The 72,089-nt window shown below is 39.3% G+C and overlaps 1 pseudogene; it reads left to right on the forward strand.

The window, feature by feature from the left end:
* Positions 1–6,551: 6,551 nt before the first annotated feature.
* LOC131279556 (cullin-1-like) lies at positions 6,552–26,181 on the forward strand (annotated as a pseudogene).
* Positions 26,182–72,089: the final 45,908 nt, after the last annotated feature.

The following is a 72,089-nucleotide window of genomic DNA, read 5'->3' on the forward strand; positions in this document are numbered from 1 at the left end:
GCCCTAGCAACATGACTTTAATCATCTATCATTATATTTTCATTAATTTATTGAACTATATCACTTATACATAAACATACATAAACAGTAAGTGTATAATAATAGTTGTGAGCTTACAAAACAAACATATATAACATCATACAGGACTCTCATACCTCACCCTACCACCAATAACTTGCATTGTTGTTAAACCTTTTTAACTAATGAATAAAGAGCATTGTCAAAATATTACTTCTAACCAAAGTATTTTCTGCAACCAACCCTATTATTATTACCTTTATATCATTTATATATGAATATACATAAACAATTAAGTGTATAATAAAAGTTGTGAACTTACAAAGCAAACGTGCATAACATCATACAGTGGTCTCATACATTAACCCTCCACCAACACTTTGCATTGTCTTGAGACGTTTGTTACAAATTATGAAAGAATATTGTGAAAATCTTACTACTAATCATAGCCCTTATCTTACATTTGGTGTGTCTTTCCCCCAACCCACCCTATTATTATTTTTTAAATATATATTTTTATGACAGAAGTTGTGAACTTATAAAATAATCACACACATGTGCAGAATTCCCAAAAACACCCCTCCATCAACACACCACAGTGTGGTGTGTCATTTGCAACAGTTAAGATAATATCATCTGACTGTTACCACGTCCATAGTGTACATTTGGCTCACATTTTCCATGCTGCCTCGTTGTCAACACAGTACATCTTTCGCATAGATGCAAGAATATTATGTTATTACTGCTAACCACAGTCCGTAAGTCACTGCAGCTGTATTTTCCCATGCTTCCCCACGTTCCCAGCACCCTGCAGTAGTGACGCACATTTGCTCCAGCTCACAAAGGACACTCTTGCATCTGTACCATCAACCACAATTCTCATCCGCCTCTTGGTTTACTGTGCTATTCAGTTCCTAAATTATTCTCTAGCATTCTGCCTCTCTATACATTTCCACACTTTTACAGTAAAGCTAATTAAAACTTCTACATACATTAAACATCAGTAGTCCATCTCAGTCCTTTTCTTATCTCCTTTAAGAATCTATCACCTACCACCAGGTCTTAAAGATATTTTCCTACAATTTCTTCTAGAAGTTTTATGGTTCTTGCTTTTATTTTCAGGTTTATGATCCATTTTGAGTAAATTTTTGGATAAGGTGTGAGATGGGGATCCTCTTTCCTTCTTTCAGCTATGGATATCCATTTCTTTCAGCAACATTTGTTGAATGGACTGTTCTGCCCGGGCTGTATGGGTTTGATAGGCTAGTCAAAAACCACTCGACCATACATGTGAGAGTCTGTTTCTGAACCATAAATTGGGTTCTATTGGTCTGTCTTTATGTGTCTGTCTTTATGTCAGTACCATGCTGTTTTTATCATGATAGCTAGGTAATATGATTTGAAGTCTGGAGATGAGGGTGTGCTTTTCCTTTTTATGATATTTCTGGCTATGCAGGACTCCTTACCCTTCCAAATAAATTTGCTGGTCAAGCTTTCAATTTTTTTTTAAATGCTGGTGGAATTTTTATTGGTATTGCTTTGAATCTGTATATCAATTTGATTAGAATTGACATCTTAATGATATTTAGTCTTGCAATCCATGAGCATGGAATGTTCTTCCAGTTATGTAGGCCTTTTTTATTTTAACATTGAGTTGCGGTTTTCTGAAAACAAGTGTTTTACTTCTTTGGTTAAATCTATGGCTGACTATTTGAGTTTTATCTGTCATATTTTATTTTCACCACTCTTTTGACACTTTTAGTTACTCTTATTGATGTAATCTTCATTTCTAGACTCTCTTCCAGGCCTCTCTCTCCTGTCTTTTCTTTTCAGGCTCTAGCACACCCTTCAGTACTTCCTGAAAATCTGTTCTCTTGCTTATAAATTCTCTCAGTTTCTGTTTATCTGAATATTCTAATCTTGCCCTCATTTTTTAAAGACTGTCATGCTGGATATAAGACTCTTGGCTGGAAATTTTTCTCTTGTAGTATCTTAAATTTATCAGGCCCCTGTCTTCTTGCCTCCATGGTTTCTGATGAGAAATCAGCATTTAGTCTTATTGGGTATTCCTTATATATATGCATTGCTTTTCTCTTGCTGTTCTCAGAATTCTGGCTTTATCTTTGGCATTTGACATTCTGATGAGTATGTGTCTCATTCATCATTATTTTAATGGAAATATTTTAATGCAATTCAAATTAGACTTAAGCATTCTTATAGATTATTTATAAATCCTTCATGAACAATAAATAAAATCCACATAACACACAATTATAAGGTATATAGTATACAAAAAGCCTTGGATGTCTGGAAGCAAGACTCTGAAGCCTTCTTAATCTCTCTTATTTTATTCACAGGGAACTATATCATTCTGATATTTACATCCTCAAACCCGCATGCGATTTTTCTGAACTCCAGAAGTTATTTGACACTGCCAAGTGTCACCTCCAAAGGGGAGGAGGTTTCTGACGTTTCAGTTTCAAAAGTGGAGCAGAACAGGGCTATTGCTGACCAGCGAGCTTCAGGAGGGAGTCTCGCTGCTTGCTCTAAATGGTGGAAAACTCAACGTGACTCTCGCCCGACCAGGACGTCCAGCGAGGGACCACAGCAGACCCCAAATGCACCCCTAAGGGAGGGACTACAGCAGACCCCAAATGCACCCCTAAGGGAGGGACCACAGCAGACCCCAAATGCACCCCTAAGGGAGGGGCCACAGCAGACCCTAAATGCACCCCTAAGGGAGGGACCACAGCAGACCCCAAATGCACCCCTAAGGGAGGGACCACAGCAGGCCCCAAATGCACCCCTAAGGGAGGGACCACAGCAGACCCTAAATGCACCCTAAGGGAGGGACCCCAGCAGACCCTAAATGCACCCCTAAGGGAGGGGCCACAGCAGACCCCAAATGCACCCCTAAGGGAGGGACCACAGCAGACCCCAAATGCACCCCTAAGGGAGGGACCACAGCAGACCCCAAATGCACCCCTAAGGGAGGGACCACAGCAGACCCCAAATGCACCCCTAAAGGAGGGACCATAGCAGACCCCAAATGCACCCCTAAGGGAGGGACCACAGCAGACCCTAAATGCACCCCTAAGGGAGGGACCACAGCAGACCCCAAATGCACCCCTAAGGGAGGGACCACAGCAGACCCCAAATGCACCCCTAAGGGAGGGACCACAGCAGACCCCAAATGCACCCCTAAGGGAGGGACCACAGCAGACCCCAAATGCACCCCTAAGGGAGGGACCACAGCAGACCCCAAATGCACCCCTAAGGGAGGGACCACAGCAGACCCCAAATGCACCCCTAAGGGAGGGACCACAGCAGACCCTAAATGCACCCCTAAGGGAGGGACCACAGCAGACCCCAAATGCACCCCTAAGGGAGGGACCACAGCAGACGCCACATGCACCCCTAAGGGAGGGACCACAGCAGACCCTAAATGCACCCCTAAGGGAGGGACCACAGCAGACCCCAAATGCACCCCTAAGGGAGGGACCACAGCAGACCCCAAATGCACCCCTAAGGGAGGGACCACAGCAGCCCCCAAATGCACCCCTAAGGGAGGGACCACGGCAGACCCTAAATGCACCCCTAAGGGAGGGACCACGGCAGACCCTAAATGCTCCCCTAAGGAAGGGACCACGGCAGACCCCAAATGCACCCCTAAGGGAGGGACCACGGCAGACCCTAAATGCACCCCTAAGGGAGGGACCACGGCAGACCCTAAATGCACCCTAAGGGAGGGACCCCAGCAGACCCTAAATGCACCCCTAAGGGAGGGACCACGGCAGACCCTAAATGCACCCTAAGGGAGGGACCCCAGCAGACCCTAAATGCACCCCTAAGGGAGGGACCACAGCAGACCCTAAATGCACCCCTAAGGGAGGGACCACGGCAGACCCTAAATTCACCCTAAGGGAGGGACCCCGGCAGACCCTAAATGCACCCCTAAGGGAGGGACCACAGCAGACGCTAAATGCACCCCTAAGGGAGGGACCACAGCAGACCCTAAATACATCCCTAAGGGAGGGGCCACAGCAGACCCTAAATGCACCCCTAAGCGAGGGACCACAGCAGATCCTAAATGCACCCCTAAGGGAGGGACCGCAGCAGACCGCAAATGCACCCCTAAGGGAGGGGCCATAGCAGACCCCAAATGCACCCCTAAGGGAGGGACCACAGCAGACCCCAAATGCACCCCTAAGGGAGGGACCACAGCAGACCCTAAATGCACCCCTAAGGGAGGACCACAGCAGACCCCAAATGCACCCCTAAGGGAGGGACCACAGCAGGCCCCAAATGCACCCCTAAGGCAGGGACCACAGCAGACCCTAAATGCACCCCTAAGGGAGGATCACAGCAGGCCCCAAATGCACCCCTAAGGGAGGGACCACAGCAGACGCTAAATGCACCCCTAAGGGAGGGACCACAGCAGACCCCAAATGCACCCCTAAGGGAGGGACCACAGCAGACCCTAAATGCACCCCTAAGGGAGGATCACAGCAGGCCCCAAATGCACCCCTAAGGCAGGGACCACAGCAGACCCTAAATGCACCCCTAAGGGAGGATCACAGCAGGCCCCAAATGCACCCCTAAGGGAGGGACCACAGCAGACGCTAAATGCACCCCTAAGGGAGGACCGCAGCAGACCGCAAATGCACCCCTAAGGGAGGGGCCATAGCAGACCCCAAATGCACCCCTAAGGGAGGGACCACAGCAGACCCTAAATGCACCCCTAAGGGAGGGACCACAGCAGACCCCAAATGCACCCCTAAGGGAGGGACCACAGCAGACCCCAAATGCACCCCTAAGGGAGGGACCACAGCAGACCCTAAATGCACCCTAAGGGAGGGACCACAGCAGACCCTAAATGCACCCCTAAGGGAGGACCACAGCAGACCCCAAATGCACCCCTAAGGGAGGGACCACAGCAGGTCCCAAATGCACCCCTAAGGCAGGGACCACAGCAGACCCTAAATGCACCCCTAAGGGAGGATCACAGCAGGCCCCAAATGCACCCCTAAGGGAGGGACCACAGCAGACGCTAAATGCACCCCTAAGGGAGGGACCACAGCAGACCCCAAATGCACCCCTAAGGGAGGGACCACAGCAGACCCTAAATGCACCCCTAAGGGAGGGACCACAGCAGACCCTAAATGCACCCCTAAGGGCGAGACCACAGCAGACCCTAAATGCACCCCTAAGGGAGGGACCACAGCAGACCCTAAATGCACCCCTAAGGGAGGGACCACAGCAGACACTAAATGCACCCCTAAGGGAGGGACCACAGCAGGCCCCAAATGCACCCCTAAGGAAGGGACCACAGCAGACCCCAAATGCACCCCTAAGGGAGGGACCACAGCAGACACTAAATGCACCCCTAAGGGAGGGACCACAGCAGGCCCCAAATGCACCCCTAAGGAAGGGACCACAGCAGACCCCAAATGCACCCCTAAGGGAGGGACCACAGCAGACACTAAATGCACCCCTAAGAAGGGACCACAGCAGACCCCAAATGCACCCCTAAGGAAGGAACCACAGCAGACCCTAAATGCACCCCTAAGGGAGGGACCACAGCAGACCCTAAGTGCACCCCTAAGGGAGGGACCACAGCAGGCCCTAAATGCACCCCTAAGGGAGGGACCACAGCAGACCCTAAATGCACCCTAAGGGAGGGACCACAGCAGACCCTAAATGCACCCTAAGGGAACATTGGCAGGTGCATAGAGACCTGAGCACAGCACCTGGAGTGCAGGAGCAAATGACCACTTTAGTCCTGATTATTCCGAAGCCATGCCTTCATCTGCTTCTCTTCCTTCCCTCCCCTCCCTCTCCCACATCTCTCCCCTCTCTCCCCTCCCCCTTCTCACCTTATCCCTTCCCTCCCTTCCTCCCTCTCTTCCTTCCTTCTTGGCCTTATCTAACTTTATTGGGTGATGGAAAAGTGAAAAACAATCTGGGCAGGTGGCAGTTAAAAGGACATAATGTTGCCAATTGAACGAGGTCGATTTTTCTAGAATATTAATGATAGACAGAACCACCCCATGATTCTAGAACCAGACAGAGAGAAACGCAACCAGAAAATAACCAAACCTTCGCTCTTCCTACTGGTGTGAGTCACACCTGCCTCCTCCATAAAAGCACCAGGTCACTAAAGCACGGAGTCACTGCCCTTCCCCAAAGCCTCCTCCACAGAGCTGGACTCCAGGACTTCACCCCTCCTTAGGATCACCCAGCACCAGCCAAATCCACTGTCAGCCCTGGCCTCCCAAGCACGTGCCTAGCTGCGCTGCTCTGGTGCACTAACTGCAGTAAGCTAAGTTAACTTCGCTTATCCATAGGTGAGCTCCTCTTAGGCTTTGGCTAGTGGGCTTCGGCTGATCTGCAGACCACTGTTTTTCAAGCACTTTCCCTGCTGGAGTTTATAGGTGTCTCTGTTAACCAATTTCATTCCCCACAGGTGACGGATTAAAAGTTGGGCAGTGGCATCCTGTGTCCTTACCTACCAACGGAAAGTACAGAGCACCATGGCGGGGAATGATACTGCTTCCACGTTCATGCCTCGGCAGATCTGCTCAGCTGACACCTATTATTTTGGAGGTAACTGAAAGGGGTGACTAAATTAGCAAGCAAATCCTTTTCATCATTACTGCCCCTGCACCTTGGGTCACTTTTCATTTTTAAGTGAAAGCTCATGCTGAATATGATTTCTTTCTTTTTAATGCAGGCCGTCCGAATTTGCGTGGTTAAAGATGACAAATCATGGCCAAAGACGCATGTCTTGCAGATGGCTTCATTTAGCAACCCTGTAATGGGCTCTCAGTCTCGGCTGTGCTTTGTAATCACCTGGGCGTCACTTAAAAATCGGATGCTTCCCCCGCAGTCTGATTTAATTGGTCCTAAATGTGTCCTGGGCCCCAGGGTTTTTCAATGCTCCCCAAGTAATTCAAAGTTGTGGAAGAGGCCCAGGATCTTCGCAACAGCTCTGACCCTATCTCTTTGCCATGTAGAGTTTTGCTAGTGCCAACCCTTCTTACAGCCATCGCTCCTGCTCTAGCATGCGCATTTGATTGCAGCACACGGGTGTCCTGCTGACTCTGCGCTCTGGTACTAGTGCCACTCTGCACGGCGTGCACCACCGTCACCTGAAAATCATCACAAATTCAGAGTCTCAGCCCTGCCGTAGACCTACTGAATCAGAGACTGACTCTACCAGTGTCCTCAGGGAATTCAAAGGTGCTTTAAGTTGATGCCTGTTCCTCTTCTTACTGTTTAATAGAAGAGCAGTGCTATGCACAACAAAGCGAGAGATTAAACATGTTTTCATTGCTAAATGATACTGGACTGTTAAATTTAACCAAGACACCATCACAGCAGCTAATCAACGGAGCAGTTTCCTGACTGGTGGCTCTTTGATCGAGCCCACCCAGGACCTTTTCAGCCAGGGAGAGGAGGCTTCTGCGAGGTAATAACTCCACCTCCGGGTGTTCAAATGAAAAGCCCTTTGACACGAAAAACCCAGAGACGTAAAACTGTCAACAGTAAGAATTATTTGCTAATCGTGGCTTGAAGTGCTTCTTGATACTATTCCTGTTTTGAGTTTATTGTTGTTTCTTTCTGAAATAACTTTTGAATTATGGTAGTGATGGCCAAATAGCCCAAAAAGAAAGCACACAATCCTCTGTGAGAACTGACAGTATGCACACAAATTGTGAATCAGACTGTCTTGATCTTTAAAGCCTCCCCGAAACAGCCATCGCTGTGGAGATGAAATAAAACCAGTGATCCTAAAAGATACGAATCTTTCCTTTCCTCATTTCCTGAATATGTGAAACTGACCTGGAGCATTTTCTAAAACTTTACCACATATGATGGGTATTATAGCTATTCAGAGGAATGAATTTCTTCCAAAAAATAAACAATTCATCCAAGCACTATCATTTAAAAGAGTAAAAGATTTTGAAGCACTAAAAGTGATAAAAAAAATCCCAGATATGTTATTTAATGCTACAAAATAAAATACAACAGACAAATGATTCATGTTTTATCATTCTGCAGGTTCAAATTTACAATGTCCAGCTTATAGAAGTGTGCTCTTTCCATAAATATATGATAATAAATATAAATATATTTTTGATGTTATGAAAAGTAATGTCTTCAATATGATTGTAACTTCTGTTTACTGGTGATTTTTAAATTTCCTTATTCGACTATTTTTTCTGAGTTTTCTATTTGAATAGTCATGATATTGAACCAACAGCTATAACTTGTAATTTTAGGAGCACAAAGTGGCTTTCAAATTGAACTGATGAACATGAACCAAAATTGGCGCATAATTTGCTCAACTAATATTTGAGACTGACTCCCAGCATGTGCTGGGGAAGAACATCAAACTACATAGAGCAGTACAAAGAATACTTCCATATAGTAAGTACAAAGGACCTTAAATTACGTGTAATACGAACGCCACATCTCTAATGCTGCATAATGCGTTGGAAGAGGCATAAAAGTGCCTCATTTCCTTCATAACATTTAGTTGGTTTCCAAGGTAACACTCATGTTAATATAATTTCCTGTGAGAAATAGTATCTCAAAAAGTAAACAAGTGAAATGAAAGAGTTTTAATAAATTCTGTTTGTAATGACAACATTTTCATTTGTTTTTTTTATCTCTTGCAATTGTATATTGGCATTTCCAACTAGAGTACTTCATTAATACATACACTTACAATATTTGTATATGCGTGGCTGTAAATAACAAACTGATCCCTATAGTGTAATTTCAGTCTCTGACAAAAACAAACTTAGCTAACTCTCCATCTCATGTCTTTATAATGGCATCTATTTTTCCCAAGAAAAAGATTTTTGAGAAGTTGCTGGTTTACAGAAAAATCATGTGTGAAATACAGAGTTCCCATATAATATCCTATTATTAATACCTTGCATTAGGGTACCTTTGTTACAATTCATGAAATCACATTTTTATAACTGCACTATTAACTAGAGTCCATTGTTTACAATAGGGTGTACTCTGTGTCCTATGTTCTAAAAATTTTTTATTCTAACATATATACAATATAGATTTTTTTTAAAGTTATACTTATGCCAGGCAAAAGGAAGAAACAAACAAAAACAAAACACAGCAGTTTTCCATGTTAAATAGCAAGGTGGGTATTATTTCTGGACAAGGAAACCCAAGAGGGAAGCGTCCAGGGCCAATAACCCTGGGCGTGGAGCTCTGATTCTCAATCGACTGATTATAATCACAGGTTTCAGTCACATGTAACAACTTCCTTGTCAGAGGCCACACTCTTCACAGTCCATTAGACTCAGCCAGTTCTGTTCTGGGTGAAACGGGGCACTTGCGCTTCCACTCCCAAAACTCCAGTGTCGGGGTTATTTTATACAATCCCAAGAGTAGCTTGAGACAGTATTTCTATTTTTCTTTTAAAGATTGTTTTATTTATTTACTTCCCTCCCTTGCGACTTGCTTGCTGTCTGCTCTCTGTGTCCATTCGCTGTGCGTCCTTCTGTGCCTGCTCGTCTCCCTTTGTTGCGTCGTCTTGCTGCGCCAGCGCTCCGTGGGTGTGGGCCGTCAGCTCTCTGTGGGCGCGGGCCAGCCTGCCTTCACAAGGAGGGCCTGGGACGTGAGCCCAGGGCCTCCCACATGGTAGACGGGAGCCCAATCGACTGAGCCACAGCCGCTTCCCAGTATTTCTATTTTTTAAATTATATTCTTAGTCTCCCAGAACCAGAATATGTATCATCTTGACAAAAATCCTTTTTCTCTATCCCATCTCTGTGGCAATATTTGATCTGATAAAGTAAGGCTCCTTAGGCCATCTAGGTGGAAGTATTAGGTATTTGACGCTTCAGGCGCTTTGAGTTCAAGGAAATAAGTACCCCACGTTCTGAGACATTCCGTCCTAGTTTTTCTAGGTTCAACTGTATGTTCCAAGTTAAATAATCCAGTTTATTTTTGGTAGTCTTGCTCTCAGGTTTAGGGTGAGTGTATCAGTCAAGCTCCCACCAGGAGACAAAACCCACACAGTAATTTGGAAAGAGAAAACTCAACATAAAGAAATACTAACAATAAGAATCAAATAACTATAAAGGTAAAAAGAGAACTCTAAAAATACCCAAATGCCCAAGGTACTTAAGAAATCAATAACTTGGAAGAGGGGCCACCTGCCCAAACTCCCTAAAAATGGGCTTCAGATCTTATTGGAGAAGTTCTGGCACTGGGTGGCTGAGAAGTTCTCTAGGTTTCATGACCCAGGGACAGTCTACACTTACCAGAAGAGCAAGGCAAACCCATCTGGGGTGGAGATGGTTGGTGGGCACACGGAGAACCTTTCCTCAGGAGCCCACTCACCAGCAGGATGGAGAAGCTTGAAGAGGGCTGCAGCCAAGTTCTCACCAGACCAGCCTGCCTGGTGGCTGCATGCCTTGAACACAGCTGGGGCCAAACTCCTCCGGAAGTGGGTAGCTAGGAGGTGGTTCCCTGCCCTTACGCAGTTTCCCCCAGCAATGTCCCTCTACCGACAAGCTCAACTTCAAGCTTGCTACAAATAAAGTCTTTTTAAGGACCCAGTCCATTCTCACAGAGCAGATCATGGAAGGGTGAATGCGGAGTTGCGAGACAATAAACTGATAACTGGTGCAGTGATGATACAATGTCGGCCAAAGCAAGATACTTCAGAATGTGAAATTGTCTGTTGGTAATGAATCTGACAGGATAACAGGCATGAATCAGGATTGTCTCAGCAAAATTGGGAGGCATAATCATCCTAATTATAGTGGGCTCTACGGGGTCAAGACTGTATTCTGGCTCATGCCAATCTCAGAGTGTGGCTTTGTTATCGTAAGAGCAGCCCAGCTACAAAACAGTAGCATTTACCACGTACTCTGACTATTCCTTTTTGACTTCTCACTCAGCTGTCTTGTGAAGCATTCATCAAACAACAGTTCCACTGAAACATGTTATTCACAGATTTTTGCTATTTTTGTCATTAGTAACAACCATTAAGTTTAGCTGAAACTCAAACCCTTTAGCATTCACTTTTTCTTTTAAAGATTTATTTTTTCCCCAACCTGCGCCCCTGCCCTGCTGTTTTTGCTATCTATGAAGATGAGAAGACAAAAAAGAGAAATAGATACAGAAGATCACACAGCAAATGGACACAGACAGCATCACTTTTATGGACTATTTGTGCTACTCCACAACAGCCTTGCATGCAGAGGTGGGGGTTCTACCTCACGTTCAGAATTTCCATGCCTTCCTTGTGTGAAACATTACTGGGCAGGAACCTATGATGACCCTGTAACAAATCTTACCCTGGTGATGGATTTCTGGCACATCGACTTGTAGCAGCACTTTCCTGACCTCCAAACGGGTTTGACCTCACTGACTCTCAGCAGTACATGCAGTACGGATTCACTTCTCCAAGCACAGTTTCCATTTCAGAGGCCGCTGATGAACAGTTCTCTACCATCTTACTGCAAGAACTCAGGGGCGTCTCTTCCATGTGGACAAATGAGAATTACTGTTTTAGTTTCCTAGCTGCCAAAACAAGTACCATGCAGTGGGTTGACTTAAACTGCAGGAATTTGTCGGCTTGTGGTTTTGAGGATAGAAGAAGCCCAAAGTCAGGCAAAACAGTGCTTTCTCCCCGGAGACGCTGGCCTCCTGGGCTGGCCGCCGGCGACCCTTGGCCCTTGGCTTTCTATCCCATGACAGGGCATGTTTGCCTTTTCCTTTGTCATTGAATTCCAGCTTCTCTTTCTGCGTCCAACTTCCTTCCCTTAAAAGGACCTCCTTCGCGTTGGCTCCAGGGGCACCCTCACCCAGACGGGGAGCCCTTCAACCAAGGTCGCCTCCTCATCTGCTCACAAACCGGCTCTCCCCCCAGGGCCAGAGCGGACCTCAGCACGCCTTTCACGAGGCAGGACTCGGTCCCCAGCTCTAACCAGCCAGGCCTTTCTTAGTTCTCAGAAACGTGTCTGTTTGAAGTGTTTGCTGGCTTTTCCTTGTGGCTGTTTGTATTTAACAGAAAAATGAGCAGAGAAGAAAGTGGTATGACGTATTTAAGGTACTGAAAGAAAAACTGCCAAGAATTCTGTATCCAGCAAAGCTGTCCTTCAAAAATAAGGGTGAGTTCAAAGTCTTCACAAACAAAAACTGATAGACTATGTTACCAAAAGACCAGAATTACGAGAGTGCTACAGCCTGAAAGGAAAAAAAAACCATAAACGAGGGAGAGAGACTTGGAGAAGAGTGTAGAAATGAAGATTATGAGGAAGGGTAAATTAAAGGTAAAAAGACAATAGTTTGATATGACAACAAAAGGCCAAAGGACAAAATGAATGAAATAAGCAATGCCTTTGTAGCAATAGCGTTGAATGTTAGTTGCTTGAACTCCCCAATCAAAAGGCATAGACTGATAGAATGGATAAAACAATATGAGCCTCCAATATACCATGAAGAAGACTCACCTCAGACGTAAGGACACAACCAGGTCAAAAGTAAAAGGTTGGCAAAAGATATTCCAAGCAAATAGTAACCAAAAAAGAGCGGGAGTAGTAATATTAATATCAGACAAAATAGATTTTAAGTGGAAAATTTTTATAAGGGATGATAAAGGTCATTATATATTAATAAAAGGAGCAATTTATCAAGAAGAAATAACTATGCTAACTATTTTCCCACCTAACTTGAGTACCCCAAGGTATGTGTGGGTTAGGGCATCCCTGGGGCGTGTTTCTATGGAATGTGTAAGTGTTCATCTCGTAGTGTGTTATCTCAGTGGGCGGAGACCTGCACAGTAAATGAGAAAATATCAAACTCCCATCCTGGGGAGTCCTGCCGTGTTCTCAATCAGAGAGATGAGAATCCCTTGAGAATACAGGCAGTGCCTAATACAAGAAAACAGACCAATATGTCAAGCCCTCAGTGTTATTGCAATAACTATGAGTCTTATTCTTCAGAAATGGAAACTTAGTGGTTATCATAGGTTCTGGGGGGTGGGGGGGAGAAGGGAAGAATAGACTAGGTGGGACATAGGGCATTTTTAGAGCATTAGAATTGTTTGCATGATCTTGCAATAATGTATACAGGACACTTCAACCTTCATCAAAACCTGTAGAAGTGTACGATCTAAAATGTAAACCATATCATAAACCATTGACCATGGTTCATAGCAATGCTTCAATATTCATACATCAAATGTAACAATGTACCACCCACATGTAAAATGTTATTAATAGGGAAGAGAGGAAAAGCGGGAGGGTGTTGGGTATATGAGAATCTCCTATATTTTCTGTGGCTTTCCCCCTCCCATTTCTGATTTTATTTCTGTTTTCTCTCTTTTTCTCTTTGTCAGTCTAGCTAAGTGTTTGTCAATTTTGTTGATCTTCTCAAAGAACCAACTTTTGGTTTTGTGGATTCTCTCTTGTTTTTTTTTTTTTTTTTTTTTTTGGTCAATTTCATTTATTTCTGCTCTGCTCTTTGCTATTTCTTTCTTTTAGCTTGGTTTCAGATTTCTTTGCTCTTCTTTTCTAGTTCCTACAGGTAAGCAGTCAGATCTTCAATTTTAGCTCTTTCTTCTTTTTAATGTAAGCATTGGGGGCTAGAAATTTCCTATCAGCACTGCCTTTGCAGTGTCAGATAGGTTTTGATATGTTGTCTTCTCATTTCATTTTTCTCCAGATATTTGTTGAATTCTCTTACAATTTATTCTTTGAACTATTGATTGTTTAAGAGTGTGTATTTAGTCTCCATATATTTATGAATTTCCCTTTTTCTGTCCATTATTGATTTCCAGCTTCATTTCATTATGATCAGAGATATTTTTAAGTTTTTAATATAAAATTTTTATATTTTTAATATTAAAATTATATTTACAATATTGAAATTATAAAAGATATAATTTTAAGCTTTTAAAAATTTATTGAGACCTGTCTTGTGACCCAATATATGGTCTATTTTGGAGAGGGATCCATGAGCTTGAAAGAATGTATATCCTAATGTTTTGGGATTCAATGCTCTATAGATGTATGTTAGGTCTAGTTCATTTATCATACTATTCAAGTCTCTGTTCCTTTTTTCATCCTCTGTCCATATATTCTATCCAATGCTGATAGTGGTATATTGAAGTCTCTAACTATTATTGTGGAGACGTAGATTTCTCCTGTCAGTTTTGCCAGAGTATGCCTCATGTATCTTGGGGCAATCAGGTTAGATGCAAAAATATTTAGCATAGTTATTTCTTCTTGATAAATTGCCCTTTTTATTAATATGTAATGACTTTTTCATCCCTAATAAAAAATTTACATTTAAAGTCTATTTTTTTTTTTCTGATCTATTCCAGCTCTCTTTTTTTTGTTTCCTATTTGCATGGAGTATCTTTTTCCAGCCTTTCACTTTTGACCTGCTTGTGTCCTTATGTCTGAGGTGAGTCTTGTTCATGGTATATGGGAGGCTCATATTATTTTATCCATTCTATCAGTCTATGCCTTTTGATTGGGGAGTTCAAGCGACTAACATTCAACACTGTCACTACAAAGGCATTGCTTATTTCATCCATTTTGTCCTTTGGCCTTTTGTTGTCTTATCAAACTGTTGTATTTTTACCTTTAATTTACCCTTCCTAAAAATCTTCATTGCTATACTCTTCTCCAAGTCTCTCACCTTTGTTTTTTTTCCTTTCAGTCTGCAGCATTCTCTTTATTTTTTTTAAAGATTTATTTTTTATTTGTTTCTCTCCCTTCCCTACTGTTGTCTGCTCTCTCTGTCCACTCACTGTGGGTTCTTCCATGTCCACTCACATTCTTGTCAGCAGCCTGGGAATCTGCATCTCTTTGTTGTGTCATCTTGAGGCATCGGCTCTCCATTTCTGCAGCGCCACTCCTGGGCAGGCTGCACTTTTTTCACATGTGTGGCTCTCCTTACGGGGTGTACTTCTTGCGCGTGGGGCTCCCCTATGTGGAGGACACCCCTGCCTGGCACGGCACTCCTTACACACATCAGCACTGCGCATGGACCAGCTCACCACATGAGTCAGGAGGCCCTGGGTTTGAACCCTGGACCTCCCATGTGGTAGGCAGACACTCTATCCTTTGGGCCAAATCTGCTTCCCTGCAGCACTCCCTTTGGTATTGTGGGGAAAGAGTTTTACTTTGTCCTTATTGTAAATATTGCAACTGTCCTATTGTTGTGGATGTTGCAGTTGTTCCTATTATTGTAGATGATGTTGCAGTTCTGGTAGCAAAGAGCTGCTGTCAAATACGAGGTGGAAACTAGGGTCAAGGCTCTCAGTTCCAGAAGCTGTGGGTCCCCTGGTTCCATCTTTATCTCCTCTCTAGTGTCTCTCTCTCTGTCCTTCTGTTTTGTAAAGTTCTGCATCACCTTTCTTTCGAGGCGATCGATTGCTGACTTAGCACAGCATAGTATCTCTTGTAATTATGGTCTTTTGGTAACATATTCTATCAGTTTTTGTTTCTCTGTGAAGACTTTGAACACCCTTATTTTTGAATCCAGCTTTGCTGGATACAGAATTTTTGGCAGTTTTTCTCTTTCAGAACTTTAAATACATCATACCACTTTTTTCTCTGATCCATGGTTTCAGATGAGAAGTTGGCACGTAATTTTATTGAGGTTCTCTTGTATGTATTGCTTTGCTTTTCTCTTGCTGCTTTCAGAATCTCCTCTGAAATATCTCTGATATTTGTCATTCTGAGGAGTAGCTGCCTCAGGATAGTTCTATTTGGAATTATTCTGTTTGAGGTATATTGTCCTTCTTGGGTATTGATATTTATGTCTTTCATAAGGGTTTGGAAGTTTTTGGTCATTATTTCCTCAAATTTTCCTTCTGCCCCTTTCCATTCTCTTCTCCATCAGGGACACTGACACTGCATATATTTATGCATTTTGCCTTGTCATTCAGTTCCCTGAGAACTGTTCCATTTTTTTCATTCTCTTCTCATTCTTTTTTCCTGTCTTCTCCTCTGCCTTTGAAATCACTAATTCAGTCTTTGAGAATTCAAATCTGCTCTTATGTGCCTCCAGTGTATTTCTATTCTCATCCATCATGTCTTTAATTTCTATAGGGTCTGCAACTTTTCTTTGCAGGCTTTGAAATTGTTCTTTATGCTCACCCAGTCCAGTCTCTTCTTAATTTCCTTTATTTCTTTAGTCATATTTTCTTGCAATTCTTTGAGATGATTTGTGACAGTTGTGTGATTATCTGTATCTCTACAGGATATTTGGTTTGCTTTTTGACAGCCATCTCTTTCTGTTTCCTAGTATGGTGTGTAATTTTTTGTTGATGTCCAGGCATCTGATTATGTTGGTGACTACTTTGATGGCCAATTTCTCTCTTTGGCCTATTGTTTTTTATATTTTCACAGCTCTTCTTTGATATTTGGTTCAACATATTCTAAGTCTTTAAAATTGCCCTGCTTAAGTTATCGACATCAGTCCCAGGACTCACTAATGTGGGGCAGATTTTCTCCCAGGAATTAGGATACAGAGAGACCCAAAAGCAGTTTTTGTCCATGGAACTTCCAGACTGGCGCAGATGGCGATAGTTGGTGCCCCTGTCCATGGAGGTGTATCAGTCTCCACTTTCCTGGGTTTTGGTCTGACAAGAGCCCAGATTGGAAGCAGATTCTGCTGGCGGAATTCACTGAGGAAAGGCCCCTGTCTCCATCTCCCTTTTCTCTCGTAACAGCAGACAGGGAGGAAGATGTCTGTTCGCTCAGTCAGCTGCAGTGAGCCAGCTTAATGCCAGGGGGGTGGGGACCCCTCGTGGCCACCACGGGGGCTTGGCAATTCATGTTTATTGTTCTGGCTTCTCCATCTCTCTGTGCCTCACCCTCTCTGTGCAGCACCATCCTGATCTGCTGACCCCAAAGTAGGTCCCTCAGACAAGTTTTAGCTCTTTTTCCATTGTTTTTGTGAAAGAGTTCAACCATTCCTGCATAGTCTAACACTATCTTCCCATGATTTTAAAGTTATATTCCATTCATAAAATTTGTAACAAATTGAACTGCCTATTACCTTGTAAAGCAACAAAATAGTAAGTGAATAAATAAAAGGCATCATAGTTCAGTTCGCTTTAATATATCATTAAATTTGAAATTTCTACATTTCAGAGAGGCAAGTTTTTGGTGTTTCAGTATGCTTAGCAATAATTTTGCACATGATGTTGGCCTTTCCTGGTCTTAGAAAATATTTTTTAGTAATACAAGGCATTATAAAACTATAACCTCAGGCAATAAAATAAAAAAAATTTTTAAATTCCTTTTCTATGGAAATTCTTAGGAAGAAAATTGTCCTGGATAATATTGGAGTTAAGAAGATGCTGAAGTTTTATTTCCCACTGATTGACAACATAAAGGCCAAGAGCAAAACTTCTAAAATTCAAATGTCATAAAATTACTGTTTAATTTGATAACTGAAACACGTTTATCAACCTCTAATCCCAAGATATAGGATTAACGCAGTATGAGAATTACTTATTTAATTAAGGATTAAATAATTGGAAAAATAAATTTTAAAAAATTACAAGTTAAAAAAATGCATCTAATGCTAATATAAATAAAGCATACTTTTGTGACTTAAAAAATGGGTAAAATAAAAAATTCAATTTTAAATTGCAAATTTTACTTCAGGATTTTTGGCATTAAATAATTATGGATGGTAATTAAAATGTACATGGAGGGGGAAGCGGATGTGGCTCAAGTGATTGGGCTCCTGTCTACTATACGGGAGGTCCAGGGTTCAATACCCAGTACCTCCTGGTAAAGGCAAGCTGGCTCAAGTGGAGAGCTGGCCAGTGTGGACTGCTGCCCCATGCGGAGTGCTGGCCCATGAGGAGAGCTGGTACAGCAAATGACACAACAAAAAGAGACACAGAAGAGAGATAATAAGAGATACAGCAGACCAGAGAGTTAAGGTGGCACAAGAGAATGAGCACCTCTCTCCACTCCAGAAGGTCCCAGGATTGGTTCCTGGAGACACCATATGAGAAGAGAAGTAGACATAGAAAAACACATAGCAAATGGACTCAAAGAGTAGACAATGGGGGTGGGAGTGGGGGAGATATAAATAAATAAGTCTTTTAAAAAAATACATATGGAGGAAAATAAAGTATTAAATGTAATTTATCATTGACTTTGTAATTTTGTTTGTTAATGTCACTCTTTTCCCAAATACTTTATTTTATACATGAAGGTATTTTTCAAATTTTAAGTACTCTTTCCTTTGTCTTTGTCTCTTTCCACCTTTTATAACCCTTTAAACCAACAAATTTTATATAGTATCTCTGTGAAAAATGGGAGAAAATTTCAGTTTTGATTGAAGTAATTCATAACTAGTATTTTCCATTTGAGATAAAATTAGTATCCTTGCCAACAATTATGATATTATCATTACCTTCCTGAAAAGCTCAGGGATATAAAGGAAAAATACTTTCTGTTATATGTTAAATTAATTTTGTGACTTAAATGTAGCCTTGGAAATTTACTTTCAATATTGAAAATAATCAGATGCCCATTTCCTTTTATTCATAGAGTAGGCTGTGATGTTAATTATTTTCTTTCTTTTTCTGATGTGTTATGTGAGAACATTATGGTAGTTTCTTTGATTTTGGGATGGGGGTTGTTAAGATATTAATGTTCAAAGATTATTATTATTTGTATATTTAATAAACAGTCTTTATACAAAAAAAATATTAAGTTAATATGTATTTTCCTCAGAAGGCTTAGACCTACCTCTATAATAGTCTGTTCGGAATTATGTCCAAACATTCACATATGCACACTGTTTCTAGATGGATAAGAGCACCAGGTACATTTTCAGTTGAATGGTATTTATTTCATAAATCCTAAATACATTTTGGCTTGTCATTTCATTAAAACAGGAAATGAAATGACAAGCCAAAATGTATTTTAATTTCTTTCTTTAGTGTATTTTATTTTTAGTGTATTTTAATCTTTCTCTTACACAGCATGATATATAAAGCAATATAATCGTTCAAGTATACTTTTAAAAATGAATTAAGCTTTCCTTAAATGCGCTGTGATCTAGTTTTAAGATATTTAAGTCTTAACTCTTCATCTTTCTAAATTCCTGGCTCCAAGTGTTAGTATAGATTCTGCTGTCATTTATCCTTATCATTCCCATTGAGTGGTGTAGCCTGCTAACACTTTCACTTTGTTTTCGCCAAGTCCAATTCTCAGGTTTTTCAAAGCAGCTGTCTGTCATACTGAGTGATAACTCCTAACGGCTGTGTCTGCTCATTCAAGCTGTTCTGGCAACAGCTCTGGCTCAGGATGTCACGTCCACTGTGGGGGTCTCAGGGCTGCTCGAGGCTCATCTCCATTGTGACAATGCCATGGATCGTATCTCAGCACATCAGGGGATTTGGAAATATGCTGCTATAGGATACCTGCAGTGCATATGAAGTGAAGTAGTGTTAATTGAAAGTGGACTTACATTCACTTAAAATGTATATTGTGCACTCTAGGGAAACTATATTTTTTAGAGAAGTGTAATTGATATTCTGAGAGGAGATAAAATGATATCATATAAAATTCTCACTTAAAACCAGAGAAGACAGAAAAAGAAGCCTCTGACAATGAATAGAAAGCAGTTATATTTGGTAACTATTATTCCAAATATTTCATAATGACGTTAAATGTGAACCTGTGAAAAAACACACGGTGAACAATTACAGAGGAAGAGAAAGACAGGACCAACTGTATCTTCTCTACAAGAAACCCACATTTAATGTAAGTGACATGACATGTCCAAAGTGAAAAGGAGAAAAATGTACCATACTAACCCTAATCAAAAGAAAGCTGAACTAGCCATATAAATTTCAGAGAAAGAAACTTTCAGTACAAGGATAATTATCAGGGATAAAGAAGGATAGTGCATGATAATACAGGGTATCACTTCTCCAAGAAGACATTACAAACTTAAAAATGTATACACCTAATGATGGAATGTTAAACATATTTGAGGCAACGTAGTTGTAGAGGTAGGAGAAATAGACAAATGCACAGTCGCACTGGAGATTCAACACTCTACATCAGTAACTGAGAGCTCTAGCAGGTAGAACCCCATAAAGATAGCTGTCCTCAATGCTCTGTCAATGAACTTGACCTACCTGACCTTTTGGAGCACCCCAGTCAGTCACATGAGAATACACATTCTTCTCAAGCTGGCATGGCGCATTCACCAAGAGAGACCACAATCTGAGCCGTTTAAATATACCTTAAAATTTTTACAGGCTGAGAAATCATGCAAATTATGCTCAGAGACCCCAGTTGACTTAAACTAGAAATCAATAACAGAAAGTTAGTTGGGAAATTCCTAGATGTTTAGAAATAAAACACCACACTTCTAAATAACACATAGATCAAAGGAGAAGGTTCAAAAAAAAATAAAAAATAAAAAACTTTGAAGTGAAGAAAAATATAACTTTACAAAATTTGTGGGATGCTGCAAAAGCAGCTATAAAGGGAAATTTATGACAATAAATGCATATATTAGAAAAGAAGAAAGATCTAAAATAAATAGCCTAAATTTTCACCTTAAAGAGCTAGAGAAAGAAATGTAAGTCTAAATCAAGCAGAGGAAAATAAGTGATAAAAATTAAGCAGAAATCAATGAAATAGACAATGACAAAAAGAGAGAAAATCAACAAGACCAAAAACTGGTTCATTAAAACATTAATAAAACCTCTAAACCTCTAGTCAGGTTAACCAAGAAAAAAAAAGAGTAAGGGCAAAAATGACTAATATGAGGAATGAAAAGGGCCCTAAGTACTGATCCCATGGATATAAAATAATAAAGACCATAAAGGAATTCTATGAACAACTCTATAACCACAATTTAAATAATTTACATGAAATGAACCAATTCCTTTGAACACATAAAGTACCAGAACACACACAAGGAAAAATTGATAACCTAATAACCTCAATGGCCCTAAAAGTGCACTGTAAAGACATTGAATCAATAATAAATACAGTTTCAAAAAAGAAATCACCATGTACAGATGGTTTTGCTAGTGATTTCTACCAAATAGTTAAGGGAAGAATGGTTCCAATTTTCCAGGCTTTTCCAAAAAAAATGAGGGAATGCTTCTCAGTTCATTCTATGAGACCTGCATTGTCCTAATTCTCAAAACCAAAGAGTTTACAAGAAATGAAAACTACAGTCAGTATGTTCCATGAACATAGACACAGATTTCTGTCCCAAAATATTAGCAAATCACAGGCATCAATGTGAAAAAATAAAATAAAATGACAAAGTGGGGTTTATTTCAGAATTTATATCAATCTGTAAGCCTGCTTCAACATTTGAAAATGGAATCAATGTAATCCACCACATCAAAAGACTAAAAAAGGAAACTCATATGATCATACCAATTGAAAGAAGCAAAACTTGACAAAGTCCAAACCCTTTCATGGTAAAACTATCAGTCAACTAAAAGTAGAAAGGGATTTCATCAATTTGATGAGAAATAGCTACAACAAGCATGTTTAAATAGTGAGAAACTGGATGCTTTCCCCCAAAGTCAGGAACAAGGGACACCATACATAGAAGTACTAGCTAGTGTAATAACACAAGAAAAAGAAATAAAAAATATATATTGTTATTGTAGAAAAATCACAAAGAATTGATTAAATAACTGGAACTCATAAGGGTGTATAACAAGGTCATGGGATACAAGGTTGATACAGAAATGTCCATTGATTTCCTATGTATTGGCAATTTCAAAATTTGAAAACTAATATTTATAATAGCACTTCCCAAAATGAAATATTTAGCAAAATATGTACTTACATGGAAAATCACCCTGAAACACTATGAAAACTGATTTTAAAAAATCAAAGATCTAAATGAATGGAGATAGATTCATTATTCAGAGCTCAGAAGACTATAATTATTGTTAATTCTTCCCAACTTATTTTATATATTATACACAATCCCAATAAATCCCCACAGACTAGTTTGTAGGTGTTGACAAACTAGTTCTAAATTTTACATGGAAAATCAAAGGGCCAAGAATTGCCAACCTAAAATCATTTAGGTGACAACTCACAGTACACTATTTCAAGACTTACTGTACATCCACAGTAATCTAGACGGTATTTGCAAAAGAACAGATATACACAGAATACACAGATTAATGGAAGAGAAAACACAATAGAGAGACTAGAAATAGATCCATACAAATATAGTCAACCGATATTTGATAAAGAAGCAAAAGCAATTCAATAGAGAGAAAGCACAGCCTTTTCAGAAAATGCTGTTGGAAAAATTGGACATCCATATGCAAACAAAACAAAACAAAACAAAACCTAGAAATAGACCTCAGCATTTATACAAAAATTACATCAAAATGGATCATAAACCTAAAGGCAAAATTAAAAATATAACAGTAACTATAAAACTTATAGAAGAAAACGTAGGAGAAAATCTACATGACCTTTGATCTGGTGATGGGTTTTTTAAAATACAATGGCAATATCATAATCTATGAAAAGAAAATTAGTAAACTGGACTTTATTAAAGTCACAAACATGTATGTTGCTAAGTCAATAATTTTGAGAATGAGGGAAACGGACTTTGGCCCAGTGGTTAGGGCGTCCGTCTACCACATGGGAGGTCCGCAGTTCAAACCCCGGGCCTCCTTGACCCGTGTGGAGCTGGCCATGGGCAGTGCTGATGCACGCAAGGAGTGCCGTGCCACGCAAGGGTGTCCCCTGCGTGGGGGAGCCCCACGCACAAGGAGTGCGCCCGTGAGGAAACCCGCCCAGCGTGAAAAGAAAGAGCAGCCTGCCCAGAAATGGCGCCACCCACACTTCCCGTGCGGCTGACAACAAGGAAGCGGACAAAAAAACAAGACACAGCAAACAGACACCAAGAACAGACAACCAGGGGAGGGGGGGAAATTAAATAAATAAATAAATCTTTAAAAAAATAATAATAATAATAATTTTGAGAATGAAAAGACAAGACACAGATTGAGATAAAATATTTACAAAACATATTTATTTCAGATAAAGGATTTATTCCACCAACCCCCCCCCGAGGCTTTTTTGCTTGCAGTCTGCTTTCTGTGTCCATTCCCTGTGCATTCTTCTGTGTCTGTTTATTATTATTAATTTTTATTTATTTATTTTGGCCCCCGCTTGCAACTTGCTTGCTGTCTGCTCTCTGTGTCCATTCGTTGCGTGTTCTTCTGAGATTTTTTTTTGCTTGTAACACTTTTTTGTTGTGTCACTGTACTGAGTCAGCTCACTGTGGCGCGCATGGGCTGGGCAGTTCTCCACAGCATACAGGTGAGCCCACCTTTACAAGGAGGCTCTTGGACGTGAACCCAGGGCTTCCCATATGGTACACGGGAGCCCAACTGATTGAGCCACAGCCATTTCCCAAGCTTTACTTTTTATTATTTAAAATATATAAGGAACTGCTAAAATTCAACAATGAGAAAACAATTCATTTAAAAAATGGACAAAAGTTCTGAACAGACACTTCACCGAACAGATGGAAAATAAGCATGTGAAAAGATGCTCAATATCATTGTGATTTGGGAATTGCAAATGAAAACAATATTGAGATACAAGTACATACTTTAAGAATGGCTAAAAATTAAAAAAAAATACACACAAAAACTTATAAGAGTAACTTCTGGCAAGGATTCATTGCACCAGGAGTTCTCCTTCATTGCTAGTTGTAATGCAAATAGCACAGCCACTGCAGAAGACATTTTGATAATTTGCTACAAAGCTAAACATAGTTCTGTCATAAAATCCTGCAGTCATATTCCTATATATTTACCAAACTGATTTGAAAACGTTTTCTACACACAATGTTGCTCATGAATGTTTATAGGAACTTTATCCATAATTGTCAAAATATGGAAGCAACCAAGATGTCCCTCAATAGGAAATTCGTACAGCCAGACAATGGGATATTATTCAACACTGAAAAGAAATAGGCTATTGAACCACAAAAGGAGGTAAGTGAAATGAGCCATTCTGAAGATGCTAGATACCATATGATTCCAATTATATGGTAAAGGGAAAACTAGAGAACAGGAAACAGATCAGTGACTGCTGGAGTTTGGAAGTTGGGGGGAAGTGCTGAAGAGGCAAAGCACAGGGGGTTTCAGAGTGGACAGGGACAACAAAAACCCAACAATTCTAGGTGTTATTATCTCCATTTCAAATCAGTGTCCTCTGTTTCCTTCTCCTCAGATGAACCAATGACTCTGAGGAAATTAATTTTTCCTCTGCCCACTTTGTTTACCTTTCCACAGCACACCCTGCCCCTGCCACTGGCCTCATTCTTTCCAAACACCCGAATCTAACCAAAAAGTGAAAGGATTTTCATACCCTATGTAACAATCCATCATAAAGGAGTTTTCTCATGAATACAAAAATAAAAGTAAGGCAAAAGGATGTGCATATGCCTGTAGTATAGGTGATAAAGGTGAGCATTTCTGAAGCTGCTATATGTGCATACTGGAAATAAACCACTGGGTAAATGGATATGGATGGCGGGAGTCAGATTTCCCTTGATTGGAGTGGGGAATTACAGATAATCAAAGGGAGGATTCTAGGAGAATCCATGTGGTAATGGATTAGAGCTGGAAAACCAATAGGAACTCATGCTTAGCTTAACATAGATACAGATGATTATAAATAGAAATATTTATAGGATGTATATATACCTGGGTTAGCATACTCACATAAAGTCGAGAGGACCTAGAAGCAATGGCATCCCAGGAGCTACAAAAACCCTTAGCCCTTCAATCCTTGTTTCTAATACCATTTTCCAATAAAAGGAGCCAGGCCTAGAACTGGATTATGAAATATTCAAATTGAGCCTGGAGAATTGTGTAGTATCAGAAAGTAAAACAGTGCTTAAAAAAAAACCCAGAATGGTGTCAATATGTCAAAGTATTCAGGTGCCAGCTGAAAGAGCTCCCAAAGGTCAAAGATGGAACAATTTGTGAACCAAGATAAATTAAGTAGTATTGGATTTCAGCCCAAAGTGTAAAATAAATATCCACAAGTCCATACTGATATAAATATTGATTGAATAAACAAATTAAAAAATGGGGGAGAAGAGACAAGTCTGTGCAGAAAAATTATGAATTGTATTGATACTCTGCTCTTTAGATGACACATTTGCAAACAGACCCTTGTGAGTGGTGTAAAATAAGCCTTTGTACCTCAACTTTTGACTGGCCCAGGAACTTCAGTGTAACAGATTGTGCTGAACTCTTGAAATAGAAGCTAATTACTAAAAAGGCAGAAGTTCATCTCCTTGAAAAGCAACAGAGTTGAAATTCATCATCATAAAATCACACGAGATAAATTAGCAAGGAAATGTGAGCAAGTACTCATTAAAAATCACTTGGAAATTTCCCACACAAAAATTTTAGAATTTATTGGATGCTGGCAAAAATGAATGACACATGGGATGCCTGTATCACCTTGCATCTAGAATCCAGGATGGCTGAGGAGAATTGAGAAAAAAACATTGGAAACACATTCACAATCAGTGTCTTGCAGCAATGGAGAAGTGTAGAGAAGGTGCTTTAAATGACTCCACAATATATGTACAGGCAGTGCTGGATGTTCATAAAAAATATAATACCCTGATAATGTCGGCATTTAACAATGATCCTGGCACTGTAACTGCCCTGATGAAGTAGTTATCAAAATGATTCACCCAGTGAATCACAGGAGCTGCTGGCCTGGTATTGTTATTCCTTATGAAAGAAAATTTCCAAGAATGCAGACTAAACATATGTAGACGATACTCAATTACTAATGAGTGATGGTTGTCTCCAAGTTCATAGAGGATAGAGACGTGTTTTAAAAGTGTTTGTATGTTTATGTATGAATGACATACTTCAATAAAATTTTAAAAATAAAAATAAAAAAGAGTTCTTTATAAAAACGTTGGCCAAAAATCTTTTATACGAAACAAGGGAAATTAAATGAAACTTGTAAATTTGAGTATACCTCTAAACTTCAGTGGATGTTTCAACAAATTCGTGTAAGCAAGGATTTGAATGAACAGTTTAAAAGTTTACACATGATTAAAAAGCACATGAAATGATGTTCGCCATCATTAGCTATTATGGAAATGCAAATCCAAAGCCTGATGATATCACATTTCACACTCGCTAGAATGGCTACTATTGAAAGAATAGTGGAGAGCACAGGGAGAAAGAGGAGCACTCATTCTTTGCTGGAGCATGTAAAACAGGGCAGCTGCTATGGAAGAAAGTTAGGTACAGTATTACCGTATGTCCTGGCATCCCTCCATTAGATATATACCCAAATAATTGAAAGCAGGGACTCAAAAGATATTTACATGCTGATGTTCATAGCAGCAATATTCATAATTGCCAAAAGATGGAAACAACTCAAGTGTCCATCAACCCATGAGTGGATAAACAAAATGTGTATCTGCCTACAATACATGAATTGCTTAGCTTTAAAAAGGAATAAAGTCCTCATATATGCAACACAATGCACGAAACTAGAAGACATTATGCTGAGTGAAATAAGTCAGACCCAAAGGACAAATATGGTATGATCTTACTGATACGAAATAATTAGCAAACTGATAGAGTAAGAATCTAGAATATAGGTTATTAGGGAACAGACTGGGAATAGAGAATAGGGAATTAATTCTTAATTTGTACAGAATTTCTATTTAGATTGATTATAAAGTTTTGGAAATGGATGGTGGCACAATATTGTCAGTGTAATCCACAGCACTGAATTATATAAGTAAATGTGGTTAAAAGGGGACATTTTAGGTCATATACATCACTAGAATAAAATGAAATGATAAGGGAGGCAGATGTGGCTCAAGTGATAAGGCCTCTGTTTACCGTATGGGAGGACCGAGGTTCAATCCTTGGGTCCTCCTGGTGAAAAAGAAGAGAAAGTGTGCCTGCATAACAAGTCAGTGCCTGCGCGGTGCGCCAGAGCCCACACAGTGAGCCGAGTGCCCAGGTGGGTGCCCACATGGCGAGCCTAGTGCCTGGGCGAGTGCCCACATGGCGAGCTGAGTGCCTGCGTGGTGAGCCAGTGCCCAATGGCGAGCTGAGTGCCTGCGTTATGAGCCAGTGCCCATGCAAGTGAGTCATGCAGCAAGACGATGATGCAACCAAAAAAAAAGAGGGGAAGGGGAGAGTCAAGGTGAAGCACAGCAGAGACCAGGAACTGAGGTGGCGCAGTTGACAGGGAACCTCTCTCCACATCAGAGGGCCTAGGATCGAATCCCAGTGAATCCTAGAGGAGAAAGATGAGAAGACAAAAAGAGAAATAGACACAGAAGATCACACAGCAAATGGACACAGCAAAAACAGCAGGGTAGGGGACAGGGAGGAAAAAAATATAAATTAAAACAATTTTTTAAAAAATTAAATGATAAAACATTGGAATGTATAAGAATGTAAATGATGGACTATAGTTAATAGTACAAATATAAAATTTTCTTTCATGAATGATAAGAAATGTACCATACTAATGTAAGGTATTAATAATAGGGTGTTATATGGGAAAAACACACCTAATGTAAACTACAGACTATAGCTAATAACCCAGTTTCAATATTCTCACATCAATTGTAACAAAGGTACCACACTAATGCAAAGTGTCAACAATAGGGGAGTACGAAGGAGTTGTATTTTTTACATGATTTTCTGTGAACTGACAACTTCTATAATTAAAAAGAAATTTTGTAAGGTATCTGATGAATTCAGGATGCCTAGACTTAGTTTTCCATTTTAGCAAAGGTGACCCTGCCTTCAGAGTTGGAACCTTGTTATCAGAGATTTACAGGTTTTATACTACTTGTCATAGTGGCAGAAAATTTAGTGGATTAAAGCAACTGTCTGAAAAAGAAGAACTGCTTCTAAAACATAAATACTTTGCAGGCATCTGCATTCCAGAGAGCAATCCTGCTACAATAGAGTGCAAAATATGTCTGCGCTGAACAGTGGTTGAGTGATAGCACTCCAACTAAAATGGACATTCCAGTACATCATACATATTTTATTGAAGTCAAGGTATTGCTCTTAGAAACAAAATGCAAGTGTTGATGAGGTGCAATAGATGCCAGTTACTTTGTTAAAATTTTCTGTTGGCTATAAAAATAAGAAATCAAGGGTTATCATCAATGTGCTAATGAAATCCAAACAGAATCTGGAACAAGAAACCCGCAAAATGATGGGGGAAGACCACAAACTACTGATTTGGAAACTATTGTGAGAGTTATGAAAATGAGGAAGGTTATATAAAGCATCAGCAGTTACTTGGAGAAATAATAACTGTCCTCAAGATATAAACTTCAGGTCTAAGTGATGAAGTGTACTGGCATCTTCACTGAGAAAGAATATTTGGAGTATGTTAACAAGAACACTACAATTACATGGCCTAACCCTTTTAGAAGGGGCTTGCTGTGTGATACACAACAAATAGTGTGATACTGGCATATGGTAGAAATATGAAATAGAATATAAAAAGTCTTGAAATCAATCCTTATATGTATAGTCAATTGATTTTCAACATAAGACAACTAAATGGAGTAAAGGAGAAGGAAATAATAAAGGTTAGAGCAGAGATAAAAGTGACAGAATAGAATAAAACAAAAGCAACAAAACCAAAAATTGGGGTCTTTAAAAAGATCAACTGAATTGGTTGACCAAGAAACAAAGAGAGAAGACTCAGCTTACTAAAATCGGGAGAGTTAGGACCTTGCATGTGGTTTCTTCTAGACTTTAATCCATGAGCCTTTTCTGGTTGCTGATTTTGCTTTGTACCATTTCACTGTAACATCATATCCATGAGTACAGCTTTATGTGTAGTCCTCCTAGGAGATTGTGGAAACTGGGCATGGTTTTAGGAGCCCCTGGCAGCCCTCATAGGATTTTGTTGGTGATGATTGGCTCAATGGCGATTAGAGATATTGTTCTGTAGTGCCCTGACCTGCGCTGTCACTGTCCGGTTTTACTCTCAGGGTAATACTGACCTCAGAGAATGAGATGGGAAATACGTCCTCCTCTTCTATTTCTGGGAAGTGAGTTTCAAATATTGGTATTGCCTTTTCTTTAATATTTGTTGGAATTAATTAGTGAAACCATTTGGCTCTGGGCTCGGACGATCCCATTTTAATTCACTTATTCAATTCATTCAGTCATTCTTTTATTGATTGATTCATTCACTTCATCCATTCATTCATTCATTCATTCATTTCCTAGTATTTGTTTTGCTGTTTGCAAAGTGTCACGTATCATTGATAAACAAGACAGAAACTCTCTCATGACCTTGCCACTTAATGAGGTAGACAGGTATTAACTCAGATATCACTGGTTATTAAATAGTGACAAATTGTGAAGAAAATGGGGGGTTTGCATTTGTTTTTTTAAACAGATAATCAACTCAATTAGAAATAACTCTGAGAGAAAATAAAAAGGGCTCCGAGGAAGGTGTGGAAGGCCCTCCAGTAAGAACCTGAGACTTGGTATGTGATGATTGTGACATATCCTCATTGCTCAGAAACAGTTAATGATTAAATTATCCTCCACTTGACTCTTGAAAATTGAGATTGTCAAATATGTATTCCAATAGTCAGTTTATGCTTTGCAGCACCTTTCACTAGAAAACAGTTACTTAAGGAAAAATAGTTTAAAATATCTTAGGAAATATATATACATGAGCTACTCTTTGATGGTTGCCAAACTTTAGGTCCTTTATCTGAAAAGAATTCTCCTTATGAAACTTCGCTTTGTCATTTGATAGATTTAAAAGAAATGTGGTCCTAATGTTTGCATGACTGGCAGGCAGGGGCTACTTAGATATTGGAGGGCTGTATCAATTTCTTCACAAAGCAAAAAATACCAATGTATTGTCCTGCTCTTCTGACCCTTTCAGAGCACGTCTTAGGCTGCTTCCCAGATGTCATCTGCTTGCCAGTGATCAGGCTGAATACACTGGCTGAAAATAAAAGGGGAATCTCAGTAAAAAAGGTTAAGCTAAGAGCTGTGCCCTTAGAATCAAGAGCTAACACTAAGCTGACTGGAAAAATAGACTGCCAGCCTGTAAATATCACCAGCTAGTCTCTTCATTGGCCAAATGAGAAAAACGAGGCTCAGAAACTTTACGTATCTCCCAGGCGATGGGGCCGGCCACAGCCACGGTCTGCTGAGCTCTTACTCTCATCCATATTTAATTTCATCAGTAGACATAGTGGGTCCTCATTAAGGAAATTATTTTTCATATTAAGCTATGGCATAAACTGATATGTAAAGGGAAATAATAAGAACAATTATTTGTATAAATAATACTTATATGCACTAATAACGTCTAATAACAGGGTCCAATGCCCAGCACCTTGTATACACGATCCCTAGAGAATATGGTTCATGTGCAATAAGATTACATCTCTGTTCAATAATAGATGACCAAATGTATGAAGAAGCAGACCTGCACAAAGGTTTCAAATAACATAGTAAGTGAAAAGTTTACAGCTACTTTAGATTGTCCTCTACGATTCCAAGGGAGGTAGTATGGCACAGGAAGGAAAGGGCGTGAAAGAAAGGCAGTGCACGCACTGCAGGCATTCTGCTGAGAAATGGGAATATTTAACAATAGTCGAAGGCATCTTCTTCGGTTAAAAATTTTAGAGCGAATCCGGAAAGAGCTCCAAAGTTCCGGAAGTGCGGAAGACACGCCGCGCTCACCCCTGATAGGCGGCGGGTAATCGGGAGGAGCCCTCTTCCGCAGAGCGGCCGGAACTTCCGCGATCCGCTGCCGCCTGGAGGCGGGCGGGAGCCCGCCCGGCAGCCGAGGCCCCTGCACCGCCTGCCCGGGCACGGCCTGCGGCGCTCGGCCGCCGTGGAGACCGCGTCCCGGCGCGCGGCGCCCCTGCTGGGGCCGGGTCGAGGGCTCGGGCTGGGACGGGGGAGGGGGGAGCGTGCTCCCCGCGGCCTCCGCTCTCTGGGGCCCAGAACCGCCGCCTGCCCCGGGAAGGCAGCGCCGCGCGCCGGCGCCCCGACCTCCCCGCGCGCCTGCCGTGCTGGAGCCCGCCGGGGGCGCTGCGCTCGGCCGCCCGCGACACCCCTGCTGGAGGGACGTGCTCGCCGGCAGGGGCCGCTGCCTCTGGGCGTGCAGGGCCCGCGGGCCTTCCGGGGTGTGGAGACCCTGCCCTCCGAAAGGCTGCCCAGGGAAGAGCCACCGCGGCTGCTTGCTTGCTTTGCTCCCGAGGCAGGGCCGTGCCTAGCCGCCTCGCGGATCAGGCAGGTGCTGTGCCTTCTCCAGCAGGCCTCGAGGGCCCTCGCTGTTCCCGCAGCACGCGATTAGCATCTCGGTGCGCCGAGTCGGTGGCCAAGTTAGCCGTGTCTGTGAACGTGGGCACACGCGTTTTCCTGGCAGGCAGTTTCCCGAGAGTTGGTCTAGAGGACACAGAGGCCGTGGACAATGTTCGTGACCATTTGGGGAGTGGCACAGTGGAAGAGTTGCAAAATGAAAAATCTGTCCCGGGGACAGTCTCGGAGTCACCGAGACGAATACGGTGGATCTTTGTGCTACCGCTGCCGTGTTCCCACCATTCGTCCCTTCCTCATCGGCAGTGCATCTCCTTGACCAGTTCTTTATTTTAAGCTAAAATGGGACAGCACAAATGATCTATGTGCATTTACTTCCAATTTCCTCTTGTCTTGTGTTGCCTTTTCCCATCAGAATCAACGCTCCACAGTTCTGGAAGGACAGTGTTTTGACACAAATGGGAATTGTTTGTAGGCAGCTGTGAGAAGGGGCATTTTAATCTCGCTTTCTTGGAGGTCAATTTCCAAATGATGAATGGGGAATCAACCAATTATGGTGGCAGCAGTATTTTCTGGACAGCGTCTTTCTTCTGTTAGGCCCATGGGAATGAGCTAGTAGATATGCTGCTAATTTTTGTTTTGTTTACTTTTACCTTACGTGCAAAATCAATATCTGCTTCCTTTTACATGAAACCACCTGTTTTCTAATAACATAAGTGGATCTGAAAATCATCATTGCAGTTTCAGGGGAGCATTATAAAGGGTACAGAAATGTTGCAAAATTGCAAATTAGATGTAATTTACCAAATTGCACTTCAATTACAGTATTGACACTGTGGATGGTGCAAGATATTGTGAGTAAAATTTATTCTGTATACCTTTTAAACCAAATGAGATCATGAAGGTAATTCAGTATAATTTGTTCTACTGTGTGTTCACTTGAATGACCTTTTAAGGTGGACCAGGTGTCCACCAAGAATCACCTTCCTTGTGGGCCAGTTAAACAGGTCAGCACAAGCACGTTAGGAAGCTAGACTCAACGTATCCAATTATGGGTAGCCTCTCCATAACTTGTCACTGTTAAAACTAATGTTTTCAGTTCTTACTCGTGACTGAAACAACAAGGAACATCAACAATATGTTTTTATTGTACATATGACACAATTTTTTTGTCTTCATTAATGAAAATGAGACAGTTCTATTAACTGATCTCTAAAGACCAAATCAATATTTTTATAATCTCTGAAAAAAGACGTTGTGAAATATTAGGGAAACAGAACATAATTGTTTGAATCTTTATGAGTCATTTTAATAAAGATATTATAACAGGCATTGGTTTGCACAGAAAGAAAGATATGTCAGTTTCCCTATTTTACCCATACACTTTTTAGAGAAACATATATAAAGGTAAATTCTCAGTCCTTCCCTTCTCTGTCCTGGGGAAGTTTCCTATTATTATATATATTTTTTTACTTAAAAAAAATTAATTGACGTATATCACTCATACCTAAACATACATAAACAAGGGTATAATAATAGTTGTGAACTTATAAAACAAACATATATAACATCATACAGGACTCTCATAACTCACTCTACCACCAATAACTTGCATTGTTGTTAAACCTTTTTTAACTAATGATTAAGAGCTTTGTCAAAATATTACCACTAAACGAAGTATTTTCCCCCCAACCAATCCTATTATTATCTTTACATCATTTATATATGAACATACATAAACAATTAAGTGTATAGTAAAAGTTGTGAACTTACAAAGCAAACATGCATAACATCATACAGGGGTCCCATACATCAACCTTTCACCAACACCTTGCATTGTCATGAGACGTTTGTTAAAATTATGAGAGAATATTGTGGAAATAATATTAATAATCATAGTCCTTATCTTATATTTGGTGTGTTTTTTCCCCAATCCACCCTATTGTTATTTTTTAAATATATTTTTTATGACAGAAGTTGTAAACTTATAAAACAATCATGCACATGCTCAGAATTCCCAATCAACACACCTGTATGCCATTTCCTACAGATAAAACAATATCATCTGATTGTTACCATGTCCATAGTGTACATTTGGCTCACATTTTCCCTAATGCCTCAGTATCAACACAGTACATCTTTTGCATAGATGCAAGAATATTGTATTATTACTAATAACCACAGTCCATAGGCCACTGCAGCTGTATTTTTCCCATGCTTCTCCACATTCCCAACACCCTGCAGTAGTGATGTACATTTGCTCTAGTTCACAAAGGACACTCTTGCATCTGTACCATCAACCACAATTCTCATCCACCTCTTGGTTTACTGTGCTACCCAGTTCCTAGATTATTCTCTAGCATTCTGTCAATTGGCATTTACATAACCAGACTACCATTTTCAGTCACATCCCCATTTATAAACTAGCTGTTACTCACTGTATGTTACCATCCACTCTATACATTTCCACACTTTTACAGTAAAGCTAATTAAAAGTAATACATACATTAAACATCAGTAGTCCACTCAATCCTCTTATCTCCTTTAAAAATCCACCACTACCACCAGGTCTTAAAGATATTTTCCAATAATTTCTTCTAAAAGTTTTATGGTTCTTGTTTTTATTTTTATTTTTTGATCCACTTTGAGTTAATTTTTGGATAAGGTGTGAGATGGGGTCCTCATTCCTTCTTTCAGCTATGGATACCCAATTCCTTCAGCACCATTTGTTGGATTGTTCTGCCTGAGCTGTGTGAGTGTGACAGGCTAGTCAAAAATCACTTGACCATACCTGTGAGGGTCTGTTTCTGAACCATAAATTTGGTTCCATTGGTCTATTGTATCTGTCTTTATGCCAGTACCATGCTGTTTTTACCACTATAGCTAGATGTTTCTGGCTATTCAGGACTCTTTACTCTTCCAAATAAATTTAATGATCGTGATTTCAATTTTTCCTTAATGTTGGTGGAATATTTATTGGGATTGCATTAAATCTGTATATCAATTTGAGTAGAATTGACATCTTAATGATATTTAGTCTTGAAATCCATGAGCATGGAATGTTTTTCCAGTTATTTAGGGCTTTTTTGATTTGTTTTAACATTGAGTTGCAGTTTTCTTAATACAAGTGCTTTACATCATTGGTTAAGTTTATTCCTATTTGAGTTTTATCTGTCATATTTTATTTTCACCACTCTTTTGATACTTTTAGTTACTTTTATTGATATAATTGTCATTTCTAGACTCTCTTCCAGGCCCCTTTCTCCTGTCTTTTCTTTTTAGGCTCTAGCACACCCTTTAGTATTTCCTGAAAATCTGGTCTCTTGCTTAGAAATTCTCAGTTTCTGTTTATCTGTGAATATTCTAATTTTGCTTTCATTTTTGAAAGAAAATCTTGCTGGATATAAGATTCTTGGCTGGAAGTTTTTCTCTTGTAGTATCTTAAATATATCAGACCATTGTCTTCTTGCCTCCATGGTTTCTGGTGAGAAATCAGCACTTAATCTTACTGGGTATCCCTTATATGTTATGCATTGCTTTTCTCTTGCTGCTCTCAGAATTCTCTCTTTGTCTTTGGCATTTGACATCCTGATGAGTATATGTCTTAGAGTTGGTCTATTTGGATTTTTTCAGATGGGAATATGTTGTGCTTCTTGGAGAGGGTATCTACGTCCTTCAATAGGACTGGGAAACTTTCTACCATTATTTCTTTAAATATTGCTTCTGCCTCTTTTCCCTTCTCTTCTCCTTCTGGGATACCCATGACATGTATGTTTGCATGCCTTTTGCTGTCATTTAGTTCCCTGAGACCTTGTTCAATTTTTTTCCATTCTTTTCTTCATCTCCCCCTTTGTATGTTCACTTTCAGAGGCCATTTCTTCAAGCTCACCAATCCTTTCTTCTGCTTCCTCAAATCTGCTGTTATATGATTCCAATGTTTTTTTAAAAAATTTCATTTATTGCACCTTTCATTCCCTTAAGCTCTGCTATTTTCCTATGTATGCTTTAAAAATCTTCTTTCTGCTCATCCAATGTCTTCTTAATATCATTAATCTCTTTAGCCATCTTATTGGATTTATTAAGGAGATTTGTTTGAACATCTGTAATTAGTTGTCTCAACTCCTTTATGTCATCTGGAGGCTTACCTTGTTCCTTTAACTGGGCCATAGCTTCCTGTTTCTTGGTGTGGATTGTAATTTTTGGGTGGTGTCTTTGCATCTGGCTTACTAGAGTATTTTTTCTGGGTGTAGTTTTTCTCTTCAGTTTAGGGGTTCCTATCCTTTCTCCCTTGCTGGTTGTGCAGTAGGAGCCAAGCATGTAGTTGGTGCTGTAAGCTGTGGAGGCTCAAGCTGCCCTCATTGCGCCAGGGACCAGTGAAGCTTCTTCCAACTTTCTCCTTTGCCAGGGGTAGGGACAGAGTCACAGCTGTGTGGAATAACCCACGTGCAGGCCTAGACCATAGTTGCCCAGAGAGTCTGATGAAGCTTCACACCCCTTTCTCCCCTGCCTGGGGTGGGGATGGGGCTGCAGGTGTGGGCAGCAATCTATGTAGTGTAGGTCCTAAGATGACCGCAGTTGCCCTGGTAGACTTCTGATTTTCAGTCTATGCCAGCTGAAGTTCCCTGCAGTTACCTGTATAGGCTGGTGAGGGCTCCTCAGCCTCCTCCCTGCCAGAGGCTGGGCTGAAGCCTAGGTGGGCTGCAGGCTGATCTGTGTAAAAGAAACTGGTTCCTGCCAACACTGAGAGCTTCAGTCAGCCCGCCTGCCCCTCAGGCTGGGGGCAGAGTCAGAATGGCGGCTACTGGCCTCTTTCTGACTTGGGCTGGTTCTCACCCCAGCTGTTCCCAGGGTTATATCCCAGCTGGCCAAGTCTACCAATCAGCAGCCAAAATCAGCTGCCATCTATCTCCTCCTCTCCTGGTTCTGGGAAATGGAGCTTCCAATTCCCACCACAGAGCAGCTCCTGGGATGGCTCGTGCTGCCAGAGTAGGACAATCACTGGTGTCCATGGCTTGGCTGGTAATTGCCCAGAGAGGCTGGCGCAGGTCCCCGCAGCTTCCTCCCTGCTGGAGGTGGCACTGGGGCCTAGGCTAGACCTTCAATCTGACCTGGTGGGAAGAAGCCAGTCCACCAGCACTGGGATCCTCAGTCCGCCCCACTCCCCTTGTGCCAGGCGTGGAGTTAGGATGGCGGCTCCCGGCCTCTTTCTGACCTGGACAGGCTCAAACCTCAGCTGTTCTCAGGATCATACCATAGCCCACTGAATTTCCTCATCATAGCTGCAGCGCAGCGACCTCTCCCCTTCTCCTCGGGATTCTGCGCGCAGTCCCCGCGTGGCCGTGCGTGGGCCGGGGGCGGGTCCAGGGCCCCGGCCGCCCCGCGCTCTGCGTTCTTCCCGCAGCGGCCGCCCCGGCTCGGCCCAGGTGAGCCCTGCGGGGCTGGAGCGGCGCTGGCTCCGCGCCCAAGGGCGGGCGTGCAGGGGGCAGGTGCGGGCGCCGCGGGGGCTGCAGGCGGGGAGCGCCTCCTGCCGAGGCCCTGAGGCTCCCGTGTCCGCAGTGGGCCACAAGCTGGAGGTTGTGAGACGCTGCTCCAGGAGAAAGTCCCAGGGGCGTCTACACCGCTCTGTGCGCAGCCGCAGGTGCTCGGTCTCCTGCCCGCCTTGGCTGGACCACAGAGGCACGGCCTCCTTCCTGACGGCCTCGGGACGCGCCTGTGCACCTGCGTACAGGACAAGTGCATATGGGTGTGTTTTAACATTTTATTTTGAAATACTTTGAAACTCATAGTTCAGTAACAAAAATAGTATAAACCCCATACTGAAATCACACATACCCCTTACCTGTCCCTATCCAGGACATCCAGATCCACCAATTTGTGACATTTTGACACATTTTCCAAATTATTCTGTCTTTCCATTTTCCAGTCCATTGTTTATCAATCTACCTAGCTATGAATTCATTAGGTGGCACACATCACGCTCCCTGAACACTTAATGCTGCCAGGTACATTTCCTAAAAACGAGGATATTCATTTACGTATCACCTTGAATCACTTTGAGTGCAGTTATCCAGTTCAAGAAATTTGATATGGATACAAATCTTACAGCCTATATTCCAATTTTTTCACAAGTCCCCGTTATGTCCTTTTGAGCCTTTTCTCCTTCCTGCTTAGATCCCATCCAGAATCATGTATGGCATTTAATTGTCATTGTCTCTCTTTTATTCCCCCAAATAATGATATCTGTAATTTTATTTCCAATTTAGATCTGTGAAATTTATATTCACTCGAACTCTTTCCATGGTAAAGCATAATGGGTGGTTTCCTTTTTTTTTTTTTTAGAGAATTTGTGAGTTTGCAAAACCATCTTGTCATTGTCTTTCTAGTTGTTCTTTATTGTTGTAGAAACATATACATGACATAATCTTTCCTATCTCAACCCCTCCCAAGCCTACCATTCAGTGGGATTAATCCTATTCACAATGTTGTGGTTCCCTCACCACCCCCCAGTTCTAGAATTTTCCATCTCCCAAAGCAGAAGCCCTAGACCCGTAATGCATGAACTCCTCATTCCCGTGCCTCCTGGCCGAGGTAGCCTGCACTTTCATTTGCATCTCTGTGGGCTTGCATATTTTCTGATATTTTCTTTGTAGTTACCATGGGGCCTAAATTTAACATTGCAGATCTACAACAAACTCATTTACTCTGATACCACTTGACTTGAACAGTACATGCAAACTATCTTCTTCTACTCTTGCAACGCCCTAGCTTTATGTAGTTCTTGTCACAAACTACAGGTTTACACATTCTAAGTGCTAAACCATCATTTATCAATACATTTTATGCATTTGCCTTTTAGATCTGGTTGGGAGTTAAGAGTGCAGTTACAAGCAGAAACTACAATAGTGCAGGCATTTACATTTACCCATGTTGTCACCCTTACTCTACAACTTAAGTTCTCCACGCGGCTTCTATCTACATTCTATTGCTATTTCCATTCAACTGGCAGAACTCTTTAGCATCCTTTGTCTAGAGGGCCATCTGGAGGTAAGGAGCACCCTCAGCTTTTGGTTTCTACAAATGTCTTAATCTATCCAGCATTTTTAAAAGACAGTTTTACCAGGTATAGAATTCTTAGTTGGGAATTTTTTTGCTTTCAGCACTTAATCTCATTTCCCTACCTTCTTGCCTCCATAGTCTCTGATGAGAAATTGGCATTTAATCCTATTGAGGCTCCTTTGTACATGACACATTGCTTCTCTCTTGAGGTTTTCAAAATTTTCTATTGTTCGCATTCAGCATCTTGGTTATATATAACATGCCACAGTGTCAGTCTATTCAGGTTTATGCTGTTCGGAAATTGTTGAGTGTCTTAGATATGTATAATTGTTTCTTTTGTCAAATTTGGGAAATTTTCAGCCACCATTTATTTAATATTCTCTCTGCCCTTTTCTTTCTTCTCTTTCTGGGACACCCATAATTCATGTATTTGCATACTAGATGGTGTCCTACAGGTTCCTCAGGCTCTATTCACTTTTTTCATTCTTTTTTCTTTCTGTTCCTCAGACTGGCAGATTTCAATTGTCTTATCCTCTAGTTCACTGATTCTTTCCTCTGCCAGCTCCAATTTGCTGTTGAACCTGTCTCAAAAATTTTTAATTTCTGTTGCCATGTGTTCGAGCAAGATGGCTGCCAATGTCTGCAAGGGTTCAGACTTCCTCTTACTCTTAAGGCTCCATGGTCCCAGCTTCTTCCAATATCAGCTGTAGGCTGGGATAAGTCTCTTTTCTATCTTGGCGCTCATCTCTGTTCTCTCCACAAGGTCAGCTATAGGCTAACAGCCCATCTCTCTTCTAGGGGCCTCTGCCATGTCTAATGGAAACTTCTCTCCTTCCTTACATATCTGCTTCTCTGTGTGTTTACTTTCCAGGGCTCCAGTATCAAAATTCTAACTTTCTCCTCTGCCATGTCATTTTCTCTGTGAGTCCCCACCCACGGACTCAACATCCTACTGACATGGCTCAATCAAAGTCTTAATCATTATTTAATCAAGTAAAAGTGAAACCTCTGAATCCAATATAATCTAATATGCCAAGAGAAACAGAACAGTGCACAAACATAATCTAATCCAATATCTATTTTTGGAATTTATAAACAATATCAAACTGCTATACTCCACCCTCTGAATTCCAAAAAGACATTACAATATTCAAAAAACAAAACAAAACAAAAACAACCCAAACAAACCTTAAATCAGTACAATTCTCAATACAGAATCATATCACAATTAGTTTAAAGAAATAGTTTGTATTGAGGCAAAGTCCTGTCTGGCTATAGACCTTTGAAACTTACAAAATCTTTTATCTGCTTCCAATATGCAAATGAACAGACACAGGATAAACATTTCCATTACCATAAGGAGAAATTGGGAGGGAAACATGACTCACAGTTCCTCTACAGTTCAGTAAATCTGCATACTGCAATAGATGTCAAAGTCTGAGTGTTGTTCTTTTTTTTTAAATATATATTCTTTAAAAGATGCTTAGATTACATAAAATGTTATACACGAAAAATATAAGGGATTCTCATATGCCTGACTGCCCCACATTAACAACTTCTTTCATTACGATGGTACATTCATTGCAATTGATGAACACATTTGAAGCATTGCCACTAAGCATGGATTATAGTTTACATTGTTTATATGGATTATAGTTTACACTCTCTCTCACTCAATTCTGTAGGTTCTGGCAGGACAAATATGGCTATGTAGGTTCTGGCTAGTCCAAATATGGACTAGCGTAGACTTACTGGTGTTCTACAACAGACTTATTGTGATTCTAGCAATGGAAGAAATTATACCATTGATGTGAGTGTCATTCTTAAGACAATGGTTTCTTCTCCTTGGGGCCTCATGAGGACCCACCCTTTCCACAGCCTTGGCCAAATGCCATTTTAATGGTGCCACCCTGATCAAGCATCTGGGTGGTGACCAAGCTCCAGACTTCACCCTCCAAGAGTGTTGGGGTGATTCCCACACTTTATCCAATATTTGAGTTAGAGTTTCAACCCCCCTAGTACAGTGAAGGGAAGACAACATCCTCCCTAACCTTTGGCATAGTACCCTACCCTCTCAGAGCAACAAAAGTTGGCAACCTGACCTTCCCTAATCCATGGGGGACAGGCCCACCCCTCTGTCCTAGGGGTCGTGAATTTAAAGTCCCCAATCCTTGGGGAATGTGCTCCACCCTCTCTGTACCCTGGGACAACAAAACTCACCCTGAACAGAGGGCAGGAACATCCACCCTCTTCAACTCCAGGGGCAAATTCATCCTCTCTGTACACATGTGTGGGGTTCTTCTCTTAGCCCAAGGATATGTCTTAATTCCAGGTCTCAGCTTCCATGGTTTTCCTCTTAAAGCTGTTTCCCCTTCAATCTCTCCCTTCCATGTCCCTTTTATTTCAGGATGACAGTGGTTTTATTCATACAGCTCTCTCAGAAAGTTTGCTGGTTTAGCATACTGGAAGCAGGAGTCCAAGACCTCAGAGAGTAACACTTTCTACAAGTTTTTCCTAGACAACTGCATTTTCAATCCTGATTTACAAGTTCCAAGTTTAGTTAAGTCCTCAAATGGAGCACTATCATCTGGGGGCTTGATTTCCAGAGACTTTGAAGTTCCAGAATCAGTTTTTGTTTTCTTTGTGCCCAACAGTTCATTTCTCAGCTTAGTTCTCTCATCTAGCACTTTATTATAAGCTGAAAGGAAAAGCCAAGCCACATTCTCTAGGTTTACTTTGCAAAGTTCTTCAGCTAAATGCCCAGGCTCACCATTTTCAAATAATTCTGCCATCAGGAGTTAATCTTGCTGAGTCCTCTTTGACTTTAAAACATGATTTCCTTTCCTCCAGTTTCCAGTAATAGTTTCATCATTTATTTATAATACATCATAAAAAGTCACTTTAAAGCTCTCTGGGCCTTTTCTATCAAACATCTCACAATTCCTCCAAAAAATATCCCTTACCCATTTATAAAACTGTTCCAGCAGTTTGGTAATTACAAAAGCCAAAGGGATGCTGATGCAAAATACCAGAAATCTTTTGGCTTTTTTAAAGGTTATTTATTTGGGGTAGAACTTGACAGTCACAAGGCTATAAAGCATAAGTTACTTCCCTCAAAACAAAGTCTGTTGTCATGTGTTGGAGCAAGATGGGTGCTGATGTCTGCAAGGGTCCAGCCTTCCTCTTCCTCTTTAGGCTCTTGGTCCCAACTTTTTCCAATATCAGCTGAGGGCTGGGATAAGTCTCATCTCTCTTCTGGGGCTCAGCTGCTCTGTTTTCTCCACAAGGTCAGCTGTACACTGACTATTAGGCTAATGGCTCGTCTCTCTTCCTGGGGCCTCTGCCATGTCTAATGGAGCCTTCTTTCCTTCCTCACGTATCTGCTTCTCTGTGTGCTTACTTCCTGGGGCTCTAGTATCAAAACTCTAACTTTCATCTCTGCCATGTCATTTTCTTTGTGGACTAGGACTCAACATCCTACTAATGTGACCCAATCAAAGCCTTAATCATTATTTAATTAAGTAAAAGTGAAACCTGTGAATGCAATCCAATCTGATAGGCCCAGAGGAACAGAACATAATCCAATATCTATTTTTAGAATTCATGAACAATATCAAACTGCTACAGAGTATATTGAAGAACTTCTAGAATATGCTTCATTTGGTTGGGTTAGTAGCATTTGTAATATATGCTTACATAAAAATGATTTTCATTCTTCTATACATTCTAAATTACAAAATTATCTAGTCTATTTATAAGGTTCATTTTTCTAATTGCTGTCATCTAAAATGCCAATATTGCCTATCCCATTGTAAAAAAAATGACTACAATATTGATGCAATAACTGTTTAAAAGGAAAACAAAATAACTGGCATATAATTGAAAATATGATCACCACGATCTCAACCAGCATGTCAGTAGCATTTTATGAATTGGTATTCCTTTAAAGTGTCAAAGATCTTCTGGCTCCAACTGGTGCAAGCACTTTCCACTCTAAGTCTTTATTGGATGGGAACACTAGTCATAAAACGCAAAACAGCTATCCAGCAGCTCTGAAAAGCAAATAACAGCAAGGGGACACAGGGTGGAGATGGAATTTCATAAAATGAGTGGCAGAGCTGTGGTTTCCTGCAGTTCTTCTTCGGGTATCTCCTGGGTTACCCTCAAGAGAAGCCATGTCCTGGAACTGCATAGTCAATGAAGACAGAAAATGGTCCTAAAGAATCCCTCTTTTTCTGGCTAGAGGACTGGAAAGGGGGTTGGGGAGCTGTGAGGTTGAAAGTATTGGAACTGATCCTCGTTTTTTCTCTTATCTCATCTGACCCTAATTGAGGCAAGACTGAGTCACAATGCTCAAGGGCAGGGCAGGCTCCTGAAACTGAGAGAAAATTTGTCTGAGAAGAAAAACTATGGTCTAAGAACCATGGATCTTTGTAGCTATACTTGAACCAACCCCACTTCTCTTATCACATAAATTTATGGAGTATAATTTCAGACTGTTTGAATCCTCCAACTTGTTCTTCCTTTTCAAAATTGTTTTAGCTGATCTAATGCCCATATCTTTCCACATAAATTTTAATATCAGCTTCTCAATCTTGACAAAAACTCCTTCTGGTATCTAATTGTTAAATCTACAGATCAATTTGGAGAGATTTGGACATTCAAATTATCTTAAGTCTTCCAACCCATGAAGTTGGTGTGCATCTCTAATTACTTAGGTCTTTTTTCATTTCCTTGTCCAAGTTTTGTAGTTTTGGATTTATACCTGTTGTAGAATTTGAGAGAGGTTTAATTATTTGCGTATAGAGAGGCCAGGACTCAGGAATGATTTTGAGAAGGAAAAATGGTTTACTGATGGCCGGCCGGATTCGGGAGCTTTTTGTTTCAATTCTGAGCCTTGAACAAGATTTTTCAGTCCCTTTTATACAGAGAGGAAAGGCTAAATGTTTTTTTTTTTTGTTTCAGTTTTTAATAGACTTGAATTAGCATATATTTCCACATTTTAGGTAAGCTTTTAGCATGGACTGCAGGCATTCGATAAGCTTTTAGCATATTTTGTTTGCATTTCCCCTGAATACTTAAAGTTTATAGACTTTGCATTGTTAAACTGTTTCCTGGTCACCAAGGGCAGGACTGCAGTCTTTTATCATCTCACACCTACAAGTCACAGATAGTTTAGGTTATCTCTGAAGAGACAAAGAGCCTTCCACCCATAGCTCACATTATTTCCCCCCTTTGCCAAAGTTTAACTTGTTAAGCTTTGGCATAATTATTGTTGGAGCTATGAGGTGGATGGCTGTTTGTTGTTTTGATTGATTATTTATTAATCTTTAGTGTAGCATTCAGGACTGTTTTTAAAAGTTTAGAAGTTTTTATTCTGGACAGCAGAATCCTGGGGCGGGGGCCTTTTGCAGTTATTTTGCAGCCACTGGTGCTCACATGGATTTTTAGTCAGGTTTCAGATTCATTTATTAATTTTATTTTACCTTTGAAGAGTTTACACCTGTAATTTAAAAGGGATGCTGAAGGGAGATGATGTCTTTTCTGTAACTGCTTCCTGCTGTCCATGGGCTATAGTCATTGCCTAATAAGGTGTAAACCTCTTAGTTTATTTTAACTGGAGGAAGATGGATCTGGCATTCTGTATGAAGTTGGATGAAGTTTTCATATGGTTAATAAGATGTTTACTCTGAAAGAAACAATTAAAAATTTGGAATACCTGTTTTTAAAAGAGGACATTGGATTACAGAGGTAGACAAGGTTAGGTGCCTATAAAGAGGGCACTCCTTAAAAGCTGGTGGGAGCAGCAAATATATTCTTTTTTAAGTTATTCATTTTTAGAGAGAAATTGCAACAGACACCTTAGCTTTGTTTGAAGACACATTCTAAGCTATTCAATGATTGGCATTCATTTGCTCCGTCAGATGCTCCTGGTGAACTGGCACTACTTGGGCAACTGGCTTCATTCAGGATTAGAACGCTAAGTTGGAAATTCTCTTAGTTTTCACCTGTGGGAGTGATCAGAACTACAGAATAAAGGTTTTTTTACACCTTGGTTTTAATTATACAATTTTTAGCAATTTTGACTTGTTCAATAGGTGACTTACCATCAGCAAGCAAGCCTTACCTTTGCTACACAGCAGAATAAAGTAGAATATAGTAAGTTGACTGAAACTGGCTGAGACTGCCACTTTATTTATAGACATGTTTATTAACTGTTTAGAAAATGATTTTACCAGGAATTTAACATGTCTAATATACTTCTGCACTTGATCTAAAACAGAAAAGATAACGTTATAATTATTAGGCATATATTTAGTACAGGATAAAAGTACAGCACTTAATATTAACTAATGTATTACTTAATGCATAAGGATTTAGAATTGCAATTATTAGTTTTGAGTTTCATGTTTGTAATACTTTACATGTTATTTCTCCATGAGAGCAGGCTATAATGCTAATTGTGTTTAAGTTTTACTTATAGTATTCTGGTATTATGGCTCAACTTAGCATGTTTTTTAACTCAGTGAGCAAGTTGCAGCATTCTTGGTCTTAGAGAGATTTTCTAGTATTCTACTAGCCTGGTGCATAATGCTCTCTGGCACTATGGAATAGTGCCAGTCTGGAGGCGATATCCATTGTACACTTGGCTGTACTAAGTTATTATTGGCTGCTGCAGGAGCTTGAAACTGCAACGTAGTTTCCATCAACTTCAGGAGCAGAACCAGAGGCTGATATAGCAAATATTTTTAATTGAGGGGTCAGTGACTAGCCTAGCTAATAACTCACATGGAGAGGCTACTTGTAATGTATTCAAGGCTTGGTTTGAATGCAAAAGAGTTTGACAATGTTAAAGTTTATTCCTTGTTTTTATATATATTTTATATATATTTTAAACAATTTAATGCAACACATATATTAAATGACTGTTTACTTACACAATTTTATTGTGAAGATAACAGTAGGTACTTTAGTAATAGAGGAAAAAAATTATTTTTCATTGTTAAAATGAAAACAGAAGATTTCCAACAGAATTAAGATAACTTTTTATTACTATTTACTTAAATATGTACTTTGCAGTGGCCTTTAGACAGGTTTTATTATTACAAAGTTATTTCTGCTACCAATACCAATCTAAGTTTTCAGTTAACGATGACTTTTAGAACTAGAACTATTTAAGCATTTTCAGTTTGGAAGATGTTTTACAAACTCTTTATAATTGACTATAACTACATTGACTACCCACTTTATGTTTAAATAAACTTATTAAATTACAATTACCAATGAAATAAATTTACTTTATTTATTTAAGAGAGCATATTTACAATCTTTTTCTTTTAGCCTAATTTCACTAATGTGAACTTACAATTTTTATTACTCTAAAGATTTTGTACATATAATGTTAATTTAGTTTATAAATTAACTATGGGAGATTGCACTCAAATAAAATTGAAACCATAATAGTTTATGCAAGGAATATTTTCTTTTTCCCTAAAGGAAGCTAAAAACTTTTTTTCTTTGTTTAAGTTATGAAAATTAATAATTTAAAAGCATACTGACTACCAGGTTTTAAAACACATTACACAATTACTTAATTTTTAAAATCATAACCCAGGAAAGATTTTTTCATAGTTTTTATGGACTTTTTTTTACTTACTGAAATTTGTTAATAGAGCCACTAATTACCTTTATTTTGTTGGAAAGAAATCTTTTGGAAGAAAATAAGGCTCACCAGATTGTGGAGAAGAATTTATTCTCAATCTTGCAAGAAGGGGTGCAGAGCCAGATATGGCTGGTTCCCCGAACAAAGAAAAATGACACAATTTATACCCTTAAGCCTAGCACGCAAGCTCTTCTTTTGTTTTTCCATAGATTGCATACTTGAGAAGTTACAGCTTATTGATTTAACTTTCCCACACGAAAGTTTGTGATTTAACTGCTTCCTCTATCACATTCCAACCATTTTAGTTTTTACCTGCTCCCCTTTGTTAAATAAGGAATAGAATTTAGTGCTGAAATGGCACCGACTTATCTCCTTCTTGGGCATCCTTCTACTGCCCATAGGACTGGCCTAAACTGGTCTCCTAGCTGTCTAACCCGGGAGTGGGAGACTGAGGCAGCAGGCTGCCAGGTTACACTAATTAACATTTTTTTTTCTTTTATGTGAAAACTAACCTAATTTTTGTGGTTTTTTTTTTTTTTTTTTTACATTTTATGGCTGACAAAAGGCTTAAACTGGGAAATTACTCAGCAAACTGATTCTTAATTCCCTAGCCTAGTAGATAGGTTTAATCTGCCACACCTAGTCTTGCCTTTAAAGCTCTTGCAAAGAGGAGACCCTTTCCCAATTGTTTCTATAATTAGATTTTTATATGACTTTTTCATCCTGCTTAGTTTAATTTGGGCTTTAAGAATATTTATTTACATATATAACTGCATATTTAATTTTTAACAATTTGAATAGAGCTCTTGTAAGAATTTTCATTTGTTAATTTGATATTATTATCCTGAAGTATGAAGACATACACTGAGCAAATGGGCAGACACAAAGAGTTAGACACAGAAACACAACTCACTGATATTACCTATAATTTGCATTATTTTATATATTGTTTAGCTTAATTTGGGGTCTAGAAATATATTTTACTTATATAACTGCATATTTAACCTTAACAATTTGAGCAAATAGGCAGACATGAAGAGTTTGACACAAAAACATAACCGTAGTTACTTTGAACTTTTAATTTTTACAAAACAAGTGTGACTGCAAAACATTGGGTCAAAGATTGCTGAAACTTTTTTTAATTTGCACTATGACTATGCAGTTTTACACTATGACCATGCAGTTTTACACAAAAATTTTCTTTCTTAATTAATGGATTGTAAGTAAAATGTTCTTAATGCTTTAGCACTATTTTTTGTTTTAGAACTTTATATTTTACTTTGAATTTAGCAGAATTTTGGATAAGCAACAAGGTTAATTTTATATATATTTACTGAGGCTATTTGAAGCCTTAGGGAGACAGACTGGTTTCTCGCATGAATTGCCAATCTTAGGAACACTGACCATCAAGGCAGGAGACTTCTCCCCCTCCACCCACCTTTTTGATTTTGGAGATAATAAAACTCCAGTGGTTATGTAATTTTATTCCATTAGCCAGCAATTTATTTAGTTTACACTTGAATTCATGAGAGAAAGGGTTACTAATACCAGGACAGGAGATGGTGATGTCCCAGCACTTCTCTGGCCTGTAGGGGCAGAAGCTATTATGAAATAACCATAGGCAAAGGCAAGGGGTAAGGTTAGGCTTGAAGTAACCATAAACTAAGGAAAGGTTAAGTTTAGAGTTTACACTTAAATAACAATTTTAGGCTAAATTTACCCAGCTATAATTTCAGTTATTATTTTTCCACTGTTTTATAACATAAATGCATTTATAAATGATTTTAACTTAGTTACAGTTTTTATTAATTTTTTAATAAACTGTTAATTTTGTAACACCTTTAAATACCTTTTATTAAACTTATAACATATTAAATGAACTTAAATATTACTTTAGTTTTTCTTTTAAGGTAAAAGAATAAATATCTTGCAGTTAGTTTGAAATAAAAAGCTACTTTTCAGGATTTGATTTCTAGAATATAATGTTCTTTAAAAGAGAAGACTTTTTTTTTCAAACACTGAGGAAATGATGAGATTAAAGCACAAGAAGCTATTTTGATAAAACATTTTTTTTGGTATATTGATTTTACTCAATTTTAATCATAAAAATTTTCCTTCCACAAACCTTTTACACTTTCAGTATTCATTCAGGTTTTGTCCCACACTCTACTCTTTCCAATAATTAATCATTTTATCTTAGGACAAAATCATCTTCTGTTTCCTTAACAATAACAACACATTCCATATATCCCACATACTAAGTTACCAGGCAAACTTCTTACAACACATAATTGCCATTAATACTAAACAAGCTTGTTAAAATAATGAACTTTTCTTCACTTTAAATACTTAGTAGCATGTAATACCAGAAACCGTTTTTTTGGAAGCAAGTTGGCAGGGGAGGCTGGCTGCCGAATAAGTTTGTTATAAAATTACTTTTTATTATTATTATTATTATTAATTCAGTTTTTGTTTAATAATGACTTTCTGCAATTAGCCATTTAAATACTTTAATTTAAACAATGCTTTGTAAAACTTTTATAATTATTTATACCTTTAAGACAAATTTTACCTTCACAGAACACATTCTCTTACTTAAAGTTACTACAATACCTTCTAAGAACCTGGGCAGAATGCAAACGTATTTTGGCTTTGACACCCTGTGGAGGGAACTTTACTGCATTTATTCTGATTCTGCTTTTTACCCCCTTCATGGCAGTCGGGTGTACAACAATCAAACAGGAATGTGGCTTATGAATAGAAGGTGTGGACTCACTGGAAAGGGGCAAGCTGCTCCCCCCTTTCCAGCTTTCAGGCCAAAATGGGCAGATAGAACCTACTCAAATTCGCAACTCTCCAGGGGACCCAGCCACCCTGACTGGGGCAGCCCCAATAGACTTGGGTGTGTGGCGCAGACACAGATGGCCTCCAAGCCCCCACAAAGGGGCAGACCAGAGACAAGACAGCAGAGCATGCACAAACATCCAGACTCCACAAAAATCCAGACTCCTCAGTTTTGCCCCATAATCATTTCACCCCCTTGCCAATGGCAAGGGAGGGTTCTAGCTCTACTGCATTCTACTTTACATAAGGACACAACTCCAACACTAGCATTGAGCTGACACAGACAGAAGCACAAAGGTCACTAATCTGACCCACAAGTTTATATATATATTTTTTCAGCATGGCTGCCCCCACAGCCATCACAAACCTCAGAACACTTAACATTTGGTATAAAGCGAATTCATTCACAATTTAGCACCATAAAAGATTTCAGCTAGACTTTTTCCACTGTTTAAACTTTACACCCAGACCAAGCTCCACTAGAAAAGCCAATCCATTTTCCTGTAACCAAGTTTTTTTTTTAAATTTAGACCAATTTCAAGGATGTTAGGACTTGAACCTATAAATAGCCCTTTTTATTAAAATCAAGCCTCCACTCCTTTAGTGGATATAAGACTAGTACCAGATTCTAACATGCAGTTAGACAAACCCAAAACACCAGGGCTTTTTCCCGGTTTTTCTCCAGGACATTAGGACTCGAACCTATAAACAACCCTTCCTATTAAAATCAAGCCTCCACTCCTTCAGTGGATGTGAGACCAGTACCAGCTTTTAACATGCAGTTAGACAAACCTAAAACTGGGCTTTCCCCCAGTTTTTCTCCTTTTCCCAGGCCTAGAGAGAACGGCTTCCCCCAACTTTCTGGGGCTACTAGGGTTCTCTTGGGAGGTGATCAGCCTCCCCTTCCTAGCAATTAAAACTAGGGCTTTCCAGACTGTGCCCCCCCAGGAGTCTTACCTTCTTCCATGTTCAGAGTTCTTTTTCGTTCCCAGAATCTTTCTCTTCAGACCTTCCATTGCCCTCGATTTTTGTCAGAAAGATTCTGGTGGAGCCCACATCTTTTCTGGATTAAATTTAATCCAGGGGCACCCAGATTTGGGGTTCCCCCAAGTCCTCCAAGCTTCCTTGGGGATTTGGAAGGGGCAGCAAAATGCTACCATCTCTGGCCTTTGTTTGCAGTCCTGCTGTGGTCGCCAAAAATATTGTAGAATTTGAGAGAGGTTCAATTATTTGCATATAGAGAGGCCAGGACTCAGGAACGATTTTGAGAAGGAAAAATAGTTTATTGATGGCCGGCTGGACTCAGGAGCTTTTTGTTTCAATTCTGAGCCCCGAACAAGAATTTTCAGTCTCTTTTATACAGAGAGGAAAGGCCAAATGGTCCTTTTGTTTCAGTTTTCAATAGGCTTGAATTAGCATATATGTCCACATCTTAGGTAAGCTTTTTAGCATGGACCTCAGGCATTTGATAAGCTTTTAGCATATTTTGTTTGCATTTCCCCTGAATACTTAAAGTTTATAGACCTTGCATTAACAATTAACAAAAAAAAAAAACTGTTTCCTGGTCACCAAGGGCAGGACTGCAGCCTTTTATCATCTCACACCCACAAGTCACAGATAGTTTAGGTTATCTCTGAAGAGAGAAAGAGCCTCCCACCCATAGCTCACATCATACCCAGTATATCATTTTTTGAAATTATTGGAAATCATACTTTAAAAAAACTTCAGAATGTTCAGTAGTGCATATGAATACAATGACTTTATGTATTTTTACCTTGTATCCTGAAATATTACCTTGGTAATCTTACTTATTAGGTAAGAAACTTCTTTTGTAGAATTCCTTGGGATTTTTTATGTACACAAATATGCCATCTGAGAGCAGAAACAGCTTTAATTTTTTCCAATCTGCATGCCTTTTCTTTCTTCCTTCCCTTTTTCCTCCCTCCCTTCCTTCCCCTTCTACCCTCTCCCCTTTCCTCTTTTCCTCTCTTTTCCTCCTCCTTTCCTCTTTCTCTCTCTCCTCTAACACCTTTCTTTCCCTCCTTGCTCCAGCTAGGATTTCCCACCAACACAATGCTGACTAGGAGTAGTGAATAGAGAATCCAGAAATAGACCCACAGATATTTGGTCAAAGGATATTTTACAAAGATGCAAGGGGTGTTCAGCAAAGAAACAATAGTCATTTTAGCAAGTGGTGCTGAAAAATGTGGACATCTATGTATAAAACAATGTCTCAACTAATACCTCATACCTCATGCAAATATTAAGTCAGAATGGATAATATACCTAAATTTAAAAAGGCAAAATTGTGAAACTGTTAGAAAAAAGATTTAGAGAAAAAGATTAGGCAAAGAATTCTTAGATATATCAAAAACAAGACAAATTTTTCAAAAATTGGAACTTCATCAAAATTTTAAAATTTTGTCTGCAAAAGACACTCTTAAAGGAACAAAACGCTACAAACTGGAAAAAAATATTTGCAGGTCCTAATGTCCTACAAATAGCCTGTATCCAGAAAATATAAAGATCTCTCAAAACTCAATAATAATAAGATGATGAACCTGATTAAAATGGTTCAAAGGATTTGAACGCTTTACTAAGAAAGATACATGGCTAGCAAATGGATGTATGAAAAGATGCTTAGCATCATTATTCACCAGAGAATGCAAATTAAAACTATAATGGAATGTAACTATATACCTTTAGAATGGCTAAAATAAAACCCTAAGTGCCAGGGAGAATGTTCTAAAACAGAAACTCTCACACATTGCTGGTGGGAAGGCAAAACGTTTTGGAAAACTGGTTTGGCAGTATCTTATCAAGTTAAACATACAATTACCATAACACAGCAGTCTGGTTCTTAAAGATATTTATTGTAGAGACATGACACATACAACTGGAAATCTCTCAAAGGTCTTTCAACCGGTGAATGAATATATAAGTATGATAATTAGATATAACAAAATACTACTCAGAAATAGGGGTGACTCATTTTTCTAAGTGAAAAATGCTAGACTCAAAAGGTGACTCCATTAATGTCACCAGGACAAAGCAAACTTAGAGGGAGAAGTGCAACCAAGCTGCAGGCTAAGGGGATATCCAGACAAGAGGCCCTGGGCTTGTGTCCTGATTGTGTCCTCAGTATTGGTGTTTACAAGACGCGGTACTTGTCAAAATGCACAAAAGTGTACGCCCCCGAATCTGCTGATTTTACTCTACAAAAATTTAAAAATGCAACTTAAAAAGTAATAGCACAATTATATTTCTATTATAAAAGCCTAATACATTTTTCAAACTTTTGTCTCTTGTAATGAGACAAACCAGTTTACTTTCTGCCTCTTTCTTTAAGACCATCTCCAGCAATCTTAATTTTCTCCCAACTCACAAGGGACTCCAATCCTTGTCCCCCCGACTGTCCTGGGGAGCACTGCTCTGCACAGCCTCAAATCGTGCCCGTTGGCGCCCATTCCTACCCAGTGTCTTAAGTGATTAGTGAGAGGGGAGGCGGTTTGGGGGGGGGAGGTGAGTGTTACAGCACATTGAAGGAAAGACTGATTGTATTCAAGAGATCTTTTGAGTGTATTTTGAAGACTGTTAAAATTCTTCTTACAAATCATATTTAAAAGTTACCATAGATTATTCTATCAAAATTAAGTATGTGATTTATTGAAGATTTTGCCTTTGTTTGGATGTTTACAGTAATACATCACTTGAAGAATATACCACCTGCAATTAGGAAACTTTTTTTTAAATAATTGGTCAGAAACTTTTATTTGGCAATTATTGGTGCTAATAGGCATCTCAAATCAAATATACTCCAACTAAATTATTGGTCTTCCCTCAAAGACTTGCTCTACTATATCTCAATTAGTAGTAGCTCCGTCCTTCCTATTGGTCAGGCCAAAATCCTTGGAATCACCCTGGATTACTGTCTTTCAGGAAACCTCTTAATTAATGAGTGGAGAGGAGGGCGGTAGGTGGGGACGGAGGGTGCCCAGGGCCTCTCTAATGAATGAGAGGAGAGGAAGGGCAGGGGGATGGGGTGGTGCTCTCCTCCACAGACTGCCTCAATCAGTAGAGTTTCATACTTAGCCCTGCCCTTGTGAGGCAGAAGACGTGGGTTTTCTCTTTGGAAGAAAATTTGGAAGCACCCAGAGTGGAAAATTTACCATCCCATACTAATTTTCAGGTGGGCATAGAGGATTGTGGGATGATCTGTGTTGTAATACTTCTATTATTTTAACTATTTTGAAATTTTCAGTAGTCTAAGCTTATTCCACAGTAGAAATAGAACTCTTCTCAATGTTCTTCTCCATTCTAGCAACACGTTTTATGAATGTGCGTTTGTGAGGGGGTGAGTGGGAAGAGATTTTTCCAATTCTTTAAAAAAAAATAATTGAATGAATTTGCTTTATCTATTGGAAAATTTTTTAATTGAATTTACCAATCGATCAATTTTTTTTGCAATTGAACTTATAGGTCAAGTTTAAAAAATTATAAACTGTGGTAGATACAGAAATGAGGGCATTAATCTCTCTAAAAGTACTATTAGCTGTGCTTGGAGACTTTTGCTTAGTGGAAAGGTTTTAATTAAAATAGAGCAATCAGTCATTGATGTCAGTTGGAAATGGAAGTAAATTGAAAGCTATTTTATCTCTTCCTGCAAATATTTATTAACTTGAACAGTAGTAATACAGATATACGCATTCCCCAATCTTCCATAAGATTTTCCTATGTAAACAGTCATTCTTAAGCATATTATTTGGGAAAAACAATCCTTCCATCTAGAGAATATCCCAATTAGAGTAAGGTTGTCCATCAAATAAGTAATAAAAATATCAGCAATTTATCAAACTAATATATAAAATTGTCACTGTAATAATTGGAAATATTAAACCATGCTCTAAATCTATAAATTTGTATAAATGAGTAGTGGACAAAGTTAAAAGAGGGCTATGCATTCTCTAAAATATACATACAACATAATTTACCTGTCATAGAATTGTCAAGCTACTATATACTTATGATAATAATTAGAAATGAAATTTTAATTTTGTTTTGCTTATAAGAATGTGCATATCATGTTTTCTCTCAAAAGCTGGACAAATAAAAAGTATAAATTATGATGAAGGGAATAAATTAGGCTTATGAGTAATTGCAATAGATATAAATGAACTCTCCAGATATTATTAGTTTTTTAAAGAGAGAAGTAATGTGGTTTGAAGATACCCATCTAGAACATAAACAACTACTAAGATTGAAAGTGAAAGGATAGGGAAGTTTTTGGTTTTTTTCTTTAAACAGTTAAGGAAAAATTTAGAAGAAATTCACAAGAGCAATTTTCAGCTTAGTCTTTTTGAAAATGTAATTGCATGCTTGCAAAGATGGCCATGGACTTAGAAGTGCCCCTTTCTCCTTTGTGATCATTTGCCTGGACTCAGAGCTCATTGGGAATGGTTCCGAGTTTTGAAGTGTTCATGTGAGTCATTTGCTCCTGTAATGGTAGACATTTGTAAATTGAGCTTAATGCATCCTAATTTAGAACTACAGTAAGAGACCTAGGCATTTTCATTAATCAGAAGAGCTGTCAAGATCTTTGTTGTTTTTTCCACTGTTTTAGGACCAAGGAGGGACACTGTAGCTCTTTCCTGTAAGTCCTTGGGGTCATCAGGACAGGCTGGGCCAGGGCCATTCTGAAGCTGCCCACGGCCTCTGCTCTCTGGCGAGTCAGTAATGGCAAGAAAAAGCTTTCCTTTCACAACAGCAGTTCTGGGGATTGGATGAGCAATTTCACTCTACAGGGTTTCATAAAATGCATTTCATTAGTGATGTGTTAATTTATAGAAAATAATTATATATTGTACATGTAACTGTGAAAAGCAGTATTATTCATGCAACAAATTTCTTTCATGTAATATTTATTTCAGAATACTGTTGTGAAGACTGAAAAAATCTGAACATCAAGAAATATTTAATATACAGGCTCTTAGCCATATGTTCAATGTTGTGATGCCAAAACTTTATCATCTGCTGAGAAGAGAGGAACACAAAACAACGAGCTGGATTGGTTCACAAATGTACTATGCTGATCCTGAGATTATCCTCTGTATTAACTACATATAAAAGCATCAGCACTATAAGATATTGCTAAAAATTATTAACTTCTGATAGGCTTGGGTTGAACTTGAACAGCCACAGAAAGTCAACTCCAATTTAATTAAATGAATTTCAACTTTGTGTTTCAAAATTTTTCTGTAATTTTTCATACTTTTCCATTTCCTTTGAACTAAAGGAATATGCAGTTTTATCTAATATGTCTCCATTTGCTAGTAATTAAAAAACAACTAGATTTTTGTCTTGAATATATATTTTCAGCTGGGGATAAATAGCCATAGGTACCCATGTGAAGACAGAATTTGGATAGTTTCCCCTTAGATCTTAAATAAATTATAATGTAATGCATAAATTTATGCTTGCTTAAATTTATTTCAGAACATAAATGGAAATAGACTGAACAATTTTTCTAATAAAGATTATATTGAAATAAATGGATATGAGTTCAACAGCATATGATGATTTGATAACCATGTAGACTGCATGTACAATGGAAGTTGCTTGTTATGATTTAAAAAGCAAAAATGATCCTGGTCTCTAAAGATGTATGTATATATTGAACAAACCAGTCTTACATTGTGCTAACCTTACCATTTTTAAGTTCTGGCCTAGTTAAGAATCTTTAGGCAGGTCACTTTACTACCTTATAAAATGGAAAGGCAGTTAACTTTATCTCAGCCTTAACATTCAAAAATCAAAGTTTATTTCTGATTGTCAAACTCCGTAGTATTGTGAGAAGCATAGAGGGGTAGGTAAGGGGAGAGAGTGAAACCCAGGATTCATTGAGTCAAAGAATGCATTGACTGTATATGGTTGGAGAAGTGGACAGGTAAGTGACAATACAAAATTGTGTTTTAGTTTCCTAATGTCAGTTAGTAATCCTCTTTCTATTTTGGTAACTGAAGGGACAAGACACTGGGTTTGAGAATGTACTTACATGATTGAAGGACGGACTTCATTAAAATTAGTAATTGAGACTTGCTGACACCATTCATGATTTCCCTCCAAATTCACCTGAGAATGGATATTTAAAAATCCCTCTCTTTATATATTTTTTAAGGTAGGTAAGTTAAATTTCTGTTTTACTTCAGTTCATGTTCTTTCTGGCAACACAGGAAGTAACACAAAGATAACCTCTTTGGTTATTTAAAATCCAACTGATTTGCACAGCAGAGCTGCCTCCATAATCAAGCATCAGAAGCAAAACTTAAGGAATGAGGGTATTTACTATGATTTATTAGTAACTATAGATGGAAATACATCTTCAGAAAAGTTATTTTGAAATTACACTTATTACATGCATCACTGTAGATTCATAACTAAATTTTGGAAATTGCAAACAAACCAGAACTAATCTTGAGCTGTATGGCATTTAGGCAAGAGGGAGTTTCCATGACAGAAATAAATTGAGTGGTGTTTGGGTGACTCTGTGCTTCTGCAGCTTTATTGGTGAGCCCACATCGGACCCCTTCCAACTTTAGACATGCAGGGGTCAAGGAAGAGAAGAAAGGGAAAGATGCTGGTGTTCATTGGCTCCTGGGGAGACTGCTCAGCAGTCTAGAGTCTAGATCATCAATTTAGGTCAGCAGTGGATGTGTGGGCACATGCCACTTATACGCATGGCAGTGTACCCAAATCTGCAGATGCAAGCCTCCACAAGTACCCCCAATGCTACAGAGAAATCAGTAGGCCCCAAAGTTGGGGCATAGCTTTAAACTTTTGTGGCACCTGCAGGAACCTACTGCTGTCCCCTGAACAAGGAAACATGGTGAGGCACTGAAGATTAAAGCACCTATTCTGTTTCCCCTCTACTTCCTCTTGCTTCCTGCAGGCAAGATCCTATGTATCTCCTCGATTCAGATGAAAAGTCACCTGATCTACAGATTCTTCTCCAGGTCTGTAGAAATAGTCTTTCTCTTTGGCACTCTAAAACCATTCTGGGACCCTGCTGAGGTGTGCATAAGCGTGACCCCCCGATGACCTCCCGACTCTTTTTTGGAGACTCAGAGCCATATAAACTCATTTGTCCTTTCCATTTCCCCCTTTTATTCAAGGTCAAAAAGCAGTTTTTTTGACCTTGTAGGCTGAGATATTCTGCTGGTCTGAGTTGAACCTTCTATTCAAGGTCTTTTTCTAGTTACATCATCAGCTGGTGTTTGGTAGTAATCCCTTGGCATGGGAGTCTCATTCCCGGGAGTCATGCCCCACGCTGGGGGGAAGGTGGTGCATTTACATGCTGAGTTTGGCTTAGAGAGTGGCCACATTTGAGCAAATGGAGGCTCTCAGGAGGTAACTCTTAGGCACCCTGCAGCTCTAGGCCTAGTTCTTATTTCAGGCACACAGGCTCATGAGCATAGTCATCAGTATCAAGGGCTCATTGTTGGACCATCCTTCTTTGTTGACCTTTGCAGTTGCACTTGGGGGATTGTTGCTGTTCCATTGGAGAATGTGATAGAGCTCCCCTGGCTAGGAACTCAGCACTCCCTCAACTGTCATTTTTAACTGTAACCACTATGAAAATACCCAAACACTTTTATGTACCCTGTATACATGCCCTGGAGAACTCCCTCCCACACCAGTACTCCTCCCCTGCCATAGTTGAACCTCTCTGTGGTCTGAAACTTCCTCAAAAATGAAGCCTAATATATTACCAAGTTCTATTAATAGTAAAATGGAATATAGTGATGGGGTTAAGGATTAGACATAGAATACATACTAATTTAGAAAAATTAAATAAAGAAAAAATAAATTGGGGTATCAAAAAATGAAAAAATGAAAAAGCTTTGTTTTTGACATTTTGCCTTTATCACTGCAATTGGTGTTGCCCTGCATGTACAGTCACAAGACAATTTATTTCATTTCTTCCTCAATGTCTACATCCTTTCTTTTTTTTTTTCCCTAATTATTAAGTTTGTCTTCACAAAAGTTTTAGATTCCAATAATTCAAATATACAGTGTAGGGTACTCCCACATATCCAACATCAAACATTTTGTCCCTTCCCCAGCAATGATATTTTACATGTTCATATTATATTTGCTGCAGCTGACATACAGATATTGGCACATAGCTTTCAAACATGGTTCCATTTGGGTTTACATTATAGTTTATAATTTAGACTATACAATTTTCTAAATTTTTAGTTATCTGTGTTTTACATTATGGTTTACATTTTAGCCTATGACAGCCAAAGTAGATACAACCCCAGGTACTGTTTCTCCTGAGGGCTACAGAGACCCACAGGTTCTATGGTCATGGCAGATGACTCTGGAGTTCCATGCCATATCAGTTGGCTGTACTTTATAGTTTGTGTTCCTGAGTGTGATGGAGTTGGACTCAGATGTGACCTTTCTACACATGCCTCTTCTGTCCTTTCCTGGACCTGTGACTGGTGCTGGAGTTGGTGTATACTCAGGAGACCCAAATCTCTGGACTGTCCATGTGATAGTCAGGCCCTGAGCCTCAGCAGACTTGCAACTCCTACCTTCTGATTTTTTGAACTTACCCCAGCCAGCTAACATGGAGGTGAAGAAGGCCAACCACCACACCAGGGAGTCAAGAATGCCTACAATTGCAAGCAGGAGAATTGCATCCATCATCCATGTGGAATCTAAGCCCCCTCTTGATATGGAGGTGGAGTGGACATAACCAGAGTCCACAGGATGGAGGAATAGAGTATGGACTAGAGTGGACTTACTGATATTCTACTATGGAACTATTGTGACTAGTAATGGAAGAAATTGTAGCATTGATGTGGAGACAGTGGCCATGGTAGTTGCTAAGCGTAGGAAGAGGGAAGAAGAGATATGATGTGAGGGCATTTTCAGGACTTGGAGTTGTCCTGGGTGGTACTGCAGGGACAGATGCTGGACATTGTATGCCCTGTGATGGCCCACTGGATGGACTGGGGGAAAGTGTAAACTACAATGTAAACCATTATCCATGTAGTGCAGCAGTGCTCCAAAATGTATTCACCAAATGCAATGAATGTCCCACAATGACAAAAGAGGTTGTTGATGTAGGAGGTGTGGGGAGAGGGGGGTGGGGGGTATATGGGGACCTCTTATATTTTTTGAATGTAATATTTAAAAAAAATAAAGAGAGAGAGAGAAAAAACATTCTGATCACATCTCAAATGCAGAATGAACCTGCTGTCTTTAATTATTTTCAGGTGTATTCTTCTCTCACATTTTCACTCATCAAGAACATGTTAATAATCTTTGTGTCCCTGGTGCTTAACACAATGTTGAATGTTGAATGTTGAGAGACTAGAAAAGTATTTTGATGGTGCATGTCATTAAATGTTTAGCAAATATTGGCTTCTAATGAAATCCAATAGATTAGATTGGTTTAAATTTTGCAAGCTGCATCATGTAATACCTGAGACACTCCTTGGCAACACATTCAGTCTTGAGACATGGTACGTGCATGTGAAAACATGAACATAATTTTAGGATTCCTGAAAACACACTGCTTTTTACTATTTTGTCTTTGCAAAATTGAAATTACTTCTTGAAAAAACAATAAAACCTCATATAACATTTTATGTTTTGTCTTATTCTTTAAATAAAGGCATGCATTACCAAACTAGTAATTGATAATGAAGACATATAAAGCAAAGAAAAAGAAATTCTTCTAAAACATGACTTCCATTAAAATGGCTGGGAATCAAATCAATGAAAATTCTGAGGTTTGCAGTAATGTATTTATTATTGGTGGTTCTATATATGCACATAGAACTAGTATGACTTTATAAATTTAGTCAAGTTTAGTATGATTTTATTTATAAAATATGACTTTATTTAAAACTTAAGCAATAGTTAGAATGATAATAGAGAAATGGATAATCACCAAGAATCCCACACTCTAGAAACAGTCTTCTTTAATATATAAATATCTCCTTGTACACATACACAGGTTGAAAAGATGATAAACAAAGATTTAAAACATTTAAAAAATAATTATATTTAATTTTACTTGTATTATGAGAGTCAAAAGTAACCAAAATGAAACTTAAAGTATTAATGAATTTCAGACAAATATAATCTCCTCAGTAGAGCTCTCTATAAGATTTTAAAAATCAAAGAAAATATTAAGCATTTGGAGTTAGTATGTTTTATATTAATTCATTTTTAAATTTTTATGTATATTCAATGGCCTTCCTGCTCTGAGAGATGAAAAAATTTAAACTCAATTTCCTTTCCCTTGTCCTCCCTCATCTTCTAATTTTTGGAATTACATAATCATTTTTGTAGCTGCTTGTATACATTTGTAGATAAAGATAGGTTCAGGTACAGGTATAGAGGTAGAGACAGATACAAAGAAAGAGAGAGAAATAGTGCGTATCTCTGATCAATTGCCAAGCATCTCCATTCCCGAGTTCTTTTTAAACGTTTTACTTGATTGACAGGTAGTTGATTTTTTCTTCCCCCTAGAACGGCTTAAGTGAATTATTTTCTGAGTTATATATATTGAGGACAACTTGAGGGGTATTGCACTACTCTGTTCACTTTCTTTTATCAGAACTTTGTACCTACTATTTCCCTGCTGTTTGGCACTGAAGATTGTAGTTATCTTTTTTTTTCTTTAATTAATTTATTGAAGTATATCACTCACACGTAAACATAAATGATAAGTGTGCAATAATAGTTGTGAACTTACAAAACAAACGTATATAACATCATACAGGACTCTCATAACTCACTCTACCACCAATAATTTGTATTATTGTTAAATCTTTTTAACTAATGAATAAAGAGCATTGTCAAAATATTACTACTAAACAATTTTCCCCCCAACCAACCCTATTATTATTATCTTTATATCATTTATATATGAACATACATAAACAAGTATGTGTATAGTAAAAGTTGTGAACCTACAAAGCAAACATGCATAACATCATACAGGGGTCCCATACATCAACCCTCCACCAAAACCTTGCACTGTCATTGAGACGTTTGTTACAAATTATGAAAGAATATTGTGAAAATCTTACTACTAATCATAGTCCTTATCTTACATTTGGTGTGTTTTTTCCCCAATCCACCCTATCATTATTTTTTAAATATATTTTATATGACAGAAGTTTTAAACTTATAAAACAATCACACACATGTGCAGAATTCTCAAACAAAACCCTACATCAACACATCGATCTACGGTGGAACATTTGCTATAGGTAAGATAATATCATCTGATTGTTACCATGTCCATAGTGTACATTTGACTCACATTTTCCATACTGCCTAATTATCAACACAGTACTTTTGAATAGATGCATTATCAACACAGTACATCTTTTGAATAGATAATATAAGAATATTATATTATTACTGCTAACCATAGTTCATAGATCATTCCAGCTCTATTTTTCCCATGCTTCTCCACATTCCCAACACCCTGCAGTAGTGATATACATTTGTTCTAGCTCACAAAGGACACTCTTGCATCTGCACCATCAACCACAATTCTCATCCACCTCTTGGTTTACTGTGCTCTCCAGTTCTTAGATTATTCTCTAGCATTCTGTCAATTGGCATTTACATAACTAGACTACCATTTTCATTCACGTTCCCATTTATAAACAAGCTGTTACTGCGTGTTATCATCCACTCTATACATTTCCTCACTTTTACAGTAAAGCTAATTAAAAGTTCTACATACATTAAGCATCAGTAGTCCACTCAGTCCTCCTCTTATCTCCTTTAAGAATCCACCACCTACCACCAGGTCTTGAAGATATTTTCCTATAATTTCTTCTAGCAGTTTTATGGTTCTTGTTTTTATTTTTAGTTTTTTGATCCATTTTGAGTAAATTTTTGGATAAGATGTGAGCTAGGGGTCCTTGTTCCTTCTTTTAGCTATGGATATCAAATTCTTTCAGCACAATTTGTTGAATGGATTGTTCTGCCTGAGCAGTGTGACTTTGACAGGTGTGTCAAAAATCACTTGACCATAAATGTGAAGGTCTGTTTCTGAACCATCAGTTTGGTTCCATTGGTCTATTGTGTCTGTCTTTTTTTTTTTTCCCCATTTTTACTTTTTCAAAAAAATTTGTCTTTATTTTTTTAATATTACATTAAAAAAATATGAGGTTCCCATATACCCCCCACCCCCCTCACCCCACTCCTCCCCCCATAACAACAATCTCCTCCATCATCATGAGACATTCATTGCATTTGGTGAAGACATCTCTGAGCACCACTGCACCTCATGGTCAATGGTCCACATCATAGCCCACACTCTCCCACAGTCCACCCAGTGGGCCATGGGAGGACATACAATGTCTGGTAATTGTCCCTGCAGCACCTCCCAGCACAACTCCAAGTTCTGAAAATGCCCCCCACATCTCATCTCTTCCTCCCACTCCCTACCCCCAGCAGCCACCATGGCCACTTTCTCCACACCAATGCTATATTTTCTTCAATTACCAATCACAATAGTTCATGAATAGAATATCAGTAAGTCCACTCTAATCCATACTCTATTCCTTCATCCTATTTTTTTTTTTTTAGATTTATTTTTATTTATTTAATTCCCCTCCCCTCCCCCGGTTGTCTGTTTTCTGTGTCTTTTTGCTGCGTCTTGTTTCTTTGTTGTCATCAGCGGCACTGGGCGGCGCCATTCCTCGGCAGGCTGCTCCCTCCTTTGCGCTGGGCGGCTCTCCTTATGGGTGCACTCCTTGCGCGTGGGGCTCCCCTACGCGGGGGACACCCCTGGGTGGCATGGCACTCCTTGTGCACATCAGCACTGCGCATGGGCCAGCTCCACACGGGTCAAGGAGGCCCGGGGCTTGAACCACGGGCCTCCCATGTGGTAGACGGACGCCCTAGCCACTGGGCCAAAGTCCGTTTCCCTCCTTCATCCTATTGACCTTGGAATGGTGGTGTCCACTCCACATTACCACTATAGCTAGGTAATATGATTTAAAGTCTGGAGGTGAGGCCTACCTTTATTTTTTATGATGTTTCTGGCTATTCAGGACTCCTTACCATTCCAAATGAATTTGATGATTGTGTTTTCAATTTTTTCTTTAATGCTGGTAGAATTTTTATTAGGATTGCATTTAATTTGTATATCAATTTGAGTAGAATTGAAATCTGAATGATATTTAGTCTTCCAATCCATGAGCATGGAATGTTCTTCCAGTTATTTAGGACTTTTTTGATATAACATTGAGTTGCAGTTTTCTGAATACAAGTTCTTCACATTGTTGGTTAAGTTTATTCCTATTTGAGTTTTATCTGTCATATTTTATTTTCACCACTCTTTTGACAATTTTAGTTACTTTCATTGATATAATCTTCATTTCTAGACTCTCTTCCAGGCCTCTCTCTCCTGTCTTTTCTTTTCAGGCTCTAGCTCACCCTTTAGTATTTCCTGAAAATCTGGTCTCTTGCTTAGAAATTCTCTCAGTTTCTGTTTATCTGTGATCTTGCCCTCATTTTTGAAAGATAGTCTTGCTGGATATAAGATTCTTGGCTGGAAGTTTTTCTCTTGTAGTATCTTAAGTATATCAGACCACTGTCTTGACTTCATGGTTTCTGGTCAGAAATCAATCAGCACTTAATCTTTTGGATATCCCTTATATGTTATGCATTGCTTTTTTCTTGCTGTTCTCAGAATTCTCTCTTTGTCTTTGGCATTTGACATTCTGATGAGTATTTGTCTCGGAGTTGGTCTATTTGGACTATTTTGGATGGGAGTATGTTGTGCTTCTTGGACATGGATATCTATGTCCTTCAATAAGGTTGGGAAATTTTCTTAAATTATTTCTTCAGATATTGCTTCTTCCCCTTTTCCCTTCTCTTTTCCTTCTGGAACACCATGACATGTATATTTGCACACCTTTTGCTGTCATTTAGTTCCCTGAGACCTTGTTCAATTTTTCCATTCTTTTCTTCATCTCTTCTTTTGTACGCTCACTTTCAGAGGTCATTTCTTCAAGCTCACCAATCCTTTCTTCTGCCTCCTCAAATCTGCTGTCATATGATTCCAATGTTTTAAAAATTTCATTTATTGCATCTTTCATTCCCATAAGGTCTGCTATTTTTCTATGTATGCTTTCAAATTCTTCTTTGTGCTCATCCAATTTCTTCTTAATATCTTTAATCTCTAGCCATCTCATTGAATTTATTAAGGAGATTTTTTGAACATCTATGATTAGTTGTCACAACTCCTTTATGTCCTCTAGAGGCTTATCTTGTTCCTTTAACTGGGTTATATCTTCCTGTTTCTTGGTGTGGATTGTGATTTTTTGTTGATGTCTTCGCATCTGGCTTACTAGAGTATTTATTCTGGGTGCAGTTTCTCTCTTTAGTTTAGGACTTCCTGCCCTTTCTCCCTTGGTGTTTGTGCAGTAGGAGCTAAGGATGTAGTTGGTGCTGTAAACTGTGGAGGCTCAAGCTGCCCTCATTGCACCAGGGACTGATGAAGCTTCTCTCAACTTTCTCCTTTGCCAGGGGTAGGGAAAGAGTCACAACTGTGTGGAATAATCCAAGTTTTGCAAGCCTAGACTGTAGTTGCCCAGAGAGACTGATGAAGCTTCACATCCCTTTCTCCCCTTCCTGGGGCAGGGATGGAGCTCCAGGTGTGGGCAGTAATCTATGCAATACAGGTCCAAGATGACCACAGTTGCCCCAGTTGACTTCCGATTTTCAGTCTGTGCCAGCCAGAGTTACCTGCACGCAGTTACTTGGAGAGGCTGCTGCAGGACCTGCCAGCCCCCTCCCTGCCAGAGGCAGGGCTGAAGCCTAGGCAGGCTGCAGGCTGATCTGGGTGAAAGAAACTGGTTCCTGCCATCACTGAGATTTTTGGTCAGCCTGGCTTCCCCTCAGGCTGGGGGCAGAGTCAAAATGGCAGCCACCGGCCTCTTTTGGACTTGGGCTCATTCACACCCCAGGTTTTCTCAGGGTTTTAGCTTAGCCAGCCAAGCCTACCAATCAGTAGCCAAAATCAGCAGCCAACCATCTCCTCCTTCCTGGTTTTTGGGCAGTGGAGCTTCCAGTTCCAGGAACAGAATAGTTCCTGGGGTGGCTCATGCCACCAGAGTAGGACAATCATTGGCCTCCACGGCTTGGCCAGTAATTTCCCAAAGAGGCTGGCACAGATCCCCACAGCTTCCTCCCTGCTGGAGGTGGCACTGGGGCCTAGGCTAGACCTGCAATGTGACCTGGATGGGAAGAAGCTGGTCCACCAGCACTGTGAATCTCAGTCTGCCCCGCTTCCCTTTGTGCCAGGCCTGGAGTTAAGATGGCAGCTCCCGGCCTCTTTCTGACCTGGACAGGCTCAAGATTTTAGCTGTTCTCTGGATCATACTGTAGCCGCTGAATTTCCTCATCAGCAGCTGAAGTTGGTGCCCAACCGTCTCTTCCTCTCCCATTTTTGGGAAGTGGCGCTTTCATTCAATTCCAGCCACGGAACAGCTCCCGAGGCGGTTTGTGCCTCCAGTAGGGGATTGGCACCGGCCTCCAGGTGTGGAGCCTCTACTTAGGAGTCCTCTCTGCAGATGCTCAATCTCCTCCTTCCACTCCTTCAAGGATGTTGCACGGTGCTCTTCTGGCCTCCTAGAGCCCCCAAACAGGTGCTTCAGCAGCTCCAGAGAGCACTGGGTATTTGCTAACTGCCCCGTAGCAGGAGCTGACTCTAGGAGCTCCTTACTCCACCACCATCTTGCTGGTTCTCCTCCGTAGTTATCTTTTTACTGCAGCTTTTTCATTCACGGTTGGATCCCATAGTCAAATGATTCCCTCACCTACCTGGGGTTCTTTGTTATGACAGAACTCCGTGTTGTCCCAGTACTTCAACGACATCTAGACTTGATATAAAGCCTTCTTTTCCTGAGAAAACCTTTGCTAAAACTCCTTATTTTATACTGCTATCTGAGTCAGACTTTTTCTTTCTGCTTCAACATGAATGCTACTTAATCTTTAAAGTTCAAAAGCTTGGCCAGAATTTGTGATAGGATGGATCATTCTGTACTAATTCTTCATAAAGCCAAGCTTGCTATTTTTTCAAAAATTCAGTTCTTCCTTTGTTTGAGAAAGACTTCACTTCTTTTGCTTTAAACAGTTTCTTTTTCATGTGTTGGGGTCCCTTTGCTGCCTTTACTCTATGTTGGCTTGTCGTCCTCTGTCCCTCGTACTTTCCGTCTCTCCCTCCTCTTCCTCTGCATTCACAGAGCTCCCCTCAAGCCCCTTTTCCACATCAGTTACTTAATTTCAGATCATTGATTCTGTTCCCTGATGCTTATGATATGCCTCTCTGAGATGCCCTTTTCCAGTCTCAATTTGTTTCCCATTTTCTATAAAATCTCCTTTTTCTCTCTCTTTTTAATTTGTCTAATTATTTAGCTCTTGTTTTACTGAATTACATTCTTTTTATTCTCATGCTGGGAAGTCCTCGTAGGAGCTTCTCCCCTTAGGTGGGAAACAAATAGCCTGCTACTAAACAAACACCATACAATGGGCTCGTTCAAAAAGAAATTGTTGGTTCAGGGTTTCAGAGGCCAGAAAGCTCCAAGGATCAGTATGTTCAAGCTGAAAACTGCTTTGAGAATAAATGTTTACCAAGCTCCACTATTTTTTATTTTTAACTTTTTAAATATAGGAACAAATATGCAACTCAAAAAATTCCCATTTTAATCACATTCAAGTGTACAATTGAATAGTATTGATTATATTCACAGTATTCATCACCAATATTGATTTGCCCTATTTTTTAATCACCTCAGGTAGAAACTACTCACTCACTAAGCTATGCCTTCCTCTTCCCACCCAACCCTCCTGGTCCCTGGGAATCTAGAAAGCACCCATCACATTTGCTTCTTCTAGGCATTTCATTGAAGTGTGATCACACAGTATTTGTCTTTTTGTGTCTGGCTTATTTCACTCAACATGAAGTCTTCAAGATCCATTCATGTTGTCATATGTATCAGAACCTCATTCCTTTTTAACAATGAATAATATTTCTTTTTGTGTATATATCACATTTTGCGCATCAGTTTTTTAAAAAAATTTTAATTATGTTTAATTCAAGCATTAAAATACTTACATCTATATTTATTCCCTGGTTAATTCCGTAGCATTAGTCAAATGATACAAAGTTCTGGCTATTCCATTAAGGAGCACAGTAGGTTTTATTCAACGCAAAATTGAGCTGAGGAAATGTTTGAGGATCAGTTACCTTGATGCTGTCATTAGGGTACCTTTGTGAAGTCCTCCATTTTTCCCCTTGAATAATTTATAATTTAGGGATCAGTTTGTAATCAGAAATGCAATTTTCCTAATGGCATTCTGGAGCACATGTCATAAATTAAGATAGAATCAATTGTGGCCACTGCTTGAGTACAATTGTCACAACGGCCCCAGTCCCCCCTTGCTAAGTACAGCCTGATTGTTACTGTACAACCTGATATTACGTTAGATGTAAAAATTATATTGCAGTTGAATAGGAAATAGCTCTGAACAGAGAGTTATTTCCTAGAACAGTTGCAATTAGATTGATTAATGAAAATTATCTGCAATTTTCAGAAAATGCTGATCTGTTCTGGTAGTTGAAAGAAGTAATGGAGCAGTCACCCAAGGAAATAGTCCTCTCCCAGCCTTCTTTGTGTGTGTGTGTGAGTGTGTGTGTGTGCACGTGCGTGCGCGTATTGTGGGACATTTTTGGGATTTGTCTTACATGAAATGATGATGCCGCCTCTTATGGACGAGTTAGAAGAAGCTGGAAATCCTACTATCCTGGCTTCCTGCTGAGCAAATGTCCGCTTCCTTTCTGGCTCATGCTGACACAACCCTACACTTAGCTGTGCTTTTCCAGAGCTTCTTTATCAGAGAAAACTCCTGATTTATTCTCAGAGTGGGGCTGGTTGTCAAACCTCACACCTTTCCAGAAGGATGGCTGCAGGCTGTTTGCCTAGAGAGAGTGAAATTCAAATGAAAAGATGGGAACTAACCTGGAAAACAGTAAGCCTGAAATTATAAATGAATACTAGAGAAACAATCATTGTAGTCTAAGCTGAAAATATTTTGAGAGCTTTTGTGAAATCTCTGTTAAGAGTTACTTAGTTCTGGGCCATTGGTAATGAGGGATTGCTATATATTCCTTCATGTTTTATTTTAAAACTGTTAAAATTAAAGATAATATTTTTTTGGAAAAGTAAATTGTGATATTACTCTTTTATCTCCAAGGGCATTCCAGGATTAGAGACATTCTTTAAATATACTTAAAATATGACACCTTGTGCTTAAATTTTGCTAACCTGAAATGTAGGCATTCTTTCTGAGATTTCTCCGTCTTTTGGAATGGGCTTTTTGGTGCTTTACAATTTGCAAGAGGATCTCTTTAACTACAAACTCCAGCTCCTTCTCTGCTTTGTTTTGTGGTCAGTGCCAGACCAGCGAAACAGCACACTGAGCTTCTGAAGCAGTCGAACTCTGAGCTTGCTTTATGTGAACTCTTCCTGTGAGGATTATCTTTCATTTATCTTCACCCCAAATGGTGAATACCTTAGAAAGTGTGTAAGAAAACAGAATTAGAAAAATATGATGCTAATTATGTGGCTCTTTGCAGTGTTCAAGTTACAAACAAGAAAACAGCATGCCCTCCAACTATCATTTTGTTTGTGTTTGTTTCATTTTTCATTACTACCCCAAGTGTTTATGTCATTTCAGTGATTAAAGTAAACCACCTTTCTTCCATTATAAGTTTGATAATTTTGCATATTTGATATGAAACTGTGCTTTGAATTGTTGCCAGGGGGCCTTCACTACTGTAGGCGAATAATCTAAATGAGTTTTATGGTTTCTATGGAAATAAGATACTCAGTCTTTTACCTGGCAAACAGTTCCTCATCCTCTTATAAGCAAAGTAGAGAAATATTGAGGTGGGTGTCAGTAAGTCAATCTATTAAACAGTAACTTTTTAGTAGTTGAGAACTCAGGCATGTCATATCTACATAAAGAAGAAAATTAAAATAGAAGTCCTTCAGCTAGTGGCGTCAAAGCTTTGTATGCCTTTCACAGCCTTAACCACGCTACGAGGCAAATTAATATCTGAAAGAAAACCCTGCAAAAATCTTCCGCTAAAAGGATCCTGTTACAGGCAGTGGGAAAATGTGTATGTATCTATGTGGAGTGATGGTGTGTGGGTTAGGAACCGGGGATACAAGAGAAAACAAAACAAAACATGATTTCTGACAAATTAGTTATTGCTGTGCTCCTCTCTTCTATTTCTTGAGCATGTAGAAGTCTTTGGAAGCAGATTTCTGGCTGAATAAAAAAAATTCCTTTATTATACTGTCCTGTAATACATGAAAATATACTAGAACACCCCATTAAACGAAGGCATGATTATAAAAACTGTTATTGCAATGTGATATGAAGTTTTATCATTCATAATTATATTATAATATTTGTAATTAATGTAGAGCCATCTTTCTTCTGCAAACCATGTTGGGTGGTTGTCTAAAAGAGACAGTTTGTTGTTTACCCATTTGTCTTGCCACTTAATTATTATTGAGCTCAGAGATTGGTACCAGAAAAAGACTAATAAAATCATTATTCCAGGAAAGAGGAATATTAGGTGCTTCCAAATCTATGTGAAATAGATTCAAATTGAAAAATTGTGTTCCCCCAAACAACTAAGCTTAAAAATAGCCTGGAATCTGCATGAGCTACTTTTCCCTCTTGAAGAAGTTTGCCGATCAGCAGCAAGCTAGACAGACTTCAAGGTCCCAAAACTTTTAACTTTTTTTCCAATTAATTTTTTTAAGAAGCTTAAGATTACATATATGTTACATAAAAAATATAGGGGATTCCCACGTGCCCCACCGCCTCTCCTCCCACACTTTCTCCCGTTAACAACATCCTTCATTAGCGTGGCACATTTGTTACAATTGAAAAACACATACTGAAGCGCTGCTCCTAACCATGGACTACCATTTACATTACAGCTTACACTCTGTCCCGCACAATTTTGTAGGTTATGACAAAATATGTACTGGCCTGTATCCATCATTGCAATGTCACGCAGGACAATTCCAGTGTCCCCCAAATGCCCCCACGTTCCACCTATTCTTCCCTCTCCCATCCCTCATAATCTCGGGTGGCCACTGCCTTTACACAAATGATGCAACTTCTTCCATTGCTAGAATAACAATAAGTCTATAGTACTTTGATTTTAAAAACTTGGCTGATGGATAACATCATCAGGAGCAGTCTTTGCAGAGGTGATACAGTGTCTGAAAGTCTGACTCCCTGGGATGGGTGACCTCAAGCAAAAATGTCATAATTAGTCTCAAGGAAATAGAGGCCCATTCAGTGGACATCTTTCATAAGTAAGGATGGGAGTCAAACATAGTCAGGGTGTTCTGTTCTGTTTATATTGTTTATTTTTTGTTTTGTTCCTGTTTAACACTGAGAATCTTTCAGTTATGGATCATTTGAAAGGCAAAGTTTGACTTTCCTCTAAAGGGAAATGCTGTAAAGTTTAGTATTGGGTAATACTGATATCAATTTTTCATTGATATTTCAATGGAAACCAATTTCCATTGGATTATGAAATCACAGGTGCTATAAATAATAGCAATCTAAAAGCAAGAAAAATAACGTGGTATGATGAAAATGGGAATAAATTTTAAAAACACTCCTAAATCACTGCAAAGTAAGTTTTGCACTGTTACTGGCTTTTGAAGAAAATCATTTAGTTATGAAATCGATACATTGAAGAATGTTTTTCTACTTCATGTTATGTGTTTTCTCTTGAGGTAGGCTAAAACTTTAAGGTTGAAAATAACATATTGTATCTTTTTGTATATTCCACTAATTTTGGATACTTATACAATGAAGAAAAGTAAATTAGAGAAAGGATAACATGAGAGTGGAGTGGTATCTGATGGCGTTATAGAAATTGCTTCTACGATATTTCCTTTTTATAAATAACTAATTCTTTGAGATTGGTTCTTTTAACCTTTGTGGTAAGAATTGCAAATGGTGTATTTTTATCCCCTTAGTCTCCCTTTGCTTCCCTCTCTTTGTAATATCAAAATGACTCTCCATTTCAATATTTGCTTTTGTTGGAACAAATTGCTAGGTTAACCAAACTTCAAGGAGACAAGTCATCCTGTCACCACTACATATCAGTTACAGAATTCAATGTCATCAACTCCCTTGTATTGGGAAGAATTTACTTAAGTGAAAGAAAGACTTTCTTTCCTGTCTTATAGATCAAAAATTGTCATGTCACAAACACAAGAAGCATTTGCCATGCTGAAACCCCTTATCTCTAGTTCATGAATAATTGCATAGTGGGTGACAATCAAGGCAAAAAACTGTGCTTTCATCTGAGTGCACATACAGTCACAAGTAAAGTGCTTCTTGCAAGAAGAGCAAGGATATTTCTTGAAAAATAATTTCACCCTTATCTGTCTCACTGTACAATCAAGCCTAATGCAACATGGCATTTCTCTAAAAATTAAGGCTAGGAAAAAACATGATCAAAGGAGATGTAAAATCCACAGCTTGTGGCTGTGTGTTTACTAGTGATCAAATCTAGAAACCTCCATTTAATGAAAAGACTAACATTGAGCTTGTAAGAAAAAGAGAAACACATAAATCCATTTTAGAATATCATAGTATTTGTATTCTGACATATGAATTTCTGTCTCCCTTTAATTCCAGTGGTACCCTTAAGTATAAAATTGTGTTCTTAGCACTGCAGTGGATACGGGATGGCTCTGTCTACCTCTGGCCCATCCATTGGCAAGCTGCACCATCTTTGACAAGGCGCCCTTACACTACATCTCAGTTTTCTCCTCTGTAAAGTGACTGGGACTTAAAGAAATGATGCCCCATATCCTCCTACATTCAAGTGTGCAATTCTGTTTAAGAAGTCTCCTTTTCAGATGCATGCCCATTAAGAACTATAGCTGAAATCTTAAATTGACAGCATGATGATTTTGCAGACAGATAGATCAACAGGTAGATCCTTCTAACCACCATCACGCAATC

This window comes from Dasypus novemcinctus, chromosome 8, assembly GCF_030445035.2.
Source record: "Dasypus novemcinctus isolate mDasNov1 chromosome 8, mDasNov1.1.hap2, whole genome shotgun sequence".
NCBI lineage: Eukaryota > Metazoa > Chordata > Mammalia > Cingulata > Dasypodidae > Dasypus > Dasypus novemcinctus.